This window comes from Emys orbicularis, chromosome 2 (assembly GCF_028017835.1).
Source record: "Emys orbicularis isolate rEmyOrb1 chromosome 2, rEmyOrb1.hap1, whole genome shotgun sequence".
In the NCBI taxonomy this organism is placed as follows: domain Eukaryota; kingdom Metazoa; phylum Chordata; order Testudines; family Emydidae; genus Emys; species Emys orbicularis.
The window spans coordinates 26,589,611-26,661,699 of NC_088684.1; the positions used below are offsets into that span (position 1 = coordinate 26,589,611).

General features: G+C 43.8%; 1 protein-coding gene across 1 annotated transcript; it reads right to left on the reverse strand.

Moving 5' to 3' along the window:
- Window positions 1–14,113: 14,113 nt before the first annotated feature.
- On the reverse strand, window positions 14,114–35,229 carry SLC30A8 (solute carrier family 30 member 8). Its single transcript, XM_065397714.1, has 7 exons — window positions 35,034–35,229; window positions 24,851–24,997; window positions 23,737–23,890; window positions 23,353–23,542; window positions 22,804–22,909; window positions 14,650–14,787; window positions 14,114–14,256 (listed from the first exon to the last, which is right to left on the reverse strand). Exons 1-7 carry the CDS (start codon window positions 35,227–35,229, stop codon window positions 14,114–14,116), a joined length of 1,074 nt encoding a protein of 357 aa, XP_065253786.1.
- Window positions 35,230–72,089: the final 36,860 nt, after the last annotated feature.

A 72,089-nucleotide genomic window follows, 5' to 3' on the forward strand; every position in this document is an offset into this window, starting at 1 on the left:
TCACAAGTGTATGCTCTGCTCATAGAGGAAGCGTGACTTCCCTTATTCCTCCTTATCTAGTTTAAAAGCTTTGTGTCTGACTCACAGGTGCTGAGTACTTGCTACTCCAATGCAAATCAATGGGATCTGTGGGTGCTCAGAAATTCTAGAAATAAGGCCCTTAAGAAATGCCAAACAATACCTTTGAGACAGACCTTTTGTTGTCAGGTATCAGATAGTTCCTCTGAGATCAGCCATGAAAAATTAACAGGGATTTCTCCCTCCCTCTTCCAGTAGTAAAACAGCCCTTTGAATACAAACTACACAGGTAAGAGATCTCAGGAATATTGAGGCAGGATAGGCTGGTGTGAAGGGTGCTGGCTTAGGAGTTAAGGGATCTTGTTTCTATTCCCAGCTCTGTCGTTAACCTGGTGTAGGTCCTTAGGAAAGTCAAGTCATCTCTCTGTACCGTGTTTCCTTTCCCATGCATTGTTGGTCTTGTCTATGGAGATTGTAAGTCTGTGAGATAAGGACCATCTCTCAGAGGGTGCTTGTACAATATCTAGCACAAACCTCAAGCTGCCACATAATACAAATAATAATATTTAAAGATCATATTGGCTCACAAGTTTAGTCCAACACCAGAACCGATCCAGTAAGAGTTATCTGTCACAGCCAGTGTTGACTTTCTGCCAGACTCCTGCTGTTTAAACTCAGCAGGTGACTAAAGGGTGACCTGGTGATTTCTGCTAAAATAATATCTTCCATAAATGTGTGTGATGGATCAATTCTAAAAGCTCTTACAGTAGGGAAAAGAAAAAGAAAAGGCCCAAACTTTTTTCTTTTTAATGGAACAAATTTTATTATTTCCAATACTGTATTTAATTGGTAAATGTAGTTTAATAGGATAAGAGGAGTTGTTAACTTTCATTTCTCTTTCAGCATGACACTCCAGCGTAATTCCCATTGGATGATCCATTTGCATATTCAGAGGTGAATAGCCTCCTTTGGGTTAGATTATATTTGTTCAATTCATTTCTAGGCATTTCCATGATGATGATCACCACAGTATCTGAGCCCCCTCCAGTTATGTCTACACTGCAAAGAAAATCCTATGGCGCCTAGTCTCAGAGCCTCCTAGGTCAATTTACTTGGTTTCATGGGGCTCAGGCTGCAGGGATAAAAATAGCAGTGACAATGTTCCCACTGGGGCTGGAGCCCAGGCTCTGAAACCCAGCAAGTGTGCAGTAGGAGATGAAGTCCAGCTGGGAGACATGCCCATAGAGAGGAATGCAAGCAGGAGGCAACCAATTAACAATTCCCATGAGACGCTGCAGTAATATTTCAGACTCAAAATATTTCTGGTTTAGGGCATTCCATTTTTTGACAAAAATATCAAAAAGCAGATACTTTTTATGGAAAATTCTGTTTAGTCAAATACCTAGTTTTCCAGTGAAAAACAGTTTTGACAGAAATTTTTTGACCAGACCTACTTTTAAAAGCCCAGTTGGGGGAAAATGGGAATTGGACCAAGTTTAAAAGATTCCATATGTGGGCTGCCATAAACCGTGGCACTACCATAGAAAACTAGTGGGTGTCAAAATGCTACCAAATCAGAATTCTTCCTTCACACTGGTGACATTTACATCCACTTTGAACAGTCTCTGCACAGGTGTAAGGGACTATGCAAGGTGCAAGACAATGTGGGATCAGAACCTGGGTTGTTGGAAAGATTTTGTGGGGATGCAGAAAGATGGGGAATCAAATGGGAGAAACTGAGATGTAAGACTGCCATGGAGGGCCAGATTCTAATCTTCATCCACAGTAATGGCACTGAAATCCAAAGCTTTACTTTGGATTTACACCAGTGTAAACTAAATAAGAGTCTGGCTGTCCCCTCTTGAGCATGCACTTTTTACTCAAAATCACTTTGCTTTTTATTTTTTCATCTCAAATTCCATCTATTTTTCTGATTGCGCCAATCAGATTATGGATATTGGAGCAGATTTCATTAGGACAGGATTCATAGCTGTGTTACAAAAACATAGTTCATGTTGGTTTCTGAGTACTCATCGGCATCTATGTAAAACCTGTGTTAGGTTTCCGTTCCAGAAGAATACTGCTTTACTCGCACCCTGGCTAGGATATTCGGTTGATCTCCAAATACCTCTCTGCCTGTGATACATTCTTGCTAGATGCTGCCCTTCTGACACAAAGAGGATAATAAACTTTCAAACAAAAATCAGGATTTTGCTAGAATCCACATATTTACTGAGTCAACTGCCCTTTAATATTTCTCTCCTTTCTTTTAGCATTAAATACTGACACAGAGGATCCTCTGGGTAATGAGAAGTAATGTAGTGTTGAATAACCCTTTACCCCTCAAGAATGGTGATGAGGCAGTTAGGCAACTGAGTGCCTCCAATTCCTTTTTGCTTACTGAGGTGGGAAAAGGGTGTTATTTTTCTTAGCTGAAAGAAAACATCAGCAGGCATTAGCGCACTGAACAGCTGCTTTTGTTGAAACTGAACAATTCTTGCCTGCTAGAACACTTCAGTAGGCAATTCTAAGCATTCTCTTAGCCTCCTAAGGTTTTAAATAATTTACATACAAATTAAATGTATAGTCTTTGTTTGAAGTGGGCCTATAAGTGATGGCTGGAAGGTCATATCACCCATCCTAAAGTCACATTATTATTACTCTGATATTGCCTCACGGCCAGCTGAGCTCCCTATTGTGCTGAGCATTGTACAGACAGATGGGGAGACAGTCTCTTCCCTAAAGATCTCACAATCTAAATAGGCCCGGAAGTCAGGGGGAAGGGATATAGCTGAGAGGCAGGAGTGATGGCTGACAAATGTCAGTAGTGCATATGATGAAAAAACAGTAGTGCCTATGATGAAAACGTAGTGCCAAATGTCAGTAGTGCCTATGATTAAAAAAAAATGGGTGGGGGTTTGTTGAGAGGAAATTAGCTAGATGGAAAGACAAAGGGAGGGGACTGGGGAAAGGGGCAACAGCACAGGGGAGAGGAGAGGGGAAAGGAAGGGGGGAGCATGGCGGAGTGAGACTGAGGTGAAGAGAATGTGAGGAAGAGAGTGGGTGGGGCTTGAGGCAAACAGCCAATTAGCACAGGGGAGAGAGAATATACAGGGTCAAAACTACAGAACATAGCCTGATGACGTCAGTGAAAATGGTATCCCAGACATAAACATTGCTTAATATTTAGGCTGTCACTTGCTTTCATTGGGGAAAAGGGCCTATGATTTGGTCTGTTCTCAGAGATTAGGAATATAGAAACCGCCACACTGGATCAGACTAATGTTCCACCTAGTCCAGTCTCATGTCTACACAGCACACCTTGCAGTGCTGTGGTCACTCTTTATCGCCGGGAGAGAACTCTCCCGGTGACCAAACAAAATCACCCCAAACAGGAGGTGGTAGCTTTATTGCCGGGAGTGCGGCGGCTCCCAGCGATAAAGCGCTATCTACACTGGTGCTTTTCAGTGCTAAAACTTTTGTCGCTCACCAGTGTGTTTGTTACACCCCTGAGCAACAAAATTTTTAGCGCAGAAAGTGCCAGTGTAGACATAGCTGTCCAGCACCAGATGCTTCAGAGGAAGATCAAGAAACTCCTCTCCCTCCCCGTAATGGACAGGTATGGACTAATCTGCACATAGGTGAAGTTTCTTCCTGGCCTTAGTCATTAATGTAGCTTCATGCCTTGAAGCTTGACAGTTTATATCCCTGAAAAATATTTTTTACGCTGTTTAAATGTAATTCCATCAAAATACCAGTACCTGGTTCTTTTTGTCACTGGGGCATGAGGAAGAGTCTAGCTTTGGATGTGCGAATATTTATGGTCATAATACAAACTCCTTTGATCCCCCCTTGCCTCCTTAACCTCAAGCCCTGCAGAGACAGTTAAGTTTCAAACCCGAAGTTGCTATAATAAGTGAAAGAGAGCCACCCAAAACAGTCTCTGTATAATATATGAGCTGTAAAATGAGAAAGATGAGTGTAATGATGTATATAATCTTCAGTGTTACAAACTGAACTTCACAGAAAGTTAGCTAGGTTAAGAATCGGACCACTGTGATGCTAAAAACCCTTCTGTTTCACAATACACCCAGGAATGGATTCAGAGACATTGAATATAGGCTGCCTCAAGCCACTGTCCAAAATTAAAGCGGTGAAAGAACATTCTGGAGGTGACCAGAGGAATGCAAAGTTAATATAAGCAGAGAGAGCTAGAAATTGGTCCTGGAGTTCCCTCCACCGGTCTCTTTATAGTGGAGTAGTGTTTCTGCAGAGGCTCTTACCCCAAACGAATCAGAAAACATTCTGGAGACAACTATGTAATAAGTCAGTATCCTGGAAATATCAGAATGAAAAAGGGCATGGATAAACCATACCTTACTGTTTCACACCGGCGCATGAACAATGTGAAACTGTCAACTGTATCACCACTTACAATATTCATAGGAACAGATTAGTTTACATCTGAGTGAAAATGGGATCTCATCCTTCAAACCTTAATCAAAACTCCCACTGTTTTTTATCTGCTTCTGCAAATGAATGTTGGGGAAATTCCACAAAACTGAGTTGCTATCAACTTCCTGTTTTAGCTTTTGCTGCAAATGTGTGGTCAGTTCTTCTGGCTGGAAATAAGTGCTCTACTGTAGATAGAAATTAATCCAATCTGGCCTCAGCTCTTCCACATCACACCTGTCCTGCCTACTACTATCCAGTACTGCATATCTGACTGACTGTCTCTCTAGGAGGCTGTCCTGGATAGTCTATTGCAGAGGTTTTCGGCCTGTGCTCTGTGGACCTGTGGGGTCTGCAGACTATGGGCTTGTCTACACTACAAAATTAGGTCGGATTTATAGAAGCCGGATTTATAGAAGCCGGTTTTATGCAGCCGACTGTGTGTGTCCCCACATAAAATGCTCTAAGTGCATGAAGTCGGCGGACCGCATCCACAGTACCGAGGCTAGCGTCGACTTCCGGCGCATTGCACTATGGGTGCCTATGGGTACCTATCCCACAGTTCCCGGAGTCTCCGGCGCCCATTGGAATTATGGGTTGAGATCGCAATGCCCGAATGATGCAAAGCAGTGCCGCGGGGGGTTCTGGGTACATTGCGTCACGCACCTCCCCCGCCGTCACAGCAACGGCAGACAATAGATTCGCGCCTTTTTACCTGGGTTACCTGTGCAGACAACATACCATGCCAAGCATGGAGCCCGCTCAGCTCAGCTCACCGTCACCATATGTCTTCCGGGTGCCGGCAAACGTGTGACTGCATTGCTAAACAGCAGCAGCAGATTACTGCCTTTTGGCGGTAGACGGTGCAGCATGAGTAGTAGCCTTCATCGGCGCTCGGGATGCTGGTAGCTGTGGGGCTGGCAGCCGTAGGGCTGCATTGCACCAGCCCCTTGCCTTTTGGCAGTAGATAGTTTATTACGACTGGTAACCGTCCTGTCAGTATTGTCTGCTGAGCATCCAGAAGAGGCCGAGGGCAATCTGGGTGCTCAGCAGATCTGAAAGAAGAGCTTTCCTCAGGTCTGAAAGCAAGTAAATTTAGAGGTTGCCTGAAATGCTCATAGATTATTGTAGCCTGAGCGCCTTTACCGAGCCTTCTGGCTACTGTACAGCAGCAACCCCTTGCCTTTAACCGTCCTCGTTGGACAATGATGGTTACCAGTCATAGTATACTATTTGCTGCCAAGTATTGTCTGCTAAGCACCCAGAAAAGGCCGAGGGCGATCTGGGTGCTGGCAGACATGTGGCTGGCACACGTGGGGCTACATTGCTACACAGCAGCAACCCCTTGCCTTTAACCGTCCTCGTTGGACAATGATGGTTACCAGTCGTAGTATACTATTTGCTGCCAAGTATTGGCTGCCAAGCACCCAGAAAATGCCGAGGGCTATCAGTCATGCTGCACTGTCGTCTTAAGATGTAAAAAATAGATTTGTGTTTTATTCATTTCCTTCCCCCCTCCCTCCGTCAAATCAACGGCCCGCTAAACCCAGGCTTAGGAGTTCAATCTCGGGGGGGGGGGGCATTCTGTGTGACAGTTGTTTGTATTTCTCCCTGATGCACAGCCACCTTTCTTGATTTTAATTCCCTGTACCTGTACGCCATGTCGTCAGTCGCCCGCCCGCCCCTCCCTCCCTCCCTCCCTCCCTTCTTCCCCTGGTCTTTAGATACTAGTTTCGCGCCTTTTTTCAGACCAGACGCCATAGCTAGCACTGGGATCATGGAGCCCGCTCAGATCACCGCGGCAATTATGAGCACTATGAACACCACGCGCATTGTCCTGGAGTATATGCAGAGCCTCGACATGCCAAAGCAAAACCAGGAGGACCAGCTGAGGAGGAGGAGGCGATTGCAGCGCGGCGACGATAGTGATGAGGAAATTGACATGGACCTCTCACAAGGCACAGGCCCCAGCAATGTGGAAATCATGGTGTTACTGGGGCAGGTTCATGCCATGGAACGCCGATTCTGGGCCCGGGAAACAAGCACAGACTGGTGGGACCGCATCGTGTTGCAGGTCTGGGACGATTCCCAGTGGCTGCGAAACTTTCGCATGCGTAAGGGCACTTTCATGGAACTTTGTGACTTGCTTTCCCCTGCCCTGAAGCGCCAGAATACCAAGATGAGAGCAGCCCTCACAGTTGAGAAGCGAGTGGCAATAGCCCTGTGGAAGCTTGCAACGCCAGACAGCTACCGGTCAGTCGGGAATCAATTTGGAGTGGGCAAATCTACTGTGGGGGCTGCTGTGATCCAAGTTGCCAGGGCAATGAGAGGCCTGGTGATATCAAGGGTAGTGACTCTGGGAAACGTGCAGGACATAGTGGATGGCTTTGCTGCAATGGGATTCCCAAACTGTGGTGGGGCGATAGACGGAACCCATATCCCTATCTTGGCACCGGCGCACCAAGCCACCGAGTACATAAACCGCAAGGGGTACTTTTCAATGCTGCTGCAAGCCCTGGTGGATCACAAGGGACGTTTCACCGACATCAACGTGGGCTGGCCGGGAAGGGTACATGATGCTCGCGTCTTCAGGCACTCTCTTCTGTTTCGAAAGCTGGAGGAAGGGACTTTCTTCCCGGACCAGAAAATAACCATTGGGGATGTTGAAATGCCTATCGTGATCCTTGGGGACCCAGCCTACCCCTTAATGCCATGGCTCATGAAGCCATACACAGGCAGCCTGGACAGGAGTCAGGACCTGTTCAACTACAGGCTGAGCAAGTGCCGAATGGTGGTGGAATGTGCATTTGGGCGTTTAAAAGCGCGCTGGCGCAGCTTACTGACTCGCTGTGACCTCAGCGAAAAGAATATCCCCATTGTTATTGCTACTTGCTGTGCGCTCCACAATATCTGTGAGAGTAAGGGGGAGACATTTATGGCGGGGTGGGAGGTAGAGGCAAATCGCCTGGCCGCTGATTACGCGCAGCCAGACACCAGGTCGGTTAGAGCAGCACAGCAGGGCGCGGTGCGCATCAGAGAGGCTTTGAAAACTAGTTTTGTGACTGGGCAGGATATGGTGTGAAACTTCTGTTTGTTTCTCCTTGATGAAATCGCAGCCCCCCCCCCACGCACCCGGTTAACTCTACTACCCTGTAAACCAAGCACCCCAACCTCCACTACCCTCCCCTCTTCAAGCACCACTTGCAGAGGCAATAAAGTCATTGTTACTTCACATTCATGCATTCTTTATTAATTGAGCACACAACTAGGGGGATAATTGCAAAGGTAGCCCGGGATGGGTGGGGGAGGAGGGAAGCAGCACACAACTAGGGGGATAATTGCAAAGGTAGCCCGGGATGGGTGGGGGAGGAGGGAAGCAGCACACAACTAGGGGGATAATTGCAAAGGTAGCCCGGGATGGGTGGGGGAGGAGGGAAGGAAAAGGACACACTGCACTTTAAAACTTTAAAACTTATTGCTGTGGAAATCATCTAGGGTGGAGTGATTGGGTGGCCGGAGGCCCCCCCACCGTGTTCTTGGGCGTCTGGGTGAGGAGGCAATGGGACTTGGGGAGGAGGGCTGGTGGTTACAGAGGGGCTGTAGCGGCGGTCTCTGCTCCTGCTGTTGGTTACAGAGGGGCTGTAGCGGCGGTCTCTGCTCCTGCTGTTGGTTACAGAGGGGCTGTAGCGGCGGTCTCTGCTCCTGCTGTTGGTTACAGAGGGGCTGTAGTGGCGGTCTCTGCTCCTGCTGTTGGTTACAGAGGGGCTGTAGTGGCGGTCTCTGCTCCTGCTGCCTTTCCTGCAGCTCAACCATACGCAGGAGCATATCAGTTTGATGCTCCAGCAGCCGGAGCATCGACTCTTGCTTTCTGAGTACAAGCTGACGCCACTTCTCCTCTTCAGCCCGCGTTTCAGCACGCACCCTCTGCTCTTCAGCCAGCGATTCAGCTCGCCACCTCTCCTCTCGCTCATATTGGGCTTTTCTAAAATAAGTCATTGACTGCCTCCACGCATTCTGCTGTGCTCTGTCAGCGTGGGAGGCAGTCTGTAGTTCAGTGAACATTTCGTCACGCGTCCTTCGCTTCCTTCTTCGAATATTCACTAGCCTCTGTGAAGGTGAAACATTTGCAGCTGGTGGAGGAGAAGGGAGAGTTGTTTAAAAAAGATACATTTTTGAGAACAATGGGTACACTCTTTCACTTTAGATTTTGCTGTTCACATCACACAGCACATGTGCTTTCGTTACAAGGTCGCATTTTTCCTCTTATATTGAGGGCCTGCCTGTTTGGTGTGAGAGATCACTCACGCAGTTCCAGGCCACAGATTTCAGCTTGCAGGCAGCCATGGTAAGACACAGTCTTTTGGCTTTTTTAACCTTGTTAACAAGTGGGGATGGTTTAAAACAGTACTGCTCTCATTAACCATACCAAGCACCCGTTGGGTTGGCCATTTAAAATGGGTTTGCAATGTAAAAGGAGGGGCTGCGGTTTCAGGTTTAACATGCAGCACAAACCCAACTAACTCCCCTCCCCCACTCACCCAATTCCCTGGGATGGTCACTTCACCCCTCCCCCCCACCGCGTGGTTAGCAGCGGGGAATATTTCTGTTCAGCAGAGCAGGAAGGGGCACCTCTGAATGTCCCCTTAATAAAATCGCCCCATTTCAATCAGGTGTCCGTGAATGATATCACTCTCCTGAGGATAACAAAGAGCGATAAGGAATGGATGTTGTCTGCATGCCAGCAAACACCGGGACCATACGCTGCCATGCTTTGTTATGCAATGATTCCAGACTACGTGCTACTGGCCTGGCGTGGTAAAGTGTCCTACCATGGCGGACGGGATAAGGCAGCCCTCCCCAGAAACCTTTTGCAAAGGCTTTGGGAGTACATGAAGGAGAGCTTTCTGGAGATGTCCCTGGAGGATTTCCGCTCCATCCCCATACACGTTAACAGACTTTTCCAGTAGCTGTACTGGCCGCGATTGCCAGGGCAAATTAATCATTAATCATTAAACACGCTTGTTTTTAAACCATGTGTAATATTTACAAAGGTACACTCACCAGAGGTCCCCTGTGTGCCCACAGGGTCTTGGGTGAGTTCGGGGGTTACTGGTACCAGGTCCAGGGTGACAAACATATCCTGGCTGTTGGGGAAACTGGTTTCTCCGCTTCCTTGCTGCTGTGAGCTATCTATGATGTTCTCTCCATCCTCATCTTCCTCGTCCGCCGAACCCGCTTCCCTGTCTCCAGTGAGGGACTCATAGCACACGCTTGGGCTACTGGTGGCTGCACCCCCTAGAATGGCATGCAGCTCCTCGTAGTAGCGGCATGTTTGCGGCTCAGCCCCGGACCTTCCGTTTGCGTCTCTGGCTTTGTGGTAGGCTTGCCTTAGCTCCTTAATTTTCACGCGGCACTGCTGTGCGTCCCTGTTATGGCCTCTGTCCTTCATGGCCTTGGAGATCTTTTCTAATGTTTTGCCATTTCTTTTACTGTTTCGGAGTTCGGCCAGCACTGCTTCATCTCCCCAGATGGCGATCAGATCCCGTACCTCCCGTTCGGTCCAGGCTGGAGCTCTTTTGCGATCCTGAGACTGGGACTGGGACTCCATCACGGTTACCTGTGCTGATGAGCTCTGCATGGTCACCTGTGCTCTCCACGCTGAGCAAACAGGAAATGAAATTCAAACGTTCGCGGGGCTTTTCCTGTCTACCTGGCCAGTGCATCTGAGATGAGAGTGCTGTCCAGAGCGGTCACAATGAAGCACTGTGGGATAGCTCCCGGAGGCCACTAATGTCGAATTCCGTCCTCACTACCCAATTCCGACCCCCATAAGGCCGATTTTATCGCTAATCCCCTCGTCGAGGTGGTGTAAAGAAACCGGTTTAAAGGGCCCTTTAAGTCGAAAGAAAGGGCTTCGTCGTGTAAACGTGTCCAGGCTTAAGTCGACTTAACGCAGCTAAAGTCGACCTAAACTCGTAGTGTAGACCAGGCCTATGTCTAAAATTTCCAAAGGGGTCCGCACTTCCATTCGAAATTTTTTAGGGGTCTGCAAATGACATTTTTTTGAAAATCACTGGTGCATTGCCAGCTCAAAATGAATATGGCTGACACCCAGCTTCTTATTTTCCCTCTCAAATCTTCGTTGCCACCACGTTTCTCCACTTCTCTTTTCACTGCTATTATCCTTCCTATCATCAATGCTCATAATCTTGAGTCAGCTTGAACTCTTTCCTCCTCTTCCCACATATCCTGGTGGACACAAAATCTTACTGCTTCGTCCTTCAAAACATAGGGTACGTCTTCACTACCCGCAGTATCGGCGGGTAGCAATCGATTTATCCGGGATCGATATATCGCGTCTCGTTAAGACGCGATATATCGATCCCCGAACGCGCTCACCGTCAACTCCGGAACTCCACCAGAGCGAGCAGCGGTAGCGCAGTCGACGGGGGAGCCGCGGCCGTCGATCCCGCACTGTCTGGACCCCAGGTAATTCGATCCAAGATACTTCGACTTCAGCTACGCTATTCGCGTAGCTGAAGTTGCGTATCTTGGATCGATCCGCCCCCCCCCAGTGTAGACCAGCCCATAGTGACAATCTCTTCCATCTTTGGGGTCCTGCTTGCCAACACACTTGCTCATACCCTAGTCATGCCATTGGTTAGTTGATGTAACCTCCTCTTCTTTAGCCTCTCTAATTCTCACATTCCTTCCTTACAGAATATTGTTACCAAAATAATCTTCCTTGGCGGACCACACCACTTGCCTGTTCGAACCCCACCACTAACTCCCCTTTGGCCTTAAGTTTTTTGTCCTCACTTCTATGGGCCTACTAATCTCCACCTTGGCCTAGATCTCCAAACTTGTTCTTGCTACATCCTAACTTCCCGTCCTGTTTGTTTCTTTTTCCCACTCCAATTGCCAAGACCTTTTCTGTAGTGCCCCTGGTCCCAATTCCTAATGGGTCAGGCCCACATCCTCACCTCATTCAAATCACTTTTAAAGACACTTCTTCTACCATGCCCACAAACACTAACCCACACCAATTAATTGCCCTCTCAATCCAGAGTTCAAGATGTAGGGGTTCCTTTTAAACAATATAACACATAACCGGCTCAAGCTCCCACCCAATAACCTGGGAAAATTACACACCACCCCTGGGTGCCTCTGAGAGGCAATACTTCCCCACTTGCAAGCACAGAGTCTGAGTGTAGAAAAGAAACTTTTAATAAAAGGAGAGAAGTAACTCGGCATTAATTTGGGAAAACACTGCAAACAGGGTTCATAAACATAAACCATGAGCAAAAGACCCATCCCCAAGTAAGTTGGGCAGTGTCCTTTTCCCCTCAGGTTCTTAAGTCCAGCAACCCAAAAGTCCCTGTAGCGTGCCCGTCCCTTCTCTGCACCCCACTCACAGTTTCTGTCCTCGGTCAATGCAGACCCAGAGATCAAAGGTGAATCTGCAGAGTTCACCTCCCACCCTTGGTGGAGGTAAGGAGGCACCTTACTCGCTGCACCTTCCCACCAGCTGCCCTGCTGGTTGCTCGCTCTGCTCACCGCCTCACCAGCCACTTGTTTGTCAGCTGACTGTCAGTCACCTTCTGCTACCACCTGCCTCTCTCTGCTGTGACCTCTGCACATCAGTCTCTTAGTGATTTTTTCAGTTCTTTATAGACTGGGCAGAAACACTGCCCCATCTCAAATGATTTCAGCTCTCAGTGATTTTCAGCTCTGGGCAGAAAATCAGTCCAGTCTTCCACCAGGCACACCTCCTTCCTTCAGTTGTCCCCAGCTGTGACTGTTTGCAGAGTACCCAGCACTGTGATTCGCCCTGCCACCAGCAAGAGGGAATCTTGCTTGTGCTTGGTTGGGTGTCAGCTCTTTACCAGCCTGATTGCCACTCAAGCACATTCAGACCCTGCTTACACATATGTAATCATTTGTTTCCAATATCCGTACTCACTATCTCCAGGCTTCCATAATTAACTTACTCTTGATTTCACTATAAATATCTCAGTTCTGTGATATTAAACAAGACGCTGATCTTGAGCTGAATCATACAAGCTGGTGTGTGCTATTCCTTTGGGAACAACGGACTTGGTAATTTGGTGTGTAGCCAGTGACACGGGCTGGATATCACAGAGAAATGCTTCAAAGGGATTCTGGAACTGGATGCAGCTATTATCTTGCAAGGCAAAGTAAAGGATGGCATTGCCCAGAGGAGAGTGCTTGAGTGGCAATCAGGCTGGTAAAGAGCTGACACCCAACCAAGCACAAGCAAGATTCCCTCTTGCTGGTGGCAGGGCGAATCACAGTGCTGGGTACTCTGCAAACAGTCACAGCTGGGGACAACTGAAGAAAGGAGGTGTGCCTGGTGGAAGACTGGGCGAAAGACTGTAAAGCAGCCAGACCTCAGCAAGGAAGAAGCTGTGCCCCCCCCCCCCCCAGCAAGAGACTGAGAGGAAAGAGACATTTTAAATTATTGTATGCTCATAAAGTAGCCCCAAAAGGGGTGCTATTAAATAACTCAAGCATTGGTCATGTATTGCGGAGTCAGCAGAGAATGGAAACTGAGGACCGGTGCTGCAGAACTACCCGAGACCAGTAGGGCGTGCTGCATATCCACAGTTGGGTTAAACACTGAAGCTATATTTTATGTGCCCTAACATAACTTTAAACTGAGATTCAATGTCTTTCTAAAATTCACGATAACTCAGTCAGGAGTCATGGGTTTGCTGTAGAAATCACTGGGTGAAATAATACGGCATGTGTTATGCAGGAGGTCAGACTAGGTGATTCTAATAGTCCCTTCTGGCCTTAATCTGTGAAACAATGGATGTTCTTCTTATCTGTATAAACATCCAATCTATCTTTTTCATGACCTCAATGATACCTTGTGGCAATGAGTTCCACAGATCAGTTATGCATGGTGGCTCAAACCCTGCCCCTTGATGTATTACTCACTATTTCTATACAACTGCTATGGAGGATACTCTCCTAATCCCACAGAAAAATACTTTAGTTGCTGTTGGATAACTGACATATAGAAAAATCCACCAAATATGTACAAAATGAGTCATCTTGTGGTTCCTATTACAGAATATGCTATATCTATTACTTTTCTTTGAATGCAACATGCAGGATATCCATTATGCACTGATCTTCTCTTTTATCAGTATTCTTTATGCTCACTTGCTGTTTCTCCTTTATCCTGAGCAGTGGTGCTGAGTTTTGCTATGACATTAGTCAGATTTCAACCAGTCATTTAGGGGTAATTAGTCTGTGGATAATTTGAAGGCTGATTAATTTTTTTGTTACCCGTGATTACAAAGAGATACTCTTAAATATTACTTTAACTCCAACCAGTTGTCTCTCGTCGAGAAAAATTTAGATACATGTTCTTGTAATTGAATGTAACCATTGACTCACATATAATCCAGTTGACAAATGGCCCTAATGCTCCATCTCTTCGTGGTAAATGGCACCAATGAACAATGGTGAAAGTGCACGCTGCACTCTGTAACAAACCTTGTCAGTTCAATTAATTATGGTTTGTTGCCTAGCTGAGTATGTGCAACCAGCACACAGTGCCCTTTGACTTGTTAAATGTGTAATAATATGTCAACAAGATGCACTGGCTGCTTCAATCCTTTGGATCTTGACAGAAGACACAGTCGGGCTTCTGATTTGCTTTTGGTTCAATCTGAATGGTGACTGAGTGGAAGGTGTAAGTGTCAAAGAGAACTTGAGTAACTTCCTTCAGGATCTGGTGATTGTCCACTGTGTCTTCTGTAGATGGTGAACAAAAATTATCACATTGCAGAAATGTAATACTTCTAAGAAACATGAGTGACTGCTGAAACTATTTGCAAACATTTGGGGTGATTTACTTCTGTTTCCAAGTTACAGTTTAATAACTATATTGCAACTATCTGTTCAGTCTTGCTCAGCAAGCTTGTACCCTATGTTGTTGTAGCTGATCAAAAATTTCCAATTTTTTTAACAACAATGTTCTACAAAAATATTGGGGGGAAGTTGTTGTTGCTTTTATTTGTTTTTTAACAAAAATTACTCCATTTGTTTTAATAAGCACCAGATACAGACAAACAGTTGTATCCCAATCAGGAAAAATTGATTTTACTAGGCTTCAGATGAATTATTATTTTTCTGTTTACTGACCTGTGACAACAACGTGAGCAGATAGAATAACTTGATTCATTGTTAGAGACCAGAGATGAAGGTTGTGGATAGACTCCACTTTGTTGACTGCTAGAATTCTCTCTCTCACTGCATCATAATTAAATCCCTTGGGTGTTCCTGTAGAGGAGGAAATATGCCTTTTGATTAAATAAGAATTATATTAAATTAAAGGACACACAGAGAGACCCCTGAATCTTTACTGAATTAGGTTTGGGTTTTCTTATAAAAACAACATGTGCCATAGTGTACAGCTCTATTTTTCTGTTTACTGTGAAGTTAAATTCTGGCCCCAGTTACACAGTAATTCACTAGGGTGTAACTCAATGGAGCAATTAAATGCAAATAGATTTTAGAGTTAGGCTTATGAAAGTCTGCTTTTATTTACGGGAGTAGGCTGTTTATTAATATTCCATTAATCTGCTTTGACATCTTCAGGGGTATTTATACCATAGTATCTGAGCACCTCACAAGCATTGGTGGCTTTTTATCTTCAATAACCCTGTGAGGTAGGGAAGTATTATCCCCATTTTACAGATAAGAAGATACAGAACAGATTAAGTGACATGCCCAAGGTCACACAGGAAATCTGAGATTAGACTTGAACCCAAATTTCCTAAATCCCACTCAAGTACCCTCTTCACTAGACCATTCTTCTTGTCTAACATGAAGGTCAAAGCTTGCTTTTGGGTCAGAGTGCAGGAGTGAGGACAATTCTATTGGAATTAAATGTGGGTCTGAACCTCAGAGTCTAAACCAGAACCCAAACTTCCCCAGAGCCAAGTGTTTTTGATTCCAGGGCTCTGAATTAGGGTTTATATGATTCTCCACTTGATCCTCTATCTCTGTTGTGTCTAACCTGCTCTGTAAACTGCAAAGAATTATTTTAGGTACTATGTCATAAGACTATGTCAGACCAATGGTTCATCTAGCCCAGTATCCTATCGTCTGACAGTGGCCAGTGCTAGATGCTTCAGAGGGAATGAACAGAACAGCTCAATTATCGAGTGATCCATCCCCTGTCCTCCAGTCCTCATTTCTGGCAGTCAGGGGTTTAGGGACACCCAGAACATGGGGTTGCATCTCTGACCATCTTGGCTAATAGCCATTGATGGACTTTATCAAACTGAATTTATCTAATTGTTTTTGGAACCCAGTTATACTTTTGGGCTTCACAACATCCTCCAGCAATGAGTTCTACAGGTTGATTGTATGTTGTATGAACAGATACTTCCTTATATTTGTTTTAAACCTGCTGTCTATTAATTTCATTGAGTGATCCCTGGTTCTTATGTTATGTGAAGGGTAAATAACACTTCCTATTCACTTTCTCCATACCATTCATGATTTTATAGACCTCTATCATATCCCCGACCCCCCTTAGTTGTTTCTTTTATAAATGGAACAGTCACAATCTTTTTAATCTCTCTTCATATGGAAGCTGCTCCATCCCCCTAATAATTTTTGTTGCCCTTCTATGTATCTTTTCCAATTCTAATTTATCTTTTTTGAGCTGGAGTGACCAGAACTACATGTAGTATTCAAGGTGTGGGTGTACCATGGATTTATATAATGGCATTATGATATTTTCTGTTTTATTATCTATCCCTTTACTAATGGTTTCTAATATTGCTAAAACTGCCACTGCACATTGAACAGATGTTTTCAGAGAACTATCCATGATGACTCCAAGACCTTTCTTGAGTGGTAACAGCTAATTTAGAACTGTTATATTAATTTAGATGGAATATATGAGCTCCAGGTGTTAGCATAAGGCAGTCACTGTCCAACGTTAAACAGTGTTAAACAAAGTCCGGGACTTGGTTTACAGAGGCCTCTGCCTGCTTAGCACCATGGCAAACACACCATTAAAAATCCATTTTATTAAAATACAGAAAAGAAGAAAAAAGAGTTAATACTTTACATTTCAGATGCTTTAAATAAGACTTTCATTTTAAGAACTTCCCTTGTTCTCTTTCCCTTTAGCTGGAGAGAGTTTTTAAAAAGAAAAACTGCTGTTGTTTGACCGTCTCTTGGATGGTATCAAAGACAGTAATAACTGTCCTTTTGGGGAAAAGAGAAAAAGTTAGTTGAGATGGGCTGGAGATGTCACTGCTGCTGTTTGTTGTTAAAATCAAGTCCTAGAAGGAAAAGCCCCCTTGTTTGACAGTCTCTTAGATCAGCGGTTCTCAAACTTTAGCAACCCGAGGACCTCAATTTTGATTTTAAAAATTTTTGTGGACCCCCAAGCCGCCCTGCTCAGCCCCAGGCCATGCCCCCACTCCACCCCTTCCCCAAGGCCCCACCCTGATCCCACCTCTTCCCACCCCTGCTCATCCTCTTCCTCGCCTCTTTCCACCCCCATCCCCGAGCACGCCCTGTGCCCACTCCTCCCCTTCCCTCCCAGCACCTCCTGCATGCCAGGGAACAGCTATTCTGCAGTGTGCAGGAGGCACTGTGAGGGAGGGGGAGGAGTTGGTCAGTGGGGCCTGTGGACCCCTGGAATACCCTCATGAACCCCCAGGGGTCTGCAGACCCCAGTTTGAGAAATGCTGTCTTAGATGGCATCAAAGATGATAAAAACTGTCATCTCAGGTGGTGTTTGGGATTCAGCTGGAGCCAGTAGGGGTGGCAATATCATCTGTCTCTGTTCCATGCTGGTCAGGACACCTCACTGGATAAAGGCCCAGTATCCCAGGAAACAGTGATGGTGGCAGCCATGATGATGAAGCTCACTCCAGTAGTCTATCTGTTCTTTCTGAGTGTTTGATTTCTGTTGTTGTTGTTGTTCTTTTCAACTTTCCACACAGAAATCTCTTTCTTATAAGGGCTCAAAAAGGGAGTGAGAGGTGAACTAGCCCATTCGCTCATTATTTTGTCCACCAATTAGGCCTAATATCTGATATACCAAATTTTGGCTCATTAACTTCCAGCTCCACCTCTCTTGTTTTTAACAAGCATAATTTCAACACAGTCCTTGAATCATAACAACTTGGTCTTTTTGTTTAGACTAATCCAATTATTCTGTCTCCCTTTCATTCCTTTCCCCCATCAACATTTGTTATTATAGTTTATTTTAACACTTTGGAACATTTACATACGTTTTACTGTTGAGCTCACAATTCAGGCAAATTTATAGGCTCCATTGTCAAAAAATTTATTAGAGCATAAGCTTTCGTGGGCTACAACCCACTTCTTCGGATGCATATAGAGTGAACCTGCTACTCTGAAAATTGTCAAAAAAGAGCCCATCATTTTGTATGTAAAGTTGGGATTATTTTTCCAATGTGCATTACTTTGCACTTAACACTGAATTTCATCTGTCATTTTGTTGCCCAGTCACCCAGTGAGATCCTTTTGTAACTCTTCACTATTGGATTTGGACTTAACTCTCTTGAGTAATTTTTTTACTGCTTTCCATTGAGAAAACTGATGATTTATTCCTACTCTGTTTCCTATCTTTTGAACAGTTACTGGTCCATGACAGGGCCTTCCCTCTTTTCCCAGGACTGCCTGCTTTACTTAAGAGTCTTTGGTGAGGAACATTGTCAAAGGCTTTCTGAAAGTCAAGTACACTATATCAATTATACCGCCCTTGTCCACAGGCTTGCTGACACCCTCAAAGAATTCCCTTTATAAAAGCTGTGTCATCATGTATAATAATGATATGGTCAATTCAACTCAGTTGTGCCTTTCTTACAATAGCTCTAATGCCAGTTATTTGTGATTACACAAGAACCTCAGTGTCTTGTGTTTTGTTCTGTCAGTTTATCACAAGAATTCTACGCTGTAGGGAGCACAGACTCAGCACAGTATGGTGCTGACAGGAAAGGTCTTCATGAGAGCTAATCACAAACTCTCTGAAGGAATTGTTTCCTGTGGGGAGAATGCAGATTTGTTGGAATAGTAACGTTCCACAGAGACTGTTCAATTTCAATGAAGGTCCAATGGAATGCAGGCAGTGCTCTGATGGAACCCTATCTGCCAGCTGGCCAACCCAGTTCCTCGGCAGCCTGCCTGGCAGGCTGATGGGGAGCCAAGAACCCAGAAACCCTGGGAGCACCAGCTCAGGGGTGACAATCCCAGGGCTTCCAGGCTCCTGGCTCCCCTTCAGCCCACCAGGCTGAGCAGACCCAAAGGAACTATTATCCTCAGGGGTTCACCTAAGATAGTCGAAGAGTAACTCAGAAGAGTACGCAGCAAAGTATCATCAATCTAAATGGTCTGGGGAAAAAGCAGTCCATCGGCTGGCACATCTGTATTGCGTTGATCAGGATGTGAGTAAGAACAATGGGCCAAATTTATTCCCAGTGGAACCCACTGTCTTGAGTGGAATTAACCACCAAAGAATTTAGCCCGAAGTTCTTAGCAGAAATACATGAGATGGAATAGGCTAAACAGAGGTTAAGACTTGCCTAATGTCACATACTGAGAGCGCAGCAGAGCCAGAAATGAAACCCAAAGTTCTAACTCCCAGGCCTTTGTGATAACCAACAGACCAGGCGTCCTCCACTTTCATTACCTAATGTAAGAGAGATGACCTGCCAGGTGCAGTATTCTGGCTAGACACATTTGACACTTTAGGCACCTAAATCCCCAAATCTGACCCCACTCAGTTGCTGCTGAAGCCTGTAGACACCTAAACTCAGTTGGCACCTACGTTTTCGCAGTATCATTTCCTTAGGCACCTATGTTTCTGCCTATGTGCATGTGCACTGCAGCCTCACTCTAGGTGTTCGGACGCCTAAGCCTTAGAGCATTGCAGGAACCAGAGAAAGATAGGTGTTGCTCTACCTAACTCACCTGTGGGACCCAATTTCGTATGTGTGCTCAGAGCTCGCCTGCCATATCACGCCTCTCTAGGTGAGCTCACACAAAATGGAGGAGGAGCTCCCTCTTCATAACATAACCTTTAGTACAATGGTTGGGGTACTCACCTGGAATGTGGGAGATCCTTTGCCTGAGAGGGAGATGGGATTTGAACAGGGCTTTGCCATCTCTCAGGTGAGTGCACTAACTGCTGGGTTGTGGGATATTCTGATGTGGGCCTCCCTCACCCACTCTTGTAGAAGCTGTTCCACTGTGGGTTGATAATTTTAAAAAGCATTGGAGCAGGGGGACTGAATAATGGGTCTCCCATGCAGGGCCAGCTCCAGCGTTTTTGCCGCCCCAAGCGGCGGGGGGGGAAAAAAAAAGCCGCGATCGGCGGCACTTCGGCAGCAGCTCTACCGCCGCCAATTCATTCTTCGGTGGCAGGTCCTTCCCTTCGAGAGGGACTGAGGGGCCCGCCACCGAATTGCCGCCGAAGAGCCGGACGTGCCACCCCTTTCCATTGGCCGCCTCAAGCACCTGCTTGCTGCGCTGGTGCCTGGAGCTGGCCCTGCTCCCGTGCAAATATCCTAACCATCTAGGGTGACCAGACAGCAAATGTGAAAAATCGGGATGGGGGTGGGGGGTAATAGGAGCCTATATAAGAAAAAGACCCAAAAATCGGGACTGTCCCTATAAAATCGGGACATCTGGTTGCCCTAAAACCACCAGGCTACAGAGTCAGTTTCTTGTCCACGCTCTCTGGCCCATTGATTCTTTCACTATTTATTCACCTTAACCCCTGGGTTAACCGGTGTGAGGGAGGTCCTTTTCTTTCCCCTTGCAAAAAATGGCATGGGTGCCTAACTCCAAGAGAAGGTTTGCAGCTAAGTATCCCAGAGGGAGGCGCATTCCTCCAGCCTGGATTTAGGCACCAAATTCACTGAGAGAGTGGGGATTAAGACATACCCTTGCTTTGGCATCTCCCATTGGCTAGTTTAGGCAGGGAGCTGCCTAGAGTGGTGGCTTCTGTGAATTCCATTCTAAGGCACCTATCTCCTTCCATTCATTATATAGGGAGCCTAGGCACTGAACTCAGGCTTTGTGAAACCCACTGATTTTCTAGGAGCCTAAAATTTAGGCTTTGCAATTGCCATGCCTACATTTTTGTGACTCTCACTCTAGATTTCTGCCCCATGACAGGTGAACACAGAGGCAACCTCTGGGAAAGTTTTATAGTATGATTATACTGATAAATTTCTTTACTGAAACAAAAACGTATACAAAAAGGAAGAGCCAATAAAGACATATGAAGCAATAGGCTATGCAGAGAGTCAGGTTGGTTAAACCACAGCAAGCCAAAAAGCTACATAACAGTTCCTCATCCCTTTAAGGCCTATATCTTCTGTAGTTGAGGCAATAGCTGCGTCATATCGCTTAGCCCCAAGAAAGCAAAAACTTGTACACCTTTACCCCAATATAACGCTGTCCTCGGGAGCCAAAAAAGCTTACCGCATTATAGGTGAAACCGCGTTATATCGAACTTGCTTTGATCCGCCGGAGTGCGCAGCCCCGCCCCCCCCGGAGCGCTGCTTTACCTCATTATATCCGAATTCGTGTTATATCGGGTCACGTTATATCGGGGTAGAGGTGTATCTGTGACTGCTACTCTGACTTTCAGCCTTGGCAAATCAAACATCAGGCCCTCAGCTGACACATCTAGGCAGTCTCATTACCTTAATGAAAAGGTGCTCAGAACTGTCCATTTTACCTTGAACTCTAACCTGACTTTGAAAGCTGCTTGGGTTTGCTCTTTCAGATCAATGTAACCAAAACCTTAGCAGTGTTTTATACCTCTGCTGCTTGATAAAATGTCAAACCTGCAGCACAATTTTTATGATTTATTTTTGGCACAAGCTTGGTTGTGCTCATGATTCATAATGGAAATACACAATGTACAAAACAAAGATTTCACAAATGCCATAGGGGTTATGGGAAGCAATGGCATGCATGTGAAAAACAGAGTTGTAGGAATTCATCATGGTTTCACTAACAAAACAGCAACACACAGATTCTTGGAGAAGGTTCAATGGAAATCTGGAATATACATAACTCTGTCATTATATTATCTAAAATAGTTCTAATTAGAATTATGATTAGCATATGCTTAGAATTATGAAAATACTGAAAATGACATCAGTGCACTGCTATGTTTCGACAAGCTACTGTTTGTTATTTAGCTTGCTGTGGGTATTATGCTGCTGTGTTAATAAAGGGCAAGGTCCAGCTATGATGGTATTCTTTAAGGAGGCAGAGTGCAAGGGATTTTGGATCTCAAAAGAACTAGAAGCACGCTAAGGGAGTTATGCAAGATCAGATGAAGTGTTCAAGCATTTCTATGTTTCTGACTGCAGCTGCCGATGGTAGCCCACATCTGATTATATATGTTACCCTAAGAGAATTATACTAGCATCAAAATATTCTAGTCTTGAAAGCTAGAGGCCAAATTATGTTCTCCAATATGTTCACATAACTCCCACTGCAGAATTGTATGTAAATATCTGAGAAATTGAAATTGAAGAGGGTCACATGAAGAACAGAATTTGGCAAATTATTTTCTAGGTATTTTCACAGACATGCTTTTTCCTTTGCTGGAGTATAATATACCATCTAGTATCCATTTGAAGTGCTCTAAGTGTTTATTTTAAAATACTTTGAGTTCAATTAAGATTTTCTTGTACAACATCTAATACACTAAGGGTCTGATTTTTTTCAAAAAAGTCAGATGTCCCTTTGCACTTCTAATTTGCATGCACAGTTGCCATGAATGCATGTACTGATTGGCTATTTGAGCACCCAGATGGCCAGTTAATGTGTAAATGGCTATTTTGAACATGTGTCTACCCAATTTCTGCACACAACTGTAGTAACTTCCTGCAAGATTATAATTTAGAGATTGATTTTCAAAGAGTCAGGCATACAATTTCAACAATTAACATTTTTGAGATTTCTACACAATGTACATGTAGAACGAATGTATTTCTTTCATGAAGAGTGGTGAAGATTTTCTTAAATAATAAATGCCTATAGTTAGTCTCCTAAATTCGTATTTAGGCACCTGGCTGAAATCAATGGGAGACATTCTCTGTCCAACACTTCTGAAGATCAGGGCAGGTACTTAGGGGACAAAACACAGATTTAAGAGCCTAACTTGAGGCACCCATTTTTAACCCCCTGGCCAGTGTTGGTAAGTATTCTATAGAGAGACAGAGAGAACAGAATAATATTGATTCCAGAAATAGCTACTGTACATACAGAAGTTCTTACCTTCCATCAACACAAGTAAAATGTCCCTTAAAATGGTGATGGTTGTTGCCAGCACAAAGACAGAGAACACAAATGTGCAGACTGGGTCAGCTATTTTGTATTCTGGCTAAAAAAATATAAGCACATCACTTGATTAAATCCATCACTTTCCGTTTCTGGCTGACATTTTTAACGAGCTAATCAAAAACCAATATAATCCATTTATCTAACACAGTAACCATTGCTGATATTCTTGACCAGTACAGTCCCAGTACAGCCAGGTTAACAGACAATTTTCTGATTGCATTATTCTTTAAGACTTCAAGCCACTAAAGATAAAGGAGAGAGAGACGCATAACAATAGATTCCTTCTGGCTTAAACCCCAAGGAAAAAATTGTTGTGCTCTCAACAGCCATTTTATTCCCAGAAATGAACATAACTGTCCTTGACTAAATTACAATATATATCATTAAGACAGAGAAAATATGTACATAGCATCTAATGATGGTGTTATGAAAATAACTGCATCATTAATTGCTATGAAGGTGAGTAAACCCAGTAAAACTGACCTTAAAGAATATTATAAGTGCACTAATTAGCACACTAATGCTCTGAAATAGATCTCCAATGGCATGTACAAAAGCTGCCCTCACACTGGCATTGACCAAAGCTGGCTTCTGTTGAAGAGCTGATATATGTTCATTGGCTTGTCCTCTGTGACTATGTCCAGGCCCAGTCTGGTGCAGAGTCAGACTTAATCTGAAAGAGATACAATGCTGCAAATATCAGTGAGATCATACTGTCTAAGAGAACAACAACAAACACCTCAGTATCGCACTCCTTAAAGCAAAAGGTAAGTAATAGCAAGCGTACGTGTAAATATATGTAGATATTGTCCACTCCAGGAAATCTCAAAATGATTAAGTATTTTATATACAAAAAAGACAACTTACATGACATTGGCTATCACTGCACAACCAGAAGTAATGAGCATCACTGTAGCTTCAATCTCATAATTTGGTTGCAGCAGTCTCATGCTCGCCAAATATGTCAACACGCCAGTCACCACCCAAATGATTAGCAGCGACATCAAAGCACCCAGAATTTCTAGGGGTTAAAACAATTGAATTTTAGGGGCACTTTAAATAAAATGCAAGGAATTGGCTAATGGATTAGCACTAACACTTTCCCCATTAGAAAGCAGTTCTTATGTGTTTGCAGATCCTAATATTCAAATCATGTTGGGATCAAATAAATCTGGTTTCCCCAGGGTTGACGCTTGTTGCAGACTTATGGGCATGGTTTGGGAATGATGGATTCATACATGTTCACATGGGCTGGCAGAGTGTCTGCTGGTTCACGAAACAGGAAGGTGACATGCACCTTGGGATTTGTGCCCAATTGCCCCAGAAAACACCATGTGAAACTGAAATGCACTGTAGAATTGAAGCCTCAAGATGTCTGCAGATATCCAAATGGAGCACACAATTGCACAAACGTTTAGTAGACTGTACATGAATGCAAGTCCTGTTTCTGTACAATGGTGAGTGCCCATGTCGGGGCAGGGCGAGACAGTGGGGAAGGAAGAGGGATGGGATAGGGCAGGGGGAAGAGATGGGGATGACTGTGAGTGCCAGCTCCTTACTTCTGGGCGTCCATGCCAGAGGTGTCCAGAGAAATGGGGGGGCATGTGTCCCCGCTCTAGCTACAGCTACGTGTCGCCTCTGAGGAAGATAAGCATGCTCCAGGCTGCAGCGTGCCCGGAACTGCCTGCAGCCCACATAACACATAGAGAGCTGCATATACCAACAATGGTAAATAGGTTGAGAACCACCGGTCTAATAACTTTGGCTGTAACATTCTTCAGTATTATATTCTTTTCTTCTTTGGGGTTCCATGACCTGCTGTTTTCCAGTTTCTGATGTATCCTGGGAGCTTTGAGAACATTAATAGATTAGCCTCACAAACCCACAGACCTGTGCCTGATCTCAGAATACTTTCCCGAGTACGTGCTATGATGAATTGCCTTTTCTATTTCACATGGTCATATGACAGTACATTTGGTACCTGCTCTGTGCCATCCAAAAGTTAACCTTTTAGTGGAAGGTTTAGCTGATAACCACAGTGAGCAAAGGCTAATCAGGAAACTTGTCAAGTCAACCAAGATGTGTGCTGCATCAGTTATCACAGCAAGACTTCCTGAAATTTGTCCACCTGTGTAAAACAAATACATGCATATAATAGGACATGTATCCAAGACCTTATTTGATTTGTTATAAAACTAAAGAAAACTTCATTTACAATGATAATGTATGGCATAACTTTAAACTCTTTACAGACTAGAAGAAGTTTATATCCCATTCATGCATTCAAATATTCCTAGTCCTGAAAAAAGTTGCATCTTAGTTTTACTAAAGCATCCAGTGGCTGGTAAATCTTAAACATGTTGTAACTCATTAGAAATGTGGTTTAATTGCTATTTTAAAGTGGGAGAACAATTGCAGTCTCAAACATCCTGAATTACAATCCCATTATGCCCCTAATATGCCCCCTCACAGATCACTGACATTTTTGTCAACACAATATGACCCCAATCAAACTAAGCAACACTCATGACTCAAAAATGGGTAAAGATGGCTTTGTTTGTTTCCTGACCCCGGGATGGGTGGTTCTCTGGCATAATTTAGAGCAAGGATGGGCAAACTTTTTGGCCCAAGGGCCACATCTGGGTGGGGAAATTGTATACAGGACCATGAACGTAGGGCTGGGGCAGGGGGTTGGGGTGCAGGAGGGAATGCGGGGTGTGGGAGGGGGTGCGGTGTGCAGGAAGGCGCTCAGGGCAGGGGCTTGGGGTGCAGGGGGGGTGCAGAGTGCAGTGGGGCTCAGGGCAGGGGTGCAGGGAGGGGTGCGGAGTGTGTGGGGGGCTTAGGGCAGGCGGTTGGGGGCTTAGGACAGAGGGTTGGGGTGCAGGAGGGGTGCGGCAGGGGGCTCAGAGCAGGGGGTTGTGAGCTCAGGGCAGGGGGTTGGGGTGCAGGAGGGGTGCAGGGTGCGGCAGGGGGCTCAGGGCAGGGGGTTGGGGGGCAGGGGGCAGGAGGGGTTCAGCGTGCGGGCTCTGGCCTGGCGCCACTTACCTGGAGCGGCTCCGGGGTGGCAGCGGCGCACGGTGAGGCTGAGGCAGGTTCCCTGCCTGCCCTGGCTCCGCACCACTCCCGGAAGCGGCCGGCACCACGTCCCTGCAGCCCCTGGGGAACAAGGGGGCAGAGGGCTCTGTGCGCTGCCCTCACCTGCGGGTACCTCCCCCGAAGCTCCCATTGGCTGCGGTTTCCCGTTCCCGGGTGGCAATCCCGCAGGCCGGATCCAAAGCCCTGACAGGCTGTAGTTTGCCCACCCTTGATTTAGAGCAACCTAAATGGTCCCGCTATTGTGGGGAACTTTCCTGGCTTATGCACTACCCCGATGAAGTGAGCTAGCGAAAGGATCTGAGTCCTCGCTCCCACTTCCTTTACCAGAAGCCTGTCTGACCTCAAGGGCTCCCCTTCCACTCTCCTGTGTGGCAGAGTCCTCATAACCCCAACAAGGCTGGGCCCAGGATTCCTAGGGGGCTCGACCCCCCAACCTTGTTGTTGTCACTTAGGACAGGGGCTAGGGTGACCCCACTCCGGAGTGCTCTCTCTGCACTAGATGCTTCCCTGACCCACTGATCGTTAAATACAGTTCAAAGCAAATACAATTTATTAAGCAGCAATCAATTAAAAAAAATAAGGAAAAAATGGGAAAGGTTAAAGGAAAACACATCACCCCGTTCTGTGGCACAGAGGCACCACAACCAGCGTCTCTGGAATGTCAGGGAAGTTCAATCTGTTCCTCACAAGTCCCAGGCCTCCTTCTCAGGTCCTGGCTGTGCTGCAGAGACGCTGCGGTCAGACACTTGCTCTGGCAGTGACCGCACGCTCTCAGGCTCTAGGTGGCAGGACCCTTCTTCCCAGTGTCGTCTCCGCCCCGTCGGAGTTACGATCCCCCTACAAGTCTGGCCTGCAGGGCCCCTTGGCTGGGGGTGTCTCCCTGTGCTGGGCCCGCTGCCTAGGGTCCTCCTCGCTCTCCCAGCTGCTCACTGCACTTGGCTCCGGACTGCTCCAGCTCCAGCGCCACTCTGTCTCCGCTCCAGCTGCTGCTCTGCCTTCAGCTCCCTGGGCTGCTTCTCTGGCCTCTCTGGCTCTGGTTGCTGCAGCTCTGCTCCCAGGACAGGTCTGCTCTCCGGGCTGCTTCTGTTACTCTGCTCCCAGCACTGACTTGCTTCCTGGGCTGCTTTTCTGGCCCCTCTGGCTGGCACTACTCTATTCCCCAGCTCAGCTTGGGCCCCTGCTTTCTCCTTAGCTCGGCCCCACTCTGTCTGACCCAGGTAATTCCAGCTCGGGACCCCCCTGGCCTCCTGATTCCCTGATTAGCCTGCCCACCCTGTCAATCAGGCTGACCTGGAGCATTGGCCTCTCCCCATTGTTCCTGGGGACTGTCAGTCTCAGAGTCCTGATTTCCCATCGACCCTTCCCCTTTCTTTTGGTACTGGGAGCTAGCCAACGAAAACACCCCCACTGAGTTTTAGTAAGGGGACAAGAGTCCCCTTACATAAAGACAGTGAACAACAGTAAATGGGATTTAAGGAAGAATCCAATAGAAAGATAGTATGTTCTGTGCCCTATTTACGTGATATACAGTATAGTATTTTGGGTAGGGGAAGGGAGCGTTACATTTGCCATATTAAACCTATCATTTTTTATATATAGGACATGCTTTAAGCTAGTCACACTATGGACTATAGGCTGATCTAAATTATGCCAGAGAAACTAAAGGTTGCTGTAAATTACACCAGCTGCCAATGGTCACATGGGGTCAATATGGCAACCAGGGATCACGGAGAAGGAACCATTATGTCAGCTCTGAAACTGATGTCTTAGTGGCATAGAGCTGTGTGTGGCATAAAACACACAGTGGGGTGGCCATAGTGCTGCTAAGACTCAGTGCCTATTACTTCAGTCACATCACACTTTTTTTTAACCCTTTCCGAATCAACTGATTAATTCAGCCATGCCCAACTCACCTATTGATCTTAACCACACCCTGATATGAATGCCAGTAAAAATTCTGGAAAACATTACAAAAAGCAACATACCACTTTCAGACCTTATGAGGAAATCTGATCCCTAAGTATATCTCCTGATTGTCTGTGGATCTCTTTATACCCACAAAGTGGCAGATAGCGGTTCAAATTCCTCTCCACGTGGCAGGTGAATCTTATTGATCTGAATGCATGGCCAAATTTTCAAGCGCTATGTGGCTCGACAACGTAGTTACTGTTCAGAAAATAGCTTGCTCCACAGATGGTGCTAGACTTAAGTCTCTGTTGCCCTGCAGGCGTGGCTAGGTTAGACTGATACAAAGTGATATGTTTCATCTGGCAAACAGTGTTTTCTCCAACAAGATCCTTCCCAAATAATTTTATGTGGGGAGGGATAGCTCAGTGGTTTGAGCATTGGCCTGCTAAACCCAGGGTTGTGAGTTCAATCCTTGAGGGGGCCACTTAGGGATCTGGGGCAAAATCAGTATTTGGTCCTGCTGGTGAAGGCAGGGGGCTGGACTCGATGACCTTTCATGGTCCCTTCCAGTTTAAGGAGATAGGATATCTCCATTTATTTATTTATTTATTTATACCGTAAGTCACACATATAGGACAGAGAACATTCTTCTATTCCTTATAAGTGCCATTTACTGCTGCCTATAGGTTACTTCCCAAAATGGAGCACCAGGGATTCATTGCAGTGAAATGAAAGAACACAACAGAACAGACATTATCCAAAATGTGAGGGGGCTCTGCAGGGCCAAGAAGGCTAACAGCATTTGGGGCTGTATAAGTAGGGGCATTGCCAGCAGATCGAGGGACATGATCATTCCCCTCTATTCGACATTGGTGAGGCCTCATCTGGAGTACTGTGTCCAGTTTTGGGCCCTGCACTACAAGGAGGATGTGGAAAAATTGGAAAGAGTCCAGTGGAAGGCAACAAAAATGATTAGGGGGCTGGAGCACATGACTTATGAGGAGAGGCTGAGGGAACTGGGATTGTTTAGTCTGCAGAAGAGAAAAATGAGGGGGGATTTGATAGCTGCTTTCAACTACCTGAAAGGGGGTTCCAAAGAGGATGTATCTAGACTGTTCTCAGTGGTAACAGATGACAGAACAAGGAGTAATGGTCTCAAGTTGCAGTGGGGGAGGTTTAGATTGTATATTAGGAAAAACTTTTTCACTAGGAGGGAGGTGAAGCACTGGAATGGGTTACCTAGTGAGGCTGATATTCTATGATTCTATGACAGCTGGTCCGCAAATGGATTTTTCCATCTGGCAAAAACACCAAAAAAGAGGGTTGTTGTTGTTGTTTTGAAGAAACAGAACCATCCTGAATAGGAACAAGAAGCCAGAATCTGAAGTTTGCCACAAAACAAAATTCCACAAAAAACAAAGCAAAAAAAACCCCACATTCATTTCAGTCAATCAAAATATTTTGATTTGATAAAACCAGGATGAAATGTTTGAATCTGACTATTTATTTTTAGATAAAGTAAATTTCAAAATGAAACTTTTCCATGTTGAGATGTTTCAACATTTTCAAAATGTTTTTCCATTTTTTCCCCTAAACGATATTTTGTCAAATGGATATTACTGCACAAAATATTAGGTGTAATCTAAACAGCATTTTCTGACCAAAAAATTTTTTGATCAGTTTTACTCTGCAGCATTTTGATGTATGTATAAGGCTGAAGCAAAAAGTATGTAACACACCAACTTTTCAGTTGTGATACATCACCTACAGCTGTACTATAGATATTTTCTAGGTAGATATCTATTTAACACAGTGACATGCAACATGTTGCAACCATAAGAAGCTGGAATATCAGATGTTTTTCTCTTAACTTGGCATAAAGACCACAAAATGCTGCAACATCCTTTTACATTTTGGATACTTTACTTCCATTCTGTTGTGTTTTTTCATACAGAATTACAAGACGCCCACTCTGCTCAGCTTGAAATTCTGAAAGATGATCCAAAGGACGATTGGACGTATTGCCCAAGTTGATGCATGCCCAGAGGTGTCTCTTTGAAATCTCCTTGTGCTGGTCCCAGCAATGTGGGCATGGCTTCCCTTTTAATTACATGATATAGTTAGGCTTCTATCTACCTCAAGGTGCCAAAATGGAATTGAAATCTTCCAGGGATTGTCCCAAATCCACATTTTGTCATTAATTTCAAATATCCCTGTTTGAGCACTCTTACCTTCATAGATTCTAAGGCCAGAAGAGACAACTGTGATCATCCATGCTGACCTCCTGTATAGCACAGGTAACTGAACTTCCCCCAAATAATTCATAGAACATAACTTTTAGAAAAACATCCAATGTTGATTTTAAAATTGTCAGTGATGGAGAATCCATCATGACCCTTGGTAAATTGTTCCGATAGTTAATTACTCTCATTCTTAAAAATGTATGCCTTATTTCCATTTTAAATTTGTTTAGCTACAACTTCCAGCCATTGGATTGTGTTAATACCTTTCTCTGCTAGATTGAAGAGCCCATTTAAAATATATGTTCTACATTATCATGGGGGTATACCTGCCTTGCACTGGACAAGTTAACCCCATATTGTGGGCTGAGGAAGCCACACCCTGTCACCACTGCTGGGCATGCTCCAGTTGAAGCCTCAGTATAAAAGCAGCCCAGCTCAGTCTGGGCTGATCACTAAGGGGAAAGGATACACATTGCAGTCTCACTCTCAGGAGTGGTGGAGCCCCAAACCATGGAGGCCAGGTGCACTGAGACCCAGGCAGATACCTGGCTGCCCATGGAAGCCAAAGAGTGGATGGAGTCATCGGGAGCTTCACCAGCTGATGACCCCAGAAGACTGGTGGACAACTGCACGGGAAAACAGGGTAGGAAGTAGCCCAGGGGAATTAAACTTTTTCCGGTTGTAGAACTGGGGCAAAGTCAGCATGTTTCGGATGGATCCCTGCTGACCTAGTGGTGAATACAGTCACTGCTGACAGGGCCCTCCTCCTACCCTGGCTGCAGTCCACTTCCCCCCGGCCACTAGGCCACGCAACCCTTCATAGGAGGGCTGCCATATTGACTCCAGCCACTGGGCCATGCAGCTTTGCAAAGGAGGGCCACCATATTGACTCTGGCTACTGGGCCATGCAGTCCTGCATAGAAGCGCCATCTTACTGACTCTAGACATTAGGCCATACTGCCCAGAGGCTAAGGGCAGTTTCTTGGATTCAGACGTGGGACTGTAACATCCCTTCCCTCTCCCCCTGCCCCGTGACACCCATTTCTTATAGACTACTTATAGACTGCAATCAAGTCACCCCTTAACCATCTCTTTGTTAGATTCAAGGGACTCAATCTATTTAGCTTATCACTATAATGCATGTTTTCTAATCCTTTAATCATTCTTCTGGCTCTTCTCTGAACTCTCTCCAGTTTATCAACTCCCTTCTTGAATTGTGGGCACCAGAACTGGACACAGTATTTTAGCAGCAGTCACTCCAGTGCCAAATGCCGAGGTAAAATAACCTCTCTATTACTACTCAAGATTCCCCTGTTTATGTATCCCAGGATCACATTAGTGATCTTTTGGTGACAGCATCACATTGGGAGCTCCTGTTCAGCTGATTGTCCACTATGATCCCCAAATCTTTTTCAGAGCCATGGCTTCCCAGAATAGGCAACCCAGTTCCAGTTTCTCTGTCCCCTCCCCCGCAGAACCCAGCCAGAGGGCCAGATGCCCATACCCCTGGGTCCAGCAGCCCCTAGTGGCGGCCAGCAGCTTTGCAGCCCATTACTGTGGGGGAAAAGAAAATTCTGCACAGAACATTAATTTCTGTGCAAACTCTGCATTGTGCAGTGGTGCAGAATTCCCCCAGGAGTAATCCTCATTTCAGCTGCTTATCTCAGCTTTGCCTACAGGAGTATTTTGCCCTTTAAAAGGGGATGGGAGGATAAAATGTTCTTTACTTTCAAGAGTAAGGCTTGTATTATAGCTATAAGGTTTATGTTTTTGTAGCAATATTCCCAACAAATGGCTTTGTGACTGATTATTACTCACAATGGTTGTTTATTGCTTTGTATACTACAAAGCAATAGAAATTGTCAGTCACTCAATGGTCAATCATCTAGCACATGCTGTCTAGCCTAATGATTAAAAAAAATTAAATATATGGTTCATAATTGCAATAATCCCCATAGACTGCTGTCTGTAACTGCAGTTAATAACTGGTTTGTCAGAGTTTAATGGTCTGAAACAAAATGGTTTTCAAGCCTGTTACTTAGCTGTCACTGCAAAAATCTGAATGATTCATTAAGCAAAAAGAAACATTTTGTTAACATATCATCTGTCCTTCCAATTATCCTCTTGCAATGCTGTATTCACCAAATTTAAGCCTGCTGATTACATAGCTTTGTTAATAAAGCATTACTTCTGTCACTGGAAATTACTGTATGGAGATAAATAGCATGCTCCAAATTTCACCCAGTGAAATTCACCTGACCCACAAGCAATTTATGCAGGGAAATTGTGTGTGTGTGTGTGGGGAGGTGATGAAGTTGGGGAGGAAAATTCTCCCTCTAATGGACAACAAAGGTAGAAGACAGCAGTGCAGTCTCTCAGTGACCACAGCTCCAGCTAGTAGTGTAGTCAGAGGTAAACAGAGTTACCAACTTCTCACTTGGGGAATATGGAGTGTGGTTTCGGTTAGTTTACATACTTTTTTTTACCACTAAACCATTGGCTTCAGCCTATAGGCAAGAGGGCTAGAGAAGCAGACAAGCTCTGTACTTGCATGGGGTTTAAGGGGTACTAGGTCTACATAAGCATGGATCCCATAGTCCCTCCCTGACTGTCCTCTACAATACTATGTGGGGCTGGTGTGGAAAAATCCCTTTCAGGTGCACAGGTCTCCCTCCATGCTTCCTCACGCTACCACAAGACAAGGCTGATGTAGTGTGTGAGGTCAGCACAACGCCATACATGCTACATCTCTCATGCACAACACCACATCTCCAAAATCTCTCACTGACATAGGAGACGAAGCTTTCCCAGGATTTAGAAAAAATATTTGCATCCACTGCTGTGAGGTACATATATATGGTATGGAGAAAGATATGGGATTTGTTTTACAGGGGAAAATTCAAAGCAGAATCATAAAACTATTTAAGGGCTGGAAGGACAGATTTCTGAGCAAAGATTTAAGGAAATAAATATATATAACTTCGCTAAACAAACAGCTAAATAGAAGGAGGTGAAGGAGGGATGAAAACATAACTGCCCACAAGTATCAGTGGAGTACAAATATCAAGGAGGGAGAGGCATTGTTTAGAGTGATTCTAGGGGCTACAAGTGCTATGGGAAAGAGCAAAGGAAAAGTTAGGCTGATTATCAGGAGACAGGTCCTAGGAACAAGGCCTCCTAGACTGTGGACTAATTTACTGCCAGCTGGATCCATTTTAGAGCTGGATGGAACATTTTCGACAAAATGAAACTTTGCCAAAAAATGCTGTTTCGTCAAAACTGAAATGTTGGGTGGAGAGATACCAGTTTAAAAAATAAATTAAATTTAAATTAATGGAGATATCCCATCTCCTAGAACTGGAAGGGACCTTGAAAGGTCATTGAGTCCAGCCCCCTGCCTTCACTAGCAGGACCAAGTACTGATTTTGCCCCAGATCCCTAAGTGGCCCCCTCAAGGATTAAACTCACAACCCTGGGTTTAGCAGGCCAATGCTCAAACCACTGAGCTATCCCTTCCCCCCATTGTTTAGACAATGTTTTCACTGAAGAGGGAGAGAGATCAACTCTCCCACTCTATAGCCTGGTGGTTAGGGCTAGTGGGAGGTGGGAGACCCAGGTTCAACTCTCTGCTTTGCCTGATTTGGAGTAATCTGGCTCTCCCACATGCCAGGCCCGTGCTCTAGCAACCAGGCAATACGCATGCCCCTTCCCAAATTGAACAGCTTAGGTTTCTATCTGAATATGGACATTTCAACCTAACTCCATTTTCATGAAAACCTTCAAATGGGTTTGTTTCATTTCCAATGCAGAACAAAAACAACATTTAAAAACCTTCAAAAGTTTTCGCAAAATGGAATTGTTGTCCTCTGGCCACCTCCAATCCACTCCAATGATTGGGACCTAGTGTTGCAGCAGTTGCTCTTTGCCTACAGGGCTGTACCACATCCCAGTTTGGGGTTTTCACCATTTGAACTTGTGTATGGCCGCGAGGTTAAGGGCCATTACAATTGGTGAAGCAGCAATGGGAGGGGTTTACGCCTTCTCCAGGAACTAACATTCTGGACTTTGTAAACAACCTACAAAACACCCTCCGAAACTCCTTAGCCCTTGCTAAAGAAAACGTAAAAGATGCTCAGGAAGAGCAAAAGGCCTGGTATGATAAACATGCCAGAGAGCGTTCCTTCAAAGTAGAGGACCAGGTCATGGTCTTGAAGGCGCTCCAGGCCCATAAGATGGAAGCATCGTGGGACGGGCCATTTACGGTCCAAGAGCGTCTGGGAGCTGTTAACTATCTCATAGCATCCCCCACCTCAAACATAAAGCACTCCAATTCTCCAAAGACAAACCAACAGTCAAATCTGAAGCTTTTAAATCCACCCTGATGTAACTCCATTGACTTCAATGGAAAGACACAGATGATGAATATGACCCTGGAATTTACTCAAAATGCTTTAAGACTGTTATATTACACTCATTTTATATCAGATCCTACTGATGGGTGACCGTCAAATGTTTGCAGACCTGCCAGACTTGGATAAACATATCAAATCTCTGAATCTTATCCAAAGTTGATAAGGTCTGGAAATAGGAAAGGAGGCTGTCTCAGAAGAATTCCAGAGCTTCCTAATTTGAACCAGGCTTAAGTTGTCAGGCCAGTCTATTATATGGATTATTCCCTCCATTCCGGATCCAGCCTTAATCCTTAAATGACAGTCACACACAAGTTTTGAGAAATTCACTAAAAAAGTTTACAGATTTTTTTTTATTGGGATTAGTTATTTTATCCCAGCTGGTTCGCCCCTCTATAATGAAGATCACAATAGGTGCAGAGAGAGTGACAGCAAAAGGATTCAAACATTACTGACCTTGAGAACAATATGAAATTTCCTTGATGGCAAAACACAGAGCTGTACTCACCTATAATTTCAGCAATCATGAAGATGAGACAAATTATTGATGCTGCATAGAGCTTCCGCTTGGCTTGACATTGTTCTATTTTTCTGCTCTCATAGGCCATTGAGTGGCTATGGCAGTGGTAAAGTGGATTATCTTCAGCATCCTCTGATTCCTCCTGGCATTCTTCTTTGTTTAAATTATTCTGCTGCAGTCCCATCCTAGGAGATTGAAAGAACCAGAAGATTTCAAAGCTATTTCTATTCAGGGGTACACTCCTGAAATCCCACACCTCTGTGCTTAATCACTGAAGTCAAAAGCCCCATTGAACCTCAGTTGGACTACTCACATGAGAGGTTTACTCACATGAGTAAGGGTATTCAGGGTGAGGTTCGAAGAAATCGTGGATCTTCAGTTTGTTCTTATGCCCCACTTCAGTGCTCTTTTCATTACACACCTAAGTTAGTCATGCACAGTGCAGCCTTCCTAAGATGTGCACATTATGAGCTGAGCAAAAACAAAACAAAAAGCTCCATGCAAATGTACAGCATGACTTGCAGAAAGTCAGAACTCAGGCAAATCCAAATCAAATTCAATGGAACATTTAAAGGCACTTCTCGACAAGGGCTAGTTCCATAGAAAATTTCAATGTTCTACTCCCAGCAATTTTGATAGGAGGACTATTATTTTAGAAGGGGCCACAATTCCTTTTTTTATAATTGAAAAACTTCACTTATCCCACTCTCCTCATACTCAAAAAATGGCTGAACTGTTTCTCAAACCTTCCATGTGTGCACACCCAAAAAAATCCAGCTTCAGGCAGAGACTAAGCATGGAAATTGCCAGCCCAAAAGATGAAAAAGCATGAGTCACTATAAGCAGGGGACGCATGGTAGCCTGGTCCCCATCTATGCTACTCAAGTGGCATAAAAGGAGCAAACATTGAGCAGAACTTGCTGCTAGAGAATCCCCCCAACATACGGCGGCTTCCTAGTAAATTTAGAGCTGCCAGAACACCTCAATCCTGTCCCCTCTCAAAGTTTCCAACATAGGGGATACCAGGGGATAGAAGGAAAGGGGTATGGTTAGGGTCCACTGTGCTGCAGCTGTCCTCAGCTGCTGAATGGCCCCTGTGGCCCTTGTGCCAAGCATATTCTAGAGCAATCCTGAGACTGCTCTAATTTATGGTAGGGGCCAGGTGGCTCCAAGATGGTTTTGTAAGTGCCTTTGTTCTCTACTCCTTTATTCCTGCACTGAGCAAAGCTTGGATGGAATAGACACTGGCCCAAGGGGGTTAGAATAGAATCCACTATGTAACTTCAACTACAGTATTTACTGCTGCAGCAGCTGCTTCTGGTGTAATAAATCCAACAATAAAACTCCCCTGCCATACTTCCTGAATTGCTATTGTAGGAGTGCAGTATGATAACCAACTATTTCTTCCCAATGCTACATATATAAAGTTTATAAAATCATTCGCTCTACCCATCTACAGTCTATGAATGTTGATGTGCCACATTACCGTCTTGGAATGTAATGTAATGAAAGTCTTGAAATGCAATGAACTGCCCTATTGTTTTGAGTCTGAAATTAGCTCAGAGATGTGATGCAGACCTGGGTTTAACGGCACTCTGGTAATAACAGACTGTTTTCACATTCCCTGCACTGAAGGATTTGTCGCTGGGATTAATATGTGTCTTGTAGATTGAGTTAAAGGGCCCCTAACTTCAGGAGGTACATAGATCTTACTGACTTTATACAGCTTTTCCTGTGCTGTTTGTAAAACAGTAAGCCTGCTGTTCAGGACAAAAACCCTGAAACTAATTGTACTCATCATATGGATTATTTGATCAAATAACTTTTCCAGTAACAAGTGATCAAGGCAGAGGGACAGATTCTTTGCCCTGGTTCTTCCCCCTTTTGTGTTGGCTGAGTGGTGCAGAGGGGCTGGAAACTGGCCATACTTACCCAAGAGAGAAGTTCTCAGTGGGAGGAAATCAACTGGTGTAAACCGAGTGGAACCTATGCTCACTACCTGCCTAGCATAGTGGGCAGGTCAGGATGTCAAGTGAAACGGGAAGTCAGTGCATAGTACAACACAGCTCTTTCAATTCACAGCTGGCATCTGGTCCCCTAGGGAACAAACTAGCTGTAAGTTACTGCAGCCCCTAGGCTGCCCTATCTTACATCAGGGCTGGGATACCTTGAAAGTTAAGGAGCTGTAACACTGACAACTTCCCCCTCCCCTGCCTTCACCAAGTGGATTTAGGCAAAGAAGGGGAGACTCTGGTGTAGAATATCTGTCAGCCCATTTACCAGGAAAGTGGCAGGAATTTTCCTTGCTCTCTAAGTCCAGTAATTATCAGCATGGGTTTGATTTTCTAAATATTCTATGCTCCCCAAAGTCAGGTTTTTTTCCTAGCAGGGCTTTCTGAGGTGGGCACATACCAGGTCCATCAGTCTCTTTGCTTGCCTAGCCTAGACAACCTATTCCCTGTACATGTTTCCACAGAGATTATTTGGCAGAGCAAATGGTCAGATTTATTGCCCACTGAGTGGAGATGCTTTTTCCTTGTTTTCTTCTCCTCTTCTCTATTTCCCCAGAACAGCAAATAAATTGCGGGTGAGCCATCTGGGAACAGGACTCACATCTGGTGATGTGTTGCCCTGCCAGCCAGCACCCTGAGGGCCAGCCCTCTACAAGAATCTGCCATTATTTTTGTGTTTATATTCATCTGCTTTCTCATGTTCAACTGTGTCACTCGAAACAGTGTTTTGCTGATGAATTAGACCCAGAAGGTACCACAAATTGATTAATTCCAGATGGCTGAGTTAAACAGTTTACTCACTTTCCCCTAGAGCTCACAGCATGCAAGTTTCTCTCTCTCTCTCTGGAATTAAATCCCAGCACTCTTCTGTATTTTGTGTGGAAAAAAATTAATTTCCCCTTAACCTGATTTTCATTGGCTGGCAGTGAAAGTTAAAAATATCTTGAGGACTTGAGTCGCAATTTGCTTGGGAGTCTGCTAGAATGGAGGTGCCAAAATTACCTCTGCACGTTTCTCAGCCACCAAACCCTGTCAGGAACTGGGTCACTCTTTGTGCCTTTTTTTTTCCTTTTAAATCTTCAAAGCACCTTACAAAACATCAGCTAACACAACCTCGGACAATCACTATGAGGTTGGTAGGCACTGTGTTGTAGACCTCGTTGAACAGATCAGTAAACTGAGAGTAAAGCCAAACATTGTCACATTTATGTGTCTTCAATTAGACCCCTAAATTAATGGCCTGGTTTTGAGAGGCACTGAGCATCCACTACTCCCACTGAAGTCAGCCAGAGTAAGAGAGAACATAATCTGGCCAAATGTATTAGGAAGACCCCTGCCAACTGCAGCAAGTAACAGATTCCTCAGTAGCAGCTCCCCGCTAATTAAACTAATCTAACAGACAATTTTTAGATGTAGAGAACAAGAGCTAACAGTGCACAGATCAGTGCAGGCAAACCATAAACCTCCTATATGTGCTAGAGTGAGACACAACCTTCGAGCTTTAGCTCCCTGCACTGACACATTGCAAACAGAGTCCTAAATTAAAACAATCTTTTTTCCATTTCAAATTCTTTTTTCTTTGTAGGAAAGGCAATAAGGGTACATGTCATGGAGGGGCACCTACTGAGCTACACCAGGAAAGAGTAAATAAGAATACATTAATACATAGCGCAGAACCACTACAAATCATTAACAAGTGTGATTACGGCTTCCTTGTGTTTGTTTTCATGTGATGTGTGCAGTGACTTGCTCTACAAGCTGACGGGTACAGCTGCCTTCCTTACAGGGCTGTATTAGAACTCCAGTGAGGGGAATGAAACCAGAACCAGCAAACTTCCCAGAGAAGGAACACCTCCCCCACAAAGGAAAATCACGCTTTATCTGTGTCTGAAATAATAATGAAACTACCTTTAGAAATAATACATCAAAACTATATTCATCTCCTTTATGTAGGTACCATGCTGATCTTAACTGATGTCATTCTAGACTTGGATGGTTTTAAAGAGATGAGGTGGGTGAGGTAACATCTTGTCTCTCTAATATCCTGGGCCCAACATGGCTACAACTACACTGCATACAGCCTTGAATGTTTTTAAGTCATTTGGGGTCATATTTTCAGCCTGCCTATCCACAGGTCTCTTCTTGCTTCCTCAGTCGTGTAGGTGCAAAACAAAGCAGGTAAATATTTGCAAGCTAGATATAAACCAGCTGGCTAACATCTGAACTAGACATCTAATTGACAGTCATTATGCCTGCAATTATTTTGTTTAGTTAGGTTTTGTGGGCTGGCCACATATGAAACTTAACTCAGCTCATAAAATCCACCTAGTCATGGACCAGGATCCTATTGTGCTAGGCGCTGTACAAAGACAGAACAAAAAGACTATTCCTGCCCCCCACAACCTTACAATCTAAGTGTAAACCAAGAGACAACAGGTGGATACAGACAGACAGATGAACTTGTGTTCGCCCTTTCTGGTTGCTGTAGCCCCCTGTTGTCTCTTGTTGTGTACTTGGATAGTAAATTCTTTGGAACAGAGGCTGTCTTTTCATTATATGTCTGCACGGTGCATATGCACAATGGGGCCACGATCCCTAATTGGGGCCTCTAGGTGGTACCACAATACAAATAATAATAATAATTAATGATAAAAAATTAACTGCCAAGATTATAATCATAGACTTTATACCCACTAATAAAAAGATAAACTCCTCAAACTTTCCCCTCCCCAAAGCCAAGGAAAAGAGATGGGCTCTGAAGTAGTCCCTGCTATCTGATTTTGGCCCAAAGAGGGAATGAGTTCCATGTTCAAGGGCTCCTGTAGAAGATGCACAATCACCAACAGTGCTGCCTACTGGTTAGGCGGGTCTTTGGCAGGGTGTCTCCCTTTTGAAAAGCAGAGCCTGGTCCTTCACTGCCTCCATCCCAAAGGTTTCCAGTTCTCCCCTTTGGTGCAGAGATTTTACTGGGGGCTGAGCACTCAAACTGTCAAGGCCTTTTCCAGCTGGTCTTCCACCTCGGTGAACACTCTAGGTGTTGTAACGTCCTCTCCGAGTGGGTACAGGAACCCTGGCCCACTCTCTCCACCAGGCTCCAGTCCAAGGCCCAGTGGTGGGAAGCTACACCTGACACCTTGTGGTCATGAGACAGACCCACTTCCTACCACAGCTCCCTTTAGCTTCCCAGAGTAAATCACTCCAATCCAGTTTCTGACTTGCATACTAAGTCACCTGCTTCTCCCTTGTGAGTTTGCACCGGTGTTGTCAGGTCTCAGGCAATGAGCTTCGGGGCAGCCCTCTGCTCCTTTCCTCTGCCCCCTTCTGAAGCGCTCTGCTTCCATTTCTAAAGCTCTGCCTCCAGCTGGTGCAGGCTTTGCAGATGTGGCTGGGCTGCCTGGGCCTAGAACTGTTCTGTAACCCCTTGCTCTCCAGTGTGGGGTTTGTATATCCCATCACAGCCCCTCACAGAGAGTGCCCTACCGGCAGTCCTTTCCTTTTAAATGAGGAGACTTGCTATGATTGCAACTGCCGCAGACACAGAATCACCTTTTTGGAGAGGAAGTCTGTAGGCATAAAAAGGGAAGTCATATTATGAACATCTCTCTCTTGATCTGTGTGGGTCTTATTGTAAAGTGTCAGATGCTACAGATACTAAGCATGACCTAGATAAAGGGTTTGTTGCAAGGAAAGTGGAAGTGTTGCCAGCTCTTGCCATTTTACCAAGAGTCTTATGATATTTTAGTGTTTTTCTTAAAGCCCCAGCTCCTGGAGTCAGGGGATTACATGAGAATCACAGCTTCCATGTAACAAAAGGACACTTCTAGTCCTCATGGTTAGAAAAGAAAGCTTGAAAATGTGCAGCCTTAAGGCTCCAAAACCAAGGGACAAATCTATAGGAACCCAACATTCATTACTTTTGAAATTTCAGGCATTTTAAGGCTATCTCATGATTCTTGGGGCCTGACATGATTTTTGCACGATTGGGGTTGGCACGCTGGTGCTGTCTTCAGGGCCACCCAAACCATCCGCAAACTTGGGTGCTCAGTAGAGATGCTCTTTACTAGAAGTTGGATACAGTAGTTTTGGAAGTCTCAGGGATAATTTTGAGAGGTAATTTAACATTAAATTAACCCACCAAATGAGTGCTAAAGCATGGTCGATGACCCCATTCCCTCCTTTTCCCACCCCCCATATCAGAACAGCTGCATGGGGTGGTGATGCCTGTGATGCCAGAATACAGGGGAATTCCTGCCCCCTTACACATAGAATGGTCATACATAGGACACTACAGAAGCAGGCTGGGAACAAGATCAGAGAGCTGGCAATCAAATACATCCACTGGACACAAGACCCACTTAAAGGGTGTGTGGAGGCTGTGGCCACTGATCAGCAGAAAGGTCTGGCACAAATCCCTCGTTTGAAGAGAAGCCCTTGATTCCGTAAGAGCTTTCACTGAGCTTCACTTCCGCAGCAGAAAGCTAGGATAGGAGGAACTAAACATACCCCACATCTTTGTTATTTAAAATGAGTCCATGTCTAAAAGAGTCATCTCACTAACTCTCCTCAGAGTCCTTAGGCCAGACCTTTGCACAGCAGTGCGAGCGGGGTGGGCAGGAATCAGTTACAAGCCTAAGGCCTTGTCTACATATGGTGTTATTCAGGAATAGCTATAGCACTTTAAATTCACACCCCATATTAATCCAAAACAACTTTCAACTGTCAAGAAGCCCTAAGCTTTCTTCTCAGATCACCTGTTCTTAGGGTTGTCCCTCTTGTCACTGCTTCTGGTTTCCCCTGCCTCTGAGAGCCACTTAAACCCTTTTATATTCCTTGGGTTGGCATTGATAAGATTCAGTTGTCCTGACAGCTAGATGAGTCCGCAAAAGCAACTCTGCAGCTCTATGCAAAGTTCTAGCACCTGATATCAGGGCAACTCAGCAGAAGAATTCTGCATTTCCACAGAGAATCTTAAAACTTTCCGTCCATCACACACATTGAGTATTAGTCTACCCCTTAGGGGTGGATTTGCTCTTGCAACTCTAAATTTCAGACTTTCTCAGGGCAATCAAAACTTACTTTAATGTTGTCTCTTGATTTACTGTTCTTTGTATTTTAACAATAGTAAGAAACTAGGTTGATGAAGCCTTGAGTCAAACTGCTAGAAAGCCATCCGAAATCCCATTGTAATCAATAGGATTTTGCACAGTGCAATAACTCTAATAAGCATATAAAATACATAACAGGAAACACATTCATCAGCACTGGATTGGGTCAACAAGTCATTGATATAACGAGAGTGTAACTGTTACACTCCCGCACAAATGACAGTATTACCAAGTAGGATATCAAATTGTTCATGCCAATATTGCATGGATCTGATGTCTGTATGTGACTCATGTGGCCAAGATTTTCAAGTGACTAGCAATTGTGAGTGCTCAACTTGAGATACTTTAAAGGAACCTGATTTTCAGAGGGTCGATGCTCAGCACTTTGTGAAAAACAGCTTCCTTTAAAGTGTCTCAAGTTGGGCAAACAAAACCTGGGATCACTAGTGTCTGTTGAAAATCTGAGCCTATAGAAGCAATTCTCAACCTGGGGCCCACGGGCCACATGCGGCCCAATTAGCACACAGCTGTGGCCCAGCTGTGTGCTAAAGGCCGCTGGGCTGCGTGGTGGGGTCCAGATTCCCGGATGCCTGGCCCCACGTAGCGGGGGTCTGGGCTGTCGTTCAGTCCCGCGGGGTTGGGGTCCAGGCTGCCGCCCAGCTGCCCTACCACACGACCCCACACGGCAGGGTCCAGGGTCGGGACTGCCAGCCAGCCCCACACGGCAGGGTCCAGGATCCCTGATGCCCAGCCCCCCACCCAGGGTTCTGTTCCTGGCCCCACTCTGTAGAAGGGTCTCTAGGAGGGAGGCATAGGGGTCTGTGGGAGGAGTTGGGGGGACACGCTGCGGTTCTCAACCTGCGGTCCAGGTAACACATTTTGGGCCGCATATGTGGCCCCCAATGATAAATAGGTTGAGAGCCACTGGCCTATAGCAATACGTTCTCTCCAAAACATTGTGGAGAGAGAGGTTCAGGTAGCCAGACTTCCTAGTAACACGAGTATGATGACCAGGATTTTGTCATCAGAATAATATAATAATAATGACGGGGGGGAGGGATAGCTCAGTGGTTTGCGCATTGGCCTGCTAAACCCAGCGTTGTGAGTTTAATCCTTGAGAGGGCCATTTAGGGATCTGGGGCAAAAACCTGCCAGGGACAGTATTTGGTCCTGCTGTGAAAGCAGGGGACTAGACTCAATGACCTCTCAAGGTCCCTTCCAGTTCTATGAGATAGGTATATCCCCATTTTTTTTTTTTTAAAGAAAAGGTGCTTACTAAAAAAAAAAGTGTTGTAAAGAAGTAGCCAATTTGTCTGCAAAATAAATGCTTTTGAAAGCAATACAGCAGGGTTGTTTCTGCTAAACAAACACACAAAGAATTGAAAAATACAGTAATTTATCCCCAGGACTAAACTGAGATTACTACTACTAATCAGAAGAATTGGAGCATAAGCTTTCGTGGGTGAATGCCCACTTCATCAGACGCGGGCATTCACCCACGAAAGCTTATGCTCCAATACTTCTGTTAGTCTTAAAGGTGCCACAAGACCCTCTGTTGCTTTTTACAGATTCAGACTAACACGGCTACCCCTCTGATACTACTAATCAGTTTATTACACCTAGAAACCGTGCACACAGCCACTCTATGCAAATATATGCTCATAATATTGTTACCCCATCCTCCCTGCACCTACATTTGTTTCTTTCCTCCACCCATTGTATGTTGTCACAGATCCCAATAGTAGACAGAGCTCAGTGTAGACAGCCCCCTGTGCCTCTGCTGAGCCCCACTGATTTCAGTACTTTACAGGATTAGGGTCAAAGATTATAAACTCTTCAGGGTATGGATTTTTCCCCCACTATAATAACAACAACAACAACTAGGTTTGTATATAGAGCTATTCAGCAGTTGATCTCAAAGGAGACTGGCATCATTATCCCCATTTTATACGCAGGGAAACTGAGGCACGGAGCAATTAAGTGAGTTGTCCAGGGTCACCCAGCAGGTTAGTGACAAAGCTAGGAATAGAACCCACATCTTCTGAGTCACAGTACACTGCTATATCCAATGGGCTACACTGCCTTTCATAGCAGACCTGGGAGTCATTGTGGATAGTTCTCTGAAAACATCTGCTCAATGTGCAGCAGCAGTTAAAAAAGCTAAAAGAATGTTAGGAACCTTTAGGAAAGTGATAGATACTAAGACAGAAAATATCATAATGCCACTGTATAAATCCAAGGTATGCCCACACCTTGAATACTGTGTGCAGTTCTGGTTGCCCCATCACAAAAAAAATATTATAATTGAAAAAGGTACCTAAAAGGATAACAAAGATTATTAGGGGCATTGAACAGCTTCCATACAAGGAGAGATTAGAAAGACTGAGACTGTTCATCTTAGAAAAGAGATGACTAAGGGGAGATCTGATAGCAGTCTATCAAATCATGAAGAGTGTGGCAAAAGTGAATAGGGGAGTGTTATTTACCCCTTCACATCACACAAGAGCTAGGGGTCACCCAACAAAATTAATAGGCAGCAGGTTTAAAACAAATATAAGGAAGTACTTCACAAAATTCACAGTCAACCTGTGGAACTCGTTGCCATGTGATGTTGTGAAGGCCAAAAGTATAACTGGGTTCAAAAAAGAATTAGATAAATTCAGGGAGAATAGGTCTATCAATGGCTATTAGCCAACGTGGTCATGGATACCCATCCTCTGGGTATCTCTAAACCTCCAACTGCCAGAAGCTGGGACTAGATGACATGGGATGGATCACTCAAAATTGCTGTGTTCTGTTCATTCCCTCTGAAGCATCTGGTACTGGCTACCCTCAGAGTAAGGATACTGGGCTAGATGGACTGTTGGTCTGACTCGATATGGCCGTTCTTATGGGTTAATACAGTGTCTAACACAATGGGGTCCCAAGCTGGTGGAGGTTTCTACTTACTACTGTAATATAAGTAATAAGCACTTGCCCATGAAGAATTTTACAGATTAAAAAACAGGCGCAGCACAGAACTTGCAGCCCAGGGAGGGGAGGGGCTAAAATTGCTTTAAACCACCTCTATGTTGTCCTAATCCTGGGCTGTTCTGCAACTGTAGCACAATTTAAACAGCCCTGAGGACCTACGTCAATCTCCCAAGACCATGTGCTTTAATCCCACCCCCAAAATGCCCCATCCATCCCCCAGCCCTGTCCTGGCACACCCCCTAACACCAGGGCTTGTGAGGGGGTGATCAGAAGGCAGCCTTATGGCTGTCTTCAGCAGTTCCTTTGCCAGAAAACTATTCCCTCAATCAGATCCAGGGCTTTTAGAGCCCCAATGCAAAGCAGCCAGAGGGAGGGTGAAGATCTTCCCCCAAGCTGTTTTAGCTGAATTGTAAACCACCACTGAGATTCCTTGGTAACTGATAATGAGTCACATAACATGTGGGGAGTGGGATTTAATAGAAATATTATTGCTAATGTATATGTTCTTTTGGACAGCGTCATTTATATTTATGCAGCCAGGTAAATAATATTAAAGCAATAATCAAATATTTAAAGCACTAAGATACTGTGGTGGTGGGCACAGTGGAAAAACACAGAGCTAGATTTTCATTAGAGTGGACAGGTTTCCTACCAAGATTCTGCCCCACACATTTTAAGAGAGCCAAGCAACAAATAACCTGAAAAGCAGTGAGATAATGAAAATGTCAAGAGGTGCTAAACTGTAGCAGTGCTGCTATTTTATTTAAAATATTTGCTGCTCCTAAGCATGAGGAAGAATGAAAATACATTTCAAGATAAAGGTATTTCCTAGTAGACATTTGTACTCATTTTTTTAAAATTCCAAACAAAAAAATATTACCATTTAATTCACACAATCAAATACATTTAAGAATAAATACCCTTCAATTCTCAACTAATATATAGCCCAGTCCTTCATTCCTTGCCCATCAGAGCTTGGGGAAGGCAGGGAATACAGTATATGGCCCTAAATCCATTTACAAGGATTACCAAGTAAAGGCTTGCTCACATAAACCCTTACTCCCATGAGTAATCCTCAATCACATGAGTACATGCATTGACTTCAAGTCCAGTTGGCTAGTCATGTGAGTAAGGTTTTGCAGGATCAAGCCCTTAATGCCATCACATTTCTTTAACACCTAATAGATTATTTAGACATCCAGGCATGAAGGAGCCTGGACTCAAACACAATGCCAATAGCACTATTATGATTCAGCCTAAAAGCACATTATAATCAGTGGGATTTTTGCATACTACCATAAATCTACTAAGCATATAAAATACATTGTAGGAGATTTTGGCTTCAACGGTAGATTGGGTCAATCCATCACAGATGCAGATGCATTAGACTAATCTCTAGTATCTTAAACCAACATTTAATAAGAAAGTTTGGAAGGGGAAAACCCCCCACCAAACCACAAACAATACCATAGTGCAATGTGCATCCCTATATAGAGAAGTGAGTGCTTCAAATTCAGTAGTAATGTCTACAGATTAACTGGCTCATTGTACTTTCAAGGGCAAAGCAATATAAAGTGAAATAGACACAGACAGCTGCGTTACCTGTCTAGAGCTAAGGAGTACTTCTTGGTGCCTCTGTCAGCCACAAGACAAGTTCTTTCAAGACCCTTTGTGGTGGCCATGATGAAAACTTTTTTCCTCAAATGCTCCTTCCCTTTTTGGAAGCAGGCAGGGGTAAAAGTGCTCTCACAATGAAGGAGAAATCTCCGCCAAAGGTTTAAAAACAACACGTTTGAATAATCTTGTCGATAAATCCACTACAAGGGGAGCTGCTGTCTTATGGCTAGTGGCGTCACCAATTCACCCAACAGTGACTTGCTGGGTTTCTGATATTGGAGTTTTTGTGGCACTTTTTCCCCCCCTGATGATATGATGCAATCCTTGTTGCACACATGATGAGAAGCCTACCACTTTGCCCCAGATTGCTGACTCAGCCTGGAGCACGCAAACACACACACGCACAGAAGAAAAGTGATTAAAACAGCCTGATTTGCCTGCAACAGTCAAAGCACTGTTTCCCACCCTGCCTGCTCAGCCTGGAAAGAAAAACCACCCCTCCTTTTGCCCAGGTTGGCGCAAGCCTCCTTAATCTAAGTGATTGCTGTAAAGATCCCTTTCTCCCCTCCTTCCCCACCGCTGGAATTTCTCTACAAATGTTTAAAAAAAATTAGGGGACAAGAAGAACTATTCATTATTGCAGTTAACAACCTGAAACAGGTTACTGAGATCTATATGTGAACAGTACACAGCTGCATTCCCTTTCTCCTTAGGATTTATTATTTTTATTTCAGTAGTGCCAACAGGCCTCAACCAGGGACTAGGGCCCCTTTTACTAGACACTGTACACATAAGGTATCTAAAAGACAGTCCTCTACCCCTAAAACATTGCCTCTTTCCTTAGCTTCCATAGCTATAATGCAGCTATCAATGCTGTATTTAGATATCATCAAGAGTCAACATATCCAGTCACAGAAGATTTTCCTTTAAAAATAGGCAAGATTTTTATAATTTTGATAGATAGATAGATATATGATCCCACAGCCTGTCATGAGACAAACTCAGCAATAATAAATTCCCCCTTCTGTGTCTGCAAAACAGTGCCCGGAGCAGGAGAAAATGTTCTGGAAAGCAATAAACCTTTAAGGAGGTATTTTTTCCCATTCCATTAGCATCATTGCTGTCTATTGACAGGAGATGAATATCATCATTATTTATTATTTGCATTACCGTAGCTCCTAGGAGACTTAAATCAAGGACAGGACCCCCTTGTGCGAGATGCTGTACAAACACAAAACAAAAAGACAGTCCCTGCCCCAAAGAACTGAGAGTCTAAATAACAAGTATTTCAGCTTCACTATCACTCTCCCATCATTCATCGCTGTTAACAAATGTGTTTTTCCCCCCAGTACAATTAAATGGGTGGAGACGTCATGATAATAAATATTAAATCAATCAAAAAAGTACATGAAGGATGCAAAGTGAAGCACTCAGAAGCGAGAAAGGGGCAACCTTCACTCTGCCTCTCATGCATATGTATTACGTCCTACTCTTTATTTATAAAATCTCTGGTTATTATCCCCACAGGATTGGTGCATTATTCAGCATGCGGGCTGCTGACCTGAAGGGGGATCACTTATATCCTCAACCTAAAAGTGATACCTAGGACCTTACCAAATTCACGGTCCATTTTGGTCAATTTCACGGTCATAGGATTTTAAAAAATCATAAATTTCATGATTTCAGCTGTTAAAATCTGAAATTTCATGGTGTTGTAATTGTCGGGGTCCTGACTCAAAAGTGAGTTGGGCGGGGGTCGCAAAGGTTATTGTAGGGGGGGTGGTGGTATTGCTACCCTTACTTCTGCACTGCTGCTGGCAGTGGCACTGCCTTGAGAGCTGGACATCTGGAGAGTGGTGGCTGCTGGCCGGGACCCCAGCTCTGAAGTCAGAGTCGCCGCCAGCAACATTGCAGAGGTAAGGATGGCACGGTATGGTATTGCCACCCTTACTTCTGTGCTGCTGCCTGCAGAGCTGGGCCCTCAGTCAGCAGCCGCCGCTCTCCAACCACTCAGCTCTGAAGGCAGCAGTGCAGAAGTAAGGGTGGCAATACTGCAGCCCCCCTAAAATAACCTTGTGACCCCCCTGCAACTCCCTTTTGCATCAGAACCCCCAATTTGAGAAATGCTGGTCTCCCCCATGAAAACTGTATAGGATAGGGTAAAAGCACACAAAAGACCAGATTTCACGGTGGGAGACCAGATTTCATGGTCCGTGATGCATTTTTCATGACTGTGAATTTGGTAGGGCCCTAGCGATACCCACAGGTCAGGGCTGATGCACTTTGGTGGGGGAGAGTGGGAAAGTTTGCGCCACTGTTCTGCAGAGAAAAGAAGAAACTTTGCCTCTGGGGTTGGCCGTCTACATTTTTACCCAGGCACTCAAATCCCACACAACATCTAGAGAGATAAAACGAGCGCCTGCCAGATGCTCTCTTTCAGATAAAGAGCAGCACAACTCATCATTTCCAGACTAACTGCCATGCCTCACACTGGGATTTCCCCCAGAACCCAGCACACACTCTGTGGGATGGTGGTGTCGTGCATGCTGTACACGCCTCAATTGATTTTTACAGAGCCAGAGATCCACAAATTACCTACAAACATATTGTACTGTCAGCTGTCCCAGTGTATCCCCAATAAATAAGGCAGCACTTGAGCCTGAGAACAAGGAGATCTCGTTAATAATGGCTTGGCCGTGTTTCTTTACACCTGCGGGCAAATAGAGTGAATAAGTGAACATTGCACCATGCCAGCCCCCACCTGCAAATGTACTCTTCCTCCAAGTCCCTTTCCCCAGACAAACTCTCCCTGCGTGGTCCACTCCAACACTACACACACACAGACTTTCGATGCTGATTGACTGCTGTGGCCTCCTCATAGGGTGACCAGACGTCCCAATAAAATCGGGACTGTCCCGATATCGAGCAGTTTGTCCCGCGTACCGACTGAATTACGGTCGGGACGCCATTTGTCCCGATATTTTGTTTCGGGCATTTTAGGCGGCGGTGACAGGCAGGGGAGCGCCTTTTCAATTGTTACACTCACCTGGCACGTCCGGATCTCGGCCGCATTTCGGCGGCGGGTACTTCCTTCTTTGGTGGCAAGGTTTATTACCCGCCGCTGAAGTGCCGCCGAAGACTTGGACGGGTGAGTGTAACAATTGAAAAGGCACTCCCCCTGCGGCGGTCCCAATATTTTGGAATTCTCATCTGGTCACCCTACCTCCTCAAGCAGCCATCCCCAGATGTTAAGGATATGGTCTTAATCTACCCCATGTATATCACAAACCAGATGCCGTGAGTGATCCGTGTTTTCCCCTCTTTATTTGGTCCTTCAGATGATAAACCTTCTAAACTAAGAATACATCTTCTTATCTATGGGGAAACGCTCCTCTTGGAGCCTTGCACCTTTCAGTGCCCCCATTTAGCTCTTCCCTGGATCAGATCAAGCATGAAATCTAAGTGCTTGTGTAATTCACTGGTCAGTGCGTAATCACATCAAGAGAAACACACAAGTCTTTCATTCTGAACTTGGTGTGCTTCCTCCACACTAGGCCTAGCCCCTGATAACACCAAGAGCGGAGAGTCGCATTTAATTTAAATATTTTAAAATAAAATTATTAATTATTATTATTATTAGAAGACACTATTAGAATAATGTCCTGCGATAACTGGATCAATGCAGCTGGCTGTGTGTGACATTTTATTTCATGACCACCATGTGCAATGAGAGTTCACATGCCGTTACAGGTGGTGGGCGCCGCTAGAGGCTGCGAATCAGGCATCTCTGCAGGAGACCGACAAAATGAAAATGCCAAGCTTCTCGCCACCCGGGAATGACAGTGAAATACCAGTTTTATCCTCATAGCTGAGCTAGGAAGGGTCTAAAGCATATGAAAGGAAGAGTTTATTGTCTCCTAAATGGAAGGGTGACATTTGAAGGTGTCCAGCTGTTGCTATGCTATTGTCTGCTTCTCATAAGTATGTTTTCCTTTAAGTAGAAAGGACCACAGAGCAAAATACCCTCAAAGATCAGGGGTGTTGGGCGTATAAGTCTGGATCTGGACCCCACAACCATCCCTTATATCTGTAAAGGGCTGAATCAAAATGTCAGATCCAAGACCCTACAATTAAAGCAAATTTAAAATCCATTTTGCAGTGCTACAGCTCATGCCCATTTCTGTTTACTGGACGCCTGTAACTTTTGTTTCCATCATTTTGCAAAGGGGTCTCAGCCTCAGCTGGATGCTAGGAAAACAGCCATAGATTATTCACTCTATTAAATCTAGACCTTTGTTTTATGTCTACTGTTGTTTGTGCTGATGGTCATACCTCTTAGGAAGTGGGTTGAGAAGCATGTTATAAAGAAATCTTTTCAGATTTTTTTCACAAAGGCAGGGGTGTTCCTCTTTATACAGAATCCAAAGCTCATCAAGACACAGACAGCAGCTGCCTGTGGAATTTCTGCTTCAGAGAAATTATTCAGACCATCTCAATAAATTCATCTCCCTCTTTCAGTAATAATGCATTTTGTTTTTCTGAGTCTATATTAAAAGTGTCACAAATCCAATCATAGCAATTCTAATGACCCAAGTCAAGGACATTTCTCCAAATTTGCATCCAACAGAGATAAGTGAGACATCACATTGGCTTTCGCAAATGAAAGTCCCTTATCGTTATTATCATCCAAAATCTCAGCCAGTAAAAGAAGCATATTCTTGATCCCATTTCAACTCCAATCAAGCATGCTTTAAAATACAAAACTTTCATCCTGTCATGATGGGGGGAGATATTGACAGCTTAAATGTACAATGCAAAATTCAGTGCATCTATTAACAGAAAATGCCAGGAAAGTCAGTCAATTTTACTCGACATGAGACATCTTACAGCTCATCTGCAAGTTTTTCTTTGCCATTCTGTATCAGCAATTCATATGGCTCTATTCAGGATTGCCTTTAATGTGGTGATCCAGGCATTTTCCAGCTTGATTACTGTGATTCTCTTCACCTACTGTAAGTATGGAACTACCTGTTAACCTATGTGGAGCTCTAGTGACTTCAGCTGTCTCTCCATGTAGGTGTCATTTAGGACTGGGGTCTTAGACAGGACAAATCAGTAGAAATAGGGGTGACATTTTTGTGTGGCATTGACAATATAGGGGCCCAAAGTATGAGACTATCAGAGAGAATGTCTCCATCCTGACTTAGTGCCAATTTAAAAATCATTAATAGGATGCTAATGTTTAATATTTTAAAGTACTGAATTTTTAAACATTAACATTTTTCTTTTGATTTTTTTTTGTAGTCAGTGCTCAGAGGATGAAAACTTTTGACAGACTCTTCCACTGAGTTCCCGCATTGCCAGGGCCACCAATGACCCCTCACTTCCACAAAGGTGACTGCGATCAGCAGCAAGCTATGAAGTACCTATTTTAATTAAAACTAGAGATCAGCTTGAAGCGCAAAGTTGGGACACATACCAAAGCCATGGCTGGATTTCAGGTTCTACAGATTAGTTATAGTGAGCAGCACTCTTTTACCTTTCAGATTGTGGGCTGAGAACATGGCATTCTTCTTTGTAACCACAATCTGGCACCAGGATGGTATGTTACCAAAACAAACTATGGCCACATATAGATATCATGGTAGTCAATGACCTGACACCTTAAGCAGCAAGAGCACATGCTCCTAAAGAAGCAACTTTGCTGGCAGTTTGTAAGTAGCAGGCTCTTATGCCTGATGGGGCCAGTGAATATCAGGAGATACCATCCCATATGCAGATACTGGAGACTTGCATTTGGGAGTGACCTCAGACACCTGCTTCCAGCTCTAGTGGACATCAGCTGTGTTCTTCAGGATTGCTGAAGGGAAGTGGTTTAGCATATTGAGCTGGACACTTAGGGTCAAATTTTCAAAGCACCTCCGAGCCAGGCATCCAGGGTCTCAACACCCACCATTGCGGCCAGATTTTCCAGAGATCAGCTTCCATTTAGGCAGCTAAATAAACACCAGATTTTCAGAAGTGCTCAACACCCAGCTGTTCTCACTGTGATGCTGACACCCAGATTAGCTTCAATGTGCTCAGCTCTTTTGACAATCTGGCCAGTTCTTTTAGTGCCTAAATGGAAGCTGAACAGTTTTGAAGATCTGGTCAGTACGCAGCAGGGGTGTTGTCACCCCCAGCCATGTATTCCAGCCTGTTGGCTAGAAGAAAGAGACAGAGGTGTGACTGAAAAGTAAATGATAATGGTTCTTTCAAATGCTATTGCAATAGTGTGTGTCAACATTTCTTATTAAAAATATATTTTTTCTAAACATTTAATCAGTCAGTCTCTCTCTCCCCCTTGCTCTCTTTCCCTCTCCCCCTTCATTTTGCAATGGGGTTTTTTGCTTGTTTTTGTTTTTATTGTGTGTGGAGTTGATTGGGGAATTAAGCCTGTAATTGCATTGCTAACAAGTATTTCTTAGATACATTTATTTTTCCTTGGGGAAAGGGACTGTTAGGAAAAGAATATACATGTTTTGGCTGCAAAAGAGATAATTATGACATTTGGTAGATAAGTTATTACCTGGATCTTGCTTTAATTGTTTTCTTCTTCTAATAAAATACGGAAACTTTATTGCATTATTTCTTTTATTACCACTTGCAGAATACATTTTGTTCTCATGCTACTTAAATTTGTAAGTACATTTGGGTAGTGAAGATATATTTTACACTAGATGTTGAGAGCCAGCTTGTTAAAGACACAGGGAGATGTGCATTATTTCTCACTGGTGCAAAACTAATTGGCTTTTCCCAGCCATTGCACAAATATTTATTTTCCATTTTATCATCCTTATAGTTGCAATTTGAATTAGGAAAGGACACGGCAACCTGGCAAAAGCCTACACAGGTGGCATTGTACTTTAAGGCTTCTCAGCAACCAGGGTTCCTCAAGCAAGTCAGGCTGCTGTTGATGTTTAAACTGTGTCCATTTCACACTTGTCCATACCATTCACACTGTCCATTTTCCAAAGCATGTTTCCATTCACATTAAACTTCTTGTAAACTTCCCTTTTCAGTAACACCTAATGCCTAGGGCCCAGGACTGCTCTTGGTTAAAACCAGTGTAAGTTGAGGAGTATCTCCATTGAAATCAATGACATTTGCTATAGCATAACAGAGCAGAATTCGGCTCCTAATGCATATACTTGAATGGCCCAAGATCCACTGGGGAAGTTAGAGCCAGATTATGACTGGCCGGAAGCAATACTAAAGGAGCCAGCCTAAATTGCCCTGGGGCTCAGAGAGATTACTCCACGCTAGCTTTAGGCACTGGTGGTTTCACCCTCCTCAGGGTGGCTACCTTCACTTGCCTCTTCCTCTAATGATTTTATCAGTAAATGCTATAAAATTCCAACAAAACAGCTACAAGCTAAAGTGAGTGAGGCAGTGGTCCCATAGCAATAACAGCATAAGTTTACACAATGAAAGACTATAATGCATTGCACATGTACAAGGGGGCAGAGTCGTGCCTAAAGAGGCAACTTTAACCTCGGCCTTTTCTGATTTTTGTGTGCTTCACTTTCCAAAATTAACATGCTTTTACCAGTTTTTTCAAAGGTAATTTCTTAGGTTTTTCAAAAAGGAAACATAATAGACAAAATAAATTTCATTCTGTGGAACTATTTGCTAGACAGCACTAGAACGCTCTGCCCTACGTGAAATGCACATACTGGTCCTGATCCAGCGCTCACTGACCTCCATGTGTTCCAGATTGACTCCAATGAGCTTTGGGTCAGGCTGTCAGAGAGGTGGAGCCTTGCGTCACTGAGTGCACACTTTGTGCACTGAATGAGACAGGCACCCTCTCAATATAGTCCTTTAAAGATTGCCTGTGCATGTCTTCACATATGCACCTCACTAATCTTTTGTTCCTAGTTATGTTCTGGCCCTATCCTGACGGCAGGCAGAGTAAGACTATGATGTCATTCTCATCAGTGTTATGGGAAGACAAGCTACAGCAGATGGGGGTGTTGGATTGTGCCCTGAATATGGTCAGGTTTTCTGATGATCCTCTTGATAAAGTTGGGAATTGGTCCTGCTTTGAGCAGGGGGTTGGACTAGATGACCTCCTGAGGTCCCTTCCAACCCTGATACTTTATGATTTTATGCTTGGGGGAGACCCTTAGCCATAGGCCAGCAGCCAAACAGGCTGGGTTTCCGGCTTACTATTCTAACCTATCATCTGGGAATGTCATTACCCCTGAAAGATCATCGCTTCATTGGGAAGTCTTGCTAGCAGTGGGAGAGGTGGTCTCAGGCAGGGTGGAGAGCACTGAAAAGCAAGAGCAGAATTTTAAACTTGCTCCAAGATTCAATAGGTAACCATGCAATGATGGCAGAACTGAAATAATGTGCTTGTTCTGTACCAGATGGAATTTTGATGACTATGGATTCACCTCCAGGTGTAGTGTGTTTTAATAATCAAAGCTTGGAAGTCATGGATACAGCATTGCCAACCCCAAGCATTCAATAATCATGATATTTGTTTAAAATAAGGAAGTTTTATAAAATACATTTTTGGTTTCTTTTTGGTTTCTGGTTTCTAAACCTTTCACAGAGTGCTTGGGTCACATTCACAAGCTTTTCTCTGCAACCATGAGGGCTAGAAATGTAGAGGAAGGGTGTTTAAATGAAAGCTGAGGTTCTCACATGTTCAGATGACTTCAGGAGCTGGGGCTTTATGAAAACCACCAAATATCATGAGAATTGGCAACACATGTATGCATTGATGGAGGTCTGCATTCCATAGGATGGGCTGCAATCTCCTAGCCAGACAAAGGAACAATGGTGAATTTTGCTGCTGCTATTGGGTGTCTAGCATCAAGAAGCAGTCCAGGAGGACACCTCCATGATATGTTGCACACTACGAGCAATAGGCCTAGATCACCCTGCCTTTCCTGCTGCTGCTGTGGCTGGTTCTGGAGGCCCATGGTAGATAGTGAGATTCCTTGGTACCCTGCCAGCATGAAAGAAATGGTGCACTGTAAGCTGGAGCTATCCGGTTGTGACAATAGTTAATGAATTCTAGTTTGGAGAGGCCACCACACACACACAGTACAAGTTCTAATTTTAATGGCATTTTCCACATGCATATAAGTCATAGATGCCTACCATATGCCTGTTTCCTGCCTGCATTCTCTGGGCACCCTTTACATTGTGCATATACAGCATCTGGAAATTAAATGAAGAGTTAAATAATGGGTCTCTCATGGCTGGGGCATAGTAAAAATCATACAGTGAGTTTTTGTAACTTTTTAATACAATAAAGTTAAAAGAGACTGAATTCTGGTCTTACGATACAATCTTTTAAGATTGGTCCCAAGTCAGCAACAAACAATTCATAATCCTTTATTATAGCATTGTCATGATGACTGTAATCAAGTCCCTCGGCTATCTGATGATACCATGGATAGTATGAAACTGGTAAATACTGATATTTTTCTATTTAATATGACATTTGAAGAGTCTATTAAAGGTCTGTTGATAAATTTGGCACCAGCTTCCTGTTTTCAATGTATTAAGGTTCTGGACTTATCGTTATAGCATTATAATTTGAGCTGATATAGTAAAATAAGAGTTAGTGTCTCTATAGCAAGGGTTTGTGGCCTCCCTCTGATATTAACAGGGAGGCACCACCGCCAGCCCCCTGGTGGGTGAAACCAGGAAGGCCAGGCCTGCCACACAGGAAGCAGAAGGTTGGGACAGGAAGTACAAAAGGAAGGCCGTGCAGCTTAGTTGGGCTGGAGCTGCCAAGGGAGACAGATGTCCCCACCCACTGCTGGAATGGGAACCCAAAGAGGACCTCTGCTGCACCGAGGACTCACCAGACCTACGAGAGCTGCCAGACACCCCAGACACCGAGGAGCTGCTGGGACTGTCACTGGGGGTGTACCCCAGGGAGATGTACCCCAGGATCCAGGTACACCATGAGGGGAGGGAGGAAGTAGCCCAGGGACAAATGATTCTAGTCCGGCTGCATTGCTGCCTGAATCCAGATCATCATGTTGCAGCTGGATTCCCCGCTGACACAGTGGTGGAACCCTCTGCCCCCGTCAGGGCCCTGGGCCTTACCCTCTGCTGCCAGCCCCACCCCTGAGGTGGCAGCCTCCCCACGGTTGCCTGATTTTATGGGAGATTAATAATATTGTTTAGATAATATGGGTTATAGGCTCGCCAATTAATCTGATCAAAAGAATTTGTAGAGACCCTTGGGATGTATGACAAGGAAACTTACACTGAGAAGAAAAGGCAGCTCTAAGCCTTTTATTGAGATAAATAGAATAGTAATGGAGTAGTAATCAAATAATCAACCAATTACAAAAGCAATGATATTGTTCTAGCAGTACATGCGGTATTATATGCTATAAAAGATTCTCGATTAATATACTTGCACCCTTCCTTGATAAGCAACAAAGGACTAGCCTTGCCTCTGGCATGTCAAGTGAGTTTGATGGTCAAAGTTCTTCAAGTCTTGAGTGGGAGGTGAAGAACTTAGAAGAAGCTAGAGCTAAAAGCTATAGAAAGACTAGAAATGCTAACTTAGAATTTACTTAAAACTAACAATTAAGAACTAACAATGACGAACTAACAATAAACAAGCTGAACCTGCCCAACATGGTGGGTTGCCCTATTATAGGGTCTGAGCTCTAAGTGCCCTTCTTCCATGTCCAAACTTAACTTCCTCACTCACAAAATGTTAGGGTACACTTACTCTATAGGCTGTCATGGTCATGCATATTAATGACATATTCGTAACTATTAGAAACCATCAGCTCATCCTCACTTCTGTTATTTCTGTCCTAACCGGTTATTTCCATTTTCTTTGTGGTGTACCTGTTAAGTCTGAAAAAGGCCATGAACTTGGGTGGTCTTACCTACCAACTTGCTTTAACCTGCCCACTTATCTATTGAAATTCACAAACATATATACTGTATGTTTTAGCTCATCGCGACTTATCTAAGGTAAAGGTCTCAAACAGATATATGTTAACTTGCCTTAGCTTAACATACAGGATGTTGCTTGTAGGTTCTTTGCATTATAGCTAAAATATTCTAATACAAATTGATAAACCTATTATAATAACAAACAACAAACCTATAATGTAACAAACGATTAAACTCATAAGAAAAGATCTATATGGAAGCAAGCAAGCAAACTAGCTCTATAGGCTACACCACCTAAGGCCAGGAGGCCTGTGTTGGTCTACAGTCTGCCAGAGTTAGTACATTAGACTCTTTACTGCTTGGCCCTGCCAGAGGGCCAGAGCCCCCTAGACTGTTTGGCACTCCACCCTACCTGAGAGCCTGGGCCCCTAGACTAATTACTGCTCTGCCCTGCCTGAGGGTCAGAGCCCCCTAGACTGTTGGTGTTCCGCTGCCTGAGGGCTTGGCTCCTAAACTATTTACTGCTCTGCCCTGCTTGAGGGCCAGATCCCTAGACAGTCTGGGGGTTCACCCTGCCTGAGGGCTTGAGCCCAAGAGCCTGATTACCGCCCAGCCCAGCTCAGAGGCCCTGGATGCCAGAGACAGCTAATTTCCCCCTTTTCAGATTGCCTTTCTAGGAACGGGACAGCAAGGGGGCATGGCCTCCATCCTAGATTGACAGGGAAGGATGGCCACACACTCCTACAGTCTCCATGATAAAAATAACTCCCCACCACACCCAGGAGTTTTCAAACCTAGATTTTAAAAAAGTCATTGCAGGCTGACATTGGGCAGAAAGGTCTCAGGGTAGCAACACATGTGTTATTACAATAGTCAGATGCACCCTGCAGCCCAGAGCCTGTGCACCACATAAATCCACTTAAACACTAGAAGTAGGGCTTTAAATGCTGCATGACTCTTAGGCTGGCCTTCCACTTAATGCTACCCAGTTGAAGTAGGTGCCAAAGTACAGATTTAAGTGCCTAGCTGGTGAAAAACTTTGGAAATTCCCTCTACCAATTAACCCCCAGCTCCTCTCACAGGCTAAAGGCAGTTGCAGGTAGGGTCCCATGAGACTACTTTTCCTCAGGGAGCCATATTCTGATTGGTATAAGGGAAGGCATGCAGGAAGTAGCCCTCAGCTTTTTCCTCCACATCTATGAATGAAAACATGGGAGAATTTTCAGAATGCCTCCATCCAATTGCCTTCTGAAACCCTACCCTTTGCGCATTTCGGGTGGGAGGTGCATTCCATATATGCCATCACAGAGTTCCCAATCCCCTCTGTGGGGTTTTCCTGCAGAGGGATTTATTTGATGCCAAAGGACATATCTGTAAAAGGTCAAAAGATTCCAATTATTTTTCATGGGAAATTAAAAATAATTAATCATGTCCTGTAATTCTTTTTTAATTTTTTGACATTCATGAAACCCAAACCCAGGAATTGTTTTTTGTTTTCCCAAAAAGCTTTCATTTTCCAGTGTTGGTCAAAAAAATGGAAAATTATAACTAAAATGAAAATTTTCTGTGAAAAGTTTTGTTGTGGTCAAGAAGCCATTTTTCATTGGAAAATCAATGTTTTGATGAAAAAATTGCATCCTGTTCTGATTACATCATCCACCAATGAAATGTAATCACCTCTGGTGTGACAGCTTTGGAACAGCCACAGAAACATTTAGTTTAAGATGGGAACTGAAGCAGTATCAAACTCAGACAGTAGCAATTTTTGGAAAGCAAAATGTTCTTATGTCAAATACGATAGACCATAACAGTGCTTTTAACTTCCACTTTGAATTTCCTAGTCTGCATTGTTCTGCGTCACAAAGAATTTATCTTTATTTTTTGTTGTAATAATGTCAGTATGGCTAAGCAGTGCACCATTTCATCCTGTGACATTGCAAATAATAATGGTTCAAGCCTGCTATATTAAAGGGCAGCATATAGTGCATTCTACGGCTAAATCTGCAATTGGAATAGTTGTTCTTTAATATGGCAGTTATATAAGGAACAGCCATAAAATATCGCTTTTCCTAACACCAAATTTGCAGTAGTTTTATGTTGTTATAAACTTTTAAGTGCCGTGAGAGATAATTTATATGATCTATATGATACAGTTAGAAAATTCGGTGATAAAAATGAACTATTTATTTCAGGAGATTCTAATTTAGGTTAGCTCACTTAAAAGCATAATGAACTAAAACACTCTGCAGAGCTCATATTTTGAATGACTTATCAGGGAGTTTTAAAAAAAAACCAGCCACCTTTGCCAGCAATAACTAACTGTAGTAGTAGCCGAAGTCCCATATTTTTGCTGGGCAGGGCTTTCACAAATAATTCAGGCAAGTATTTAACAACTATTTTTATTTATTATTTGTATTATGGTAGCACCCAGAGATACCAGATAGGATTGGACCCCATTGTAGTGTTCCTAACACAGACACATAATAGAAGAGAGTCTGAAGAGCTCAGAATCAAATTGTAATGGTAGCTTTGAACGATCGTAGTTTGGAATGTTGCATCAAAGATGCACAGTAAAGTTAGAAGCCAGAACATTTTTTCTGTCAGTATCATGCAGTGATAAACATTTACAAACTGAAGGACCCCAAATCTTCCTACTCGTACAAGATGTTTGTCTATAGCTGTGGTTAACTAAGCATGAAGGAATAAATCCTGTCTCCCGTTAGCCCTCGGTGAGCAAGCACAAAAGATAGCAGAACCAGCGGAGTTCTGGTGTGCACAAGTGGAGGCTGGGATCTGAGAGGGAACCAGAGGAGGACCATGCAACCTCATAGTATCATGGAGCTGTGTTCTGTAGGGACTGCATTTGCACCAGAAGAGCAGGGGTTTTGTGGGAGGAGTAGAGGAGAGGAAGTGGTGTGGTCAGTGGATCTGTGACTTCATAGATCCAACCAACTAAATACTTCTATGCAGATGGCAGCCTACTGCAGCCCTAAGATTTAGAGCAGTTCCACTAATACTTTGCAGCCTGGCATGGAGAATTTTCTCCTCCCCAACTGCCATGGTTCACCCTTTCTCAAAACCCAGGGATAAGGGAGAGAAGCTGGGTAGTTTCTAAGGGGACAGGAGTCAGCTGGGGGAGGGAGTATCTTTGCCACTAGAGAAGCCAGAGGTGAGTCAGAAAGGAGGTAGGCAGACAAACACAAGCAGAGGGATCTAGAGTGCAAGCACACCCAGAGAGTCTCCACTCCAGCCTAGGTAACTATATTGGCCAATAGAGGGGAGCAGCCACCACTCCATGCAGCATGTTAAATGGCCTATGGCAGTACTGTAGGGTTGCCAACCCTTCAGGATTGTCCTGGAGTCTCCAGGAATTAAAGATTAATCTTTAATTAAAGATTATGTTATGTGCTGAAACCTCCAGGAATACGTCCAACCAAAACTGGCAACCCTCCAATAGTGTCAGTGCTACAGTCATTTCATCAAAGACACTGTTCCTAAAGTGTCATTTTCGGGTGGTAGACACTTTGGAATTAACAGGTTAAAATTACACCGTTCGTATGAAAACAGATTTTAGAATCTTACAACGACCATAAAATTAATTGCATTCTTATACAGCACTCTGCATTCCTACATCTCAAAGCACTTCACCAAAGGAGGTCAGTATCATTACCTCTGTTCTGTAGAAGGAGAAGCAGAGATGTGAAGTCCTTTCCCCACGGTCACACAGCAGGCCCGTGGCAGAGCCAGGAATAGAATGGAGCTCTTCTGCACCCCAGTCCATTGCCTTACCCATCAGATCATTCCTTCCCTCTTTTCCCTCTGGAGAATCCAGTTAAAGCATTGCAGAATTCAGGGGGCCTGGATGGCTCAGAATATGCAGAATGAGATACAGAGTTGTAAATTAAGGCATATTTTAGGTCATTTAGACATCTCAATACGTGACTGTTCACACAGATCAGGTACAGAAACCTATAAAGATCTAAATTGTGTCCACAAATAACTGTGAATGCAAAACTGCAAGTGGAAAAAGGGGGGCCTAGTTAAGAGCAGGCTGAAAATTTTGTACCAGTATAACTAGTCCTGTTAAGGGTGTGGTTTTTTTTTTTACCTAAAATAGTTATACTTTACAACCTGTAGTGAGGATGCAGCTATGCCAGGATAAAGGTGCCTTTTATTGGTATAGCTTATTCCCCTTGTATAATAAATCAGAGCCAAGACTTTCCCAAGTCATTAGTGGGTGCCACACCTGAGACAACTTAAAGGAGCCTGATTTGACCAGGCCCTTTTACAATGATGCAGAAGTTGGGTGCCCAAAATCACTAGTCACTTCTGAAAATCTTGGCGCCATGTATTTATAACAGTCATAAAAATGCAGTTTTGTTTAGTACTAAGTAAACACAAAAACCTTTGTAGAGCTTACTGCAATACAGACATGCCTGCTCGACAGAAAGACAATCCCATTTCAAGTACATCATGTCCAAAATATGGTGTTTTAGAAAACATAATTCAGCAAACTCAAAAGGGATGCTTGATAATAGATTTGGAAATAAAAACACTCTGATTTCATTTCAGAATTGTGATAAAAACTACTGTTTGCAGATCAAAATAAGAACTATTAATTAGCATTGACAAATCATTAGCATGACTACTTTATTGTGCCCACAGTTAACTTAGGCTAAAACTTCCTGTCTTGCCTAGCAGTCCCATTCTTCCGCTAATCTGTCCGTCTCATCTGCCTGTTAACTATTAGCTTACAGTCTAAATAGCTACTTGGGGCAAGGACTATCTATCTATCTATATCTGTACAGTGCCTACCACAACAGGGTCCTGGCCTGGTGGGGGACACTACTGAACATGACCTCTTCAACATCATCCATATGCCATGTCACATTCTCATGTTATGTGACTGTGTCATGAAAACCCTATGCAAAAGTAATGCATCCCATAAAAGGTGGAGGAGTACAGTTGCCATAGGTGCTTTGGTCCTGATTCTCTTCTCACTCACACCGGTTTTGGCATTATGGGCCACATCTTCAGCTGGTACAACTGATTTATACCAGCTGAGGAACAGACTTCAGTAGAGTTACTCCAGATTTACACCAGAACAAGTAAGAACAGAACAGGAGCTTGAATTCCAGATCTCTTCTCTTTTGTATGTTTCATTTACCACGTTAACAATGAATTAACATGGGAGGATTTGCACTGAATTTATCATGGGTTTCTTTAGACTCCACAGCCTGGTATGTTAACATCATCTTTGCTATCCTGGCTTAACACAGTGAGCCAGATATATTCAAAGAAAGAGCTGTTGCTGAATCTCCAGAGGGTAAATGATTGGAAGAGCTGAAACTCTAGGTTTTGTCAAAGATGTGGGGAGGTTTAGTGGAAAAAAATTAATCTTGAGTAATTATTTTTATTGTTAAAAATCTGAACAGCAAAGTAGCTATGGCAGTCAATTTCCCCTGCCCACAGATCAGTTCTAATCTCCTACCTGCCTATTGCACAGTTCTTCATTTTAAATTGAACATATTTGTTACGTTCTTGCTGGAAAGGTCCTTTATAGCTTCCTTTGTCCTCTTCAGAGGTAGCAGCAAAAGGCTACACAGTAGCTGACCAAATGCTGTAAGAAAAGGAAAATGAGGAACTTTCTTTCCTCCCTACCTCCAATTATTATTAAAAACAGTAAAAGTAAATGATCAGTCTAACGTGTAAGTGAAATGTCCATAAAATCATATAGATTATTACATTATATCAACAAAGGACACAAGCTTCCATGTCACAAAGATAAACAGAGCGAGACTTCTACAGTAAAATGTTCATAAACATTTATGAGCCTAAATCATTTTTAAGACATACGAGCAAGTGCCTAAGGACTGACCGGCATAGCTATAGCAGAATAATTATACCACTAAAGCTAAACCGATACAATATCCCATGTCAACACTCTATTCTAGAATAAATGTGACTTCATCTCAGTATAAATAATTTGCTTTAGGGTAATTGTTGAACTATGGAACTGGACTAATCATACTGTAATAAAATATATAATATAAGGAATGGCCACAGTAAAGGAGATCAGAACTTCTGGTCTCCCTGAACACAAGACTAAGGGGGCATTCAATAAAATTAAAAGGTGGGAAAATTCAAAACTGATAAAAGAAATTCCTTCACACAGTGAAGGACTGTGGAACTCACTGCTATAGGAAGTCATTGAGGCCAAGAACTTTGCAAGAGTCAAAAAAGGTTTGGACATTCCTGTGAATACCAAGAATATCCAGAATTATCATAATTAATTATAAGAAACCTTTTGGAAGAGTTATTAAATCTCATGCTTCTGGGCATAAGCCAACTGGAAACCAGAATGAAATCTAACACTAGGTGGGGGAGGGCAGATTATCCCACATCTGCCTATTATGGGGTTCTTACACCTTCCCTCTGCAGCATCTGGTACTGTCAGAGACAGGATACTGGACTAGATGGATATGATGGCTGATCCAGCATGGCAGTTCCAATGTTCAAACAACTCAGGAGTTGTTGGACTAGCAGAGGCAGTGAATTCCAAATTCAAGAGATCTCCACTGAGAACCTTTGGCTACCAGGCCCACAATGATGAAAATCAAGGGAACACTAGTCCCAGCTGAACTCAGCTGCCATGCTATTCACAGGGAGATGCTACTCACACAGCTAGGGTCCAAACCAATTATAACATACTTCAAAGTCAACACTTGAATTGCACCTGGAAGCAAATAGAAAACCAGAGCAGCTGTCACAGAATAGGCCCAATATGTCCCTTACTGTGAACAGTGCTATGCAGTCAGGCAGACACATTCTGCACCAGCTGTAACTTCCATCTCGTTTTCAAGTGTGTCCCTATGTAGAGCATATTACATTGATCCAATGCAGAAGCTACAAAAACATGGATAATAGTAGCATGATGTCCAAGAGGAAAGGCTACAGATGTCTCAGCAGAGAGAGATAAACTTAAAGGAACTTACCACCACCACTGCTATGTGTAATTCCAGGAGGAAATGAGAATCCAAAACCACCCTGACTGAAAAATTCCTGAATGATTCCTTTCTCGAATCCTCCAAAGAAGGAGAAGTGTTCAATTGCCACTAAAGAGTTTAGCAATGATAAAACAAAGATATAAAGATAAATCAATTTCTGCTCTTAATTACTGCAGTGTTACTCTGGAATAATTCCACTAACTTCATTGCAGTTACTCAAGGGTAACAGAGCAGAATTTCACCCATCCATGTTATTAGCATGGAAATGGACAGTCCCAGATTTGAAGTGAATGTGCAGATTGCCCACATGAAGGTGTAAAGATAAACTGCATTCTCAGACAACAATATATCTGGAGTCACTCAGTTTCCATTATGTCATTCCAGCCACATATGTTGTGCTCAGTGAAAAAGGTGACATTTTGCAAAAGAACTGTGAATGCAATTGCATACTGGCATTCCTGGTACTATCCTGTACAGGGCTTTCCTGTCAGCCTGGCCTTTGAGCATATGGGACCAAACTCTGCTTCCATTTACCCCTGTGAGATCCCCCTGACACACTGGGTGTGAGAGGAGAATTCTCCCCTCTTGGGATTGTGTGGGTGTGCACGACAACAGAACTTGGCTCACTGCGTGTAGCTTTCTCTCCAGTGCTTTTTCTTTTGCATGATACTGGGAGTTTTGCCTGAGTAAGGACTGTGTGTAATACTTGTCTTGGATTCTGAGGGTTAGATGCTGGATTACCCTATGCAAATATACAAGGGGGGAAAGGCTACAAAGATCATTCACTTCTTTGTACCCCGTACCAAGGCCAATCACAATCCTACTCTTGATGCTTGAAACATCCAAGAACAGGGAGAGGCTAGAATGCTGCTGGCACTAGAAATCCCAAAGGAATTGCAAAGGGGAACATTGATGAGCCCATGGCTTTGTTCCCCTTCTGCATTAACCAGAAGAGCTGATCCTGGGCAGGGGGAACCAGACATTTTACCTTGTTAGAGGGTTTATCAGTGGCTGCTGCCATGCATATTCTCTTAGTGCTCCCAGATGCATTGTACCTGATTCTGGGGTGATCCAAACCACACACCTATACTCACAAAATGGAGCCTCAAAAGAGCTGACTATGAGTCTATGTTCTCGTATTAGTTTTTGTGATGGTGCTTTTACTATTAAATTTCTTCCTCCCAAGAATTCCTTTGTGCTTTCAGTATTTGTCATCATGGAACTGAGGCTCTTTGTTAAGGGCTTAGCTTGCTAGACAAAACTAAGACGCATATAAGCCTGATGAGATAGCAATTTTCCCACTTAATTATAGCATGCCTGCACCAGACAGTAATAGAGATGTTCTAGTTTAAAATGAGTATTTCAGGGCTGGGAGCTAAAGGGCTGCTCATCTCACACAAGGATGTAAACTAAACTTCCTAACCTAAGTAGAGTGCTGCTTATCGCAAATATAAAGGCCTGTCTGTATTTTACTAATAATTCTTTTATATGCAACTCTCAGACTCCTAGGACAGATCGTATATCTCCCCCACCGCCTCTGAGGATGCTATTCATGCTGCTGCTGATCTCTCAAGACTTTCTCCAAGACCTACTAGCATATTTAATGTTACATTTAATGGGAAAACATATGGTGTTCACAATATTTTTGGATCCTACTTTATATCCCCTTCCACCAGCCTTTAGAAGACCTTCAATTCTACCTTTTATCTTTATCTATGTAACTAGGTGAAGCTAATGTCTATGCCAAGGGGTCTCAACATCGGGGGATGTAAAAAGTTTCAGGACATCCTGCCCATTCTGCCCTTCCACATTTCTGAATGGAAGGAGGGTCCTGGCGAGATGGGAGGGGAGGTCTAGGTATGAAAAAGGGGGTTGCTATGTGTAAAAGGTTAAGAATCAGAGATCTAGGCAATGCTACCCTTTGAAAGGAGAATAGACTGGTGCCAGTCTTCTCACTCACCTTTCCTAACCAGAGACCAAACTAAAAACCATTGTAACTTTACTGGAGTGCATTCTGATTTCACTTACATTGATGAAACGCCCATTGGCCCTAGTGTGAACCAACTCAATGAATACATGTAATCTCTGTTTACCTGACAACTCATCTCCTATGGCTATCAGCAGCTGCTCATCTGGAATGACAAAATTCCTCAAGTAGTCTTATTTTAGATCCTGCTTGTTGGAAACTTAATGAGACAGGGGTGTGAGGACCAAGAACTCTTTTCAAATTTAAATTTTATTGGTCAGGAGAAAATATCTGTAATAAAGCTTTGAAAGATTTTGTTTCCCCATCTGTTCCCTCCTTTCTAAAGTGCTCAGAATCTGCTGATGAAAAATGTTATAACAGCCAGATATTATATTAATTTATTATTTATTATTTATTACTTTATTATTAAAAAAAATACAGGAAACATAGTATGGTACAGATTGGCAACTCCTATCTGTCAATCTATCTAAATATCTACTCATTGACTGTCATCTGACTACTTATAATAGCTGGTTGAAAAAGTTCAAATTTCAAAATGTACATTAAAAACACAGGACAAATTTTGTGCAATATCTTTTGTTATTTTTCCACTTTTCCTAAACAGCTCTACTATTTAGCTATCAAGGTATTCATGCTGTACTCATCATCATGGTACCTGAATTGAAAATTTAGTCAGTAGCTGCATGACTACAAAGAACTTCCCATGTGTTACCATCCTGCAAACTATGTCCATTCAAGACATCATGGCAACAGCAACAGCAGGGACAGAGCTTGTGTCCTGAGGCTTTCCAATTACTTCGGTGAGGTTTGGATCTGCCTCAACAACAGAGGGCATTTGAACTAAAAGTGAATCTTCTTCAGCTGTTGCAGTATTAGGACCTCTTATTTAATCATGGAAAACAATGGAAGCTGATGGTGTTCAGCAATAGAGGTGGGTGAATAACTGCGTTTTTTGGTTGGGTGGCAATTCCAAAAAAATTGAAAACACATTGATTCGGATTGAACTTGAAAATTTAGAATTTTGGGTGACCCAAGAATTGAGAGTCTATTCTGGGTCTGTTCCGGGGCTGGGGAGGGATGTTGAATCGGGGTCTCTCATGTTCCTGGGAGTGAGCTAAAGTTTACCCGGGGAGGTTGGGGGTGGGGAGACAGCAGCATCTACTTCTTTACTGACGACTCCACCACCACCACCCTCCTCCTCCTCCTCCTTCTCTCTCCCTCTACCCATTTTTTTTTTTAAATAGCCAAAACTATTAGTGTCAAATTCACAAATAGTTTCAGGTCGACTAAAACTGCATTTTTAATTTAAAAAACAACAACAATCTATTTGTCCAAAAAAAATTGCCTAGTTTTACTCAGTACTTTTTAAGAATATATTACAGACATAAAATGCACAAAGAAACAGCAGAAACTGTTTTGGGCCCTTACTCCACAATATTGCCATCTCACTACAGTAATATTGTAAATAGTACTATTATAATACTACAGTGATACTGCATGGCCTCTGGGACTTAGTAAGTGCATAAAGTTCCAATAAGACAGCAATGAGTTTTGGTAACTACTGATAATCTGATGTCAGTAGCCTGTATGAAATAGGTTGATGGCCATAGAGAAGTGCCTAGTCAACAGGCAGGCTTCCAGATTCCAAAGCCATCGTTATAACTGGCAGTCTCAGCAGAGTGACAGAGGATTGAATGGGCATGGAGACTGAAACACACAAGGCAGTCCCTGCTGATTCATATGGATAAACATTCTACTGTCTCATTTGTGGCTCAGAGTATTTTAGGCTCCAGGGTGGTGAATCCAGCATTTTTTGTGCACACACACAAAAAAAGGGTTATAATTTTGTAAGGATAAGGGTAAAAACACTAGTGTTAATATTTACCTGACCGAAAAAGTCACTGGTCCTTGCAGTGTTGTTGTAGCCATGTTGGTCCCAGGATATTAGAGAGACAAAGTGGGTGAGGTAATATCTTTTATTGGACCAACTTCTGTTGGTGAAAGAGACAAGCTTTTGAGCTAATATCCTAGTTTCCAGATTTAAGGAGGATTATAACTACTTCACCTATGAAAAACATGTTCTGTTCCATAGTACAAGCAATTGACCAGTAGTATCAGGTTGAATTTCTGAGTCATCTTGCTCCATTTCCAATGGGTCCTACTGGGAGGTGATTCAAACTCCTTATAAGGCTTATTTCAACATAACAGTCTGCCCTGCTCCCCTGCAGCTTCCACCTGCTTGTCTTTATGAAACTTTTACTGCAGAAATACTGTTAGTTGCTGTGCTGTATAATGTTGACTGGAGCTCTCTCTACGCACTGCTTCCACATTATGGACCATATTATAATCTCGCTTACAAAAGTTCAACTTGATTGAAATCACTGGGGTTGCACAGATGTGAGAGAAGAATTTGGCTCTGTCTATCTCCACTCCTTCTATGATGGAGTCATTGAAGACCGTAAAGTAACTTGGGAAAGAAAAGTTATTATCAGTGATTAACTTACAGACTAGACAGCTTTAATTGCTTTCAGAGGAGTTATGTACTGCTCAGAGAGAGCTTTTCCACATTTTACTGATTTTTATTACCTGTACTCAAACTGACCACATCAGTGTACTGATCTATGGATTTCCAATGTCTCTTTTACACTACCTTAGTTTTTACAATTATGCATATCTTCTGCCTTGTTATTTATCGAGACAAAATGGGTGAGGTAATATCTTTGTTTTACATTATACAAAAAGTTTGTTTTATATTTGTTACTTATCGTTATCTTATATCCCAAGGTGTCCATTTTATTTCGTCCTAATTATTGCTATGTCTTTTTATATCAATAGGGGTTTTTTTCCATTTAGAAGGTGCTTACATATAGGTCTCACACATACAGCTGTACATGAAATATATTCTTGCTTGGGGACAGATTCTGATTTTATTTTATAACAGTTTTACATCAATACAACTCTATTAACTGACTTACAACTGACCCTGAATCAAGCGCTAGGGTCAGATTTTTTTAGGTGCATAAAAGGTGCAGACAGACAGCGAGTGGGATTTTTAAAAGCACCTAGGTGCCTAACTCTCATTGAAATCAATGGGATTGACTTGTGAAGTATATAGCAAATTCAAATGTAAAATGCCAGAGTACAAACAGGAGAGATAATTTTCCAATAAGCTTTCACTTCCATAATATACATATACAGTTTACTGCATGAGATAAACCGGTAGGCTCTTCCATGGTTCGTTCAGATGTAGCTCAGTGCGTCCAAAGTCAGGTCGAAACTGGGAGGGTAACTTGTTGTCCCAGTGATAGTGTACTTGTTTGGAATGGTGGATGAAGTTGCTAAGCATGGTGTTTAGCAGCTGGGGAATCCACATGCAGGGGAATCACTTTTGCGAGTTTCAGTAGCAGCCCATCCTTCCAAGCTGTCATATGCCACTGACAGATTGATAAAAGCAATACCGGTTTTGAGTTTTCATTGGAATCCGGCCTCAATGTTTATAGTGAGGGCCAGGACCTGGTCGCAGCAACTTCTGTACACTCAGGAACCAGCTTGCTCCTTAGGTAGCCTAGCATCCACAGCGGGCCCAATTTTGGTTCAGAATCAGACATTCCCCTATCACCCGGTAGGTGGTACTCAAGAGGGAGCTTGACCTATAGCTAGAAGGGTCATCTGCAGGTTTTCCAGGCTTTAGGAGTGCAATGACCTTGGCTTCTCTCCACATGTAGGGGATTTCACTGGTCTCCAGGGTGTTGGTGAAAAGCTGCATCATCCACTTCCATGCCAGTGGACCCAGGTTATATAGGAACTCAGGATTGGTGCCATCTTTCCCTGCTGCTTTTCCCAGTTTTGTAGCTGCAATGATCTTCTGACCATTGGGATGATGGCACACATGAGGACATCACCTACCAGCGTTGATGCCGGACTTATCTCCAATACTTTATCCTCTGGCTGTTTTGATGTCCACAAAAGTTTAAAAGCAATGGCATTGGCTTTCACCTGCAGCCTCATGTGTAGGGTTTGCAGCTCCCAGGTGTCTCAGCAGGTTCCAGGTGCATCTGCTTGAGTGTGTGAAGTTTAGATCTTCTATGCATTCAAGCCACCTTTTCTGCTTTGCTGCATCCAGTGCCTCCACGAGGGCTTTTCCAATTTCTGGGTCTCTACATTTGTCATATTTGTGGAGGAGCTCTTGGCTCTCTGCATTACAGCAGTGTGTGTACAGTGACCTCTGTCCCCGGGGGATGTTATTCTTTGCAGCGGAGATTAAGAGTTCAGGAAAACAGTCAAAAGTCTTCAGCATTGGGGGAATGCAGGAGATTGTATTCTCCACAGCCATAGTGAAATTGGACCACTCTGCTTTTTTTGAAGTTCTAGCATGGTGGCAGGTGTGAGCAGGGAACTGGGATTAAAATGCTTATTTGGGTCAGAACTGGTCTGTGCTGGTTGTTCAGGAAGTCATCAAGGACAAGCAGCAATGTGGGTATCAGTGTGCCTGTATCATCTTTAGAGATGAACATCAGGCCAGGGCAATACCTTCTGTCCCATCTTGCACAGTGGAAAGTGAAGCACTGTTTTGCATAAATAGTTTATAAAGGGCTAATGAAGTCAGTAGATGTGTTATAAGGGGTTAACCAATTGTTCTAGATTGTTGTCAAGTCCAACAGGTCAACAGGTAAACTTTAGTAATAAGCAACAGCCATCTATAACACCTTCTGTTGATTTACTGATCATCATCACTAGCAAATGCCACTCATGTCTGTAATATGCTTATAACATCTATTAATTATTTATTAATCCTTTATAAAAAGGCACCTTACCAAACTGTGACCCAGTGTCATAACCGCGTACACCTCCAGTTACATCTGTGCAGTTTCCCTGCCTGTATGGGTGTTGCATGGGTGTAAGTGAGGGCAGAATTGAGTCAGACATATCTAAATCTGTTCCTGCTGAGGTTACTGACCTAGGGCTGGTCTACGCTATAAAGTTAGGTCAGCTTAACTACATTGCTCAGGGCAGTGAAAATTTTCACCCCCCCCCCCCCGTGCAATGTAATTAAACCAGTCTAAGCCCTAGTGTAGACACTGCTAGAGCAATGTAACAATTCCTCCATTGACCTAGCTACCAACTCTGGGAAAGGTGGATTTACTACAGCGACAGAAGAACACCTTCCATTCAGGTAGTAAGTAGGACCAAACTCATGGAGGACTTGAAATATCAGTCAATAAGACAATACTGATGCCAAAAAAAAAAAAAAAGCAAGCATCATTCTGGGATGTATTAGCAGGAGTGTTGTAAGCTAGACATTAGGTGAAACTGTTTCAGACAGATCTCTGATAACGCTGTCCTCAGGAGCCAAAAAATCTTACCGCGTTATAGGTGAAACCACATTATATCGAATCGCTGGAGTGCGCAGTCCC

Excerpts from the sequence above, each read along its gene's own strand:
- SLC30A8 (XM_065397714.1), bottom strand. The coding sequence starts at position 35,229 with ATGGGACTGCAGCAGAATAATTTAAACAAAGAAGAATGCCAGGAGGAA. Across the intron at positions 22,910-23,352 it reads CACTTATAATATTCTTTAAG|CCAGAATACAAAATAGCTGA; the intron begins GTCAGTTTTACT and ends ATATTTTTTTAG. Across the intron at positions 14,788-22,803 it reads TTTACTTGTGTTGATGGAAG|GAACACCCAAGGGATTTAAT; the intron begins GTAAGAACTTCT and ends CCTCCTCTACAG.